The 72,089-nt window shown below is 35.5% G+C and overlaps 2 protein-coding genes across 4 annotated transcripts; one reads left to right on the forward strand and one right to left on the reverse strand.

Moving 5' to 3' along the window:
- The first annotated feature begins 8,758 nt into the window (after positions 1–8,758).
- On the forward strand, positions 8,759–28,036 carry LOC117417032 (RNA-binding protein FXR1-like). Of its 2 annotated transcripts, XM_034028687.3 has the most exons (17): positions 8,759–8,906; positions 13,123–13,175; positions 13,751–13,844; positions 14,185–14,256; positions 14,464–14,612; positions 15,892–15,985; positions 16,424–16,540; positions 16,707–16,877; positions 17,021–17,099; positions 17,203–17,312; positions 17,889–17,975; positions 18,226–18,436; positions 21,419–21,628; positions 25,076–25,276; positions 25,587–25,667; positions 27,334–27,413; positions 27,692–28,036. In XM_034028687.3, the coding sequence occupies exons 1-17, from the start codon at positions 8,856–8,858 to the stop codon at positions 27,860–27,862; spliced, it is 2,031 nt and encodes a 676-aa protein (XP_033884578.2). In that variant the 5' UTR covers positions 8,759–8,855; the 3' UTR covers positions 27,863–28,036. The 2 variants fall into 2 exon arrangements, with proteins under 2 accessions (XP_033884578.2, XP_033884579.2); XM_034028688.3 differs by lacking the exon at positions 25,587–25,667 and having other exon boundaries at positions 8,761–8,906.
- Positions 28,037–28,945: 909 nt separating this feature from the next.
- Positions 28,946–33,829, reverse strand: LOC117417033 (mitochondrial import inner membrane translocase subunit TIM14-like). Of its 2 annotated transcripts, none has more exons than XM_034028689.3 (6): positions 33,652–33,829; positions 32,584–32,635; positions 32,243–32,316; positions 31,459–31,535; positions 31,220–31,295; positions 28,946–29,482 (listed from the first exon to the last, which is right to left on the reverse strand). In XM_034028689.3, exons 1-6 carry the CDS (start codon positions 33,652–33,654, stop codon positions 29,396–29,398), a joined length of 369 nt encoding a protein of 122 aa, XP_033884580.1. In that variant the 5' UTR covers positions 33,655–33,829; the 3' UTR covers positions 28,946–29,395. The 2 variants fall into 2 exon arrangements, with proteins under 2 accessions (XP_033884580.1, XP_033884581.1); XM_034028690.3 differs by having other exon boundaries at positions 31,225–31,295; positions 33,652–33,823.
- Positions 33,830–72,089: the final 38,260 nt, after the last annotated feature.

Below are 72,089 nucleotides of genomic sequence, written 5' to 3' on the forward strand. Positions count from 1 at the left end.
TATAAGAACTATCAGAAGAATCTAATTTAATCCTGGGATGGATGTCAGTAGAGGTTCATGGTGAACCACAGATCCGTAGAGTGAGGCTGCAGTTCCTGCCCTGATGATGTGAATAAGTAACTACAGCATGTGGTCACCATGAGGTCATTTTCTACAAAGGTGCTGGACCATGTGTCATATCACTGTATAGAAATCAAAGAGTAGTTTGTTCACATTAAAATGAGTAGAAGCAAAATACTCAGCAGCAGCAGTATCCCAGATTGCACCTCCAACTGGTAAATCCAGGACCACAGACCACGCCACAGGTATGTGTTAGTAGAAGACACCTATTTCATGGGATTGGAAAATCTTAAAGGCACAGTAACCTGCAAGGAACTATCCCGGGTGAGTTTATTTACAATTACTCAAACATTTTATGAGACTGCTTCAAACTGTACGTAGATGACAAAGCTTGCTTTTTCAATTGGTGTAGCACTTTGACTTTGAATTAGGTATCACACATTTCTTGAGAAAGCCAAATAAAATGTGTTCACTACTGCTTAATACAGAATTACTAGATAAGACATTGTATAATCAATATGGCAACGTGTATGACTGCAGATAGCACCCAAACAGTAGCTTCACATTTCATTTGAATTGCTTTTTGTTTCTGGGTTCTGTTGTTCCAATATTGAATTATTACCCTTTCTCTCTTAGTAGTTATCAATAAGCACAAAAAAAGATAAATAATTAGAAATCAATGCTACTGGACTTTCTTGTAAAAACTACTTTCCCCAATCCAACAACTACTGACACTTGTTTTTCCTCTAAATCTTAGGGCTTAGGTCGGCCAGGGTGTCCTCGGCTCACCGTGCACCAGCGACCCCTGTAGACTGGCTGGGTGCCTGCGGGCTTGCCTGTAAGCTGCCCAGAGCTGCGTTGTCATCTGACACTGTAGCTCTGGATTGGCTGCATGGTGGGCCTGCAGAATGAAAAGAAGCAGTCGGCTGACGGCACACGTTTTGGAGCACAGCGTGTGTTCATCTTCGCCGCTCCCGAGTCAGCGCGAGGGTGGTAGTGGTGATCTGAGCCTAAATACAATTGACCATTTCAAATTGGGAGAAAAACGGGGTAAAATCAGTTGGTGACTACTAAATTTAAAAAAAAAATAAAAATAAACTCTCAGTGTTATCAAAATTATACATTTGGCGCTGTTAGCACAGCCCACAAAAAAGACGAAGACAGGCTCATCTCATTAAAGAAGAAGAAATGGTGGAATTAGCTTGAATCTAATTATAAGCCACACTATCTAATGTAAAAACATGCCTCTTTTTTTTCACACTCATTCGTTTTGACTAGTAATTAGTTTTGGCCTCTAAAATGCCACCCTTTAATCATCCAAACGCAGATGTGATTTGCTGTGCAATTTAATCTTGCTTTAATGAAGAACTAATGGACGCATCGCAAATTACTTTCTCTGTTGGAATAAAAAAATTCTATTTCCTGCTTTTCAAAAGATCAAGAGTATCTTTGATAATAGCCTGAGCGGCCCTGGCAGCTTCACTGCACCGAGCAAACAAGCTCTTTTACTCGACTCACAATTCAATAGAAAGGAGGCTACAATTAGCAACAAAGCAGTGAAAATGCAACACTACAGCACAATTGCTTTCCATGGCTCAACCCCCAGCAACCATCGCCTTGTTAGAGCCAGGGCTAAAGTGTCAGGGATGAACAATGTACTGTGATAAATTACTCTCTCAAAACAGCTGTACTGCTAATTTTCAATTATACCTATAAATGGGACACAGATTGGAAGAAATGGGACATGCATGAGGAACAAACAGTAATAGATTTGTAGCTATTTCTCTGTTTGCTTTGCAGGAACATTTATTATTATTATTATTATTATTATTATTATTATTATTATTATTATTATTATTATTATTATTATTTTTTAAGTGACAGCTTTAAATAAGTTAATCTTCAACAACAACAACAACAACAACAACAACAACAACAACAACAAGGGGCTCCCGAGTGGCGCATCCAGTAAAGGCGCTCCGCGCGGAGTGCAGGATGTACCCTATAGCCTGGAGATCGCAGGTTCGAATCCAGGCTATGTCACAGCCAACCGTGACCGGGAGTTCCTGTGGGGCGCTGCCCGGGTAGGGAGGGCTTAGGTCGGCAGGGGAATCCACGGCTCACTGCGCATCAGCGACCCCTGTGGCCCATAGGGCGCCTGTGGTTCTGCACTGGAGCCGCCAGATCTGTGTTGTCCTCCGGCACTATAGGTCTGGTGGCATTCCTGTGGATCTGCAGTGCGAAAAATGACGGCTTGGCAGGAGCACGTTTCGGAGGACGCGTGTTTCGGAGGACGCGTGTTCCAGCCTCCGTTTCCTGAGTCGGCGGGGGGCGGGGGGCGGGGGGCGGGGGTTGCGAGCAGTGAGCCGGGGATACAGATAATAATTGGGCATGCTAAATTGGGGTGAAAACCCGGGTAAAATAATTGCCGTTGACTAAATTTTTAGAAAAAATTAAATAAAAAAAAATAATAATAAAAAAACCAACAACAACAACAACAACATAAGAAATCTCATTTCAAAATCTGATTGGTTGCTCGTTTAAAAATAGTTGGTACAGCTACATTGGTGGCATATTTCCAAAGCTCCTTTAATTAACTCCATATTTTTTTTTAATTCACAACTGGAGTAAATAGATCCCAATATATCTTGGAAATGTCTTCCATAGGGGGATGACATTAGAAATGACAAAACCAAACCTTTCCACAAGGGACATACATGTTCATCAATTTGATAATAGCAAGCTTTTGTGTTATGTACAATACAATGACAGCCAGAATAACTGATCAGTCTGTAACGATGGCAAATGATTATGAGTGACATGTGGCAGCTACAGCAGACTCCCCATTAACTATCATTAGCTGTGCCCCTTCTCCAGTGCAGTGGAATTTCATTTCAAAGCTTCTGGATTGCCTAGAGACACTGTCATGTGTACAAATCCTACTGTGGGAAAAGCAGATCTTTCCCAAGTTTGATACAGTAATTCAAAACGAAAAAGTAAGACACCCCAGTTAACCTGACATGATTGTAAAAGGAGATCAGATTTAGTTACACCCAGTTATTGTTCTAATAATTACAATTCAGAAGTTGGACTCAAAAATGAGAAACCTCTGCTATAACACTGTCAGTAAGGACAGTGCTGATTGAATGTGATGCGTTTGCAAGGAGTTTTAATTGCTCTGGAGGTCTCCATACCTCAATGATTATCACCTCTAGTTCTTTTGAGAACAACAGGGCTGGATATATGCAGGAAATGTATTTTCTGGATTTTCCAATACTCAGTCAAGTAAAATATTTGCGCATTCTTGGCTAGGGAAGCACCAAAAATGTATATTAAAGTCTTACAGAACTGCTGTCTTGCCCATTGTGACTAAAACAGATTTATAGCAGGGAAATGTATTTTAATATATTATAAAATGCATCTATAACTTAAGCACTCAATCATGCAATATACTGTACACTACCAGTGGTACTAAAATTAGACAGAAAATGTACAAAAATTAGACAAACAGTCTTTGTCATTGTGGTCTCATCAAAACAGTGTCTAATATTATCGATAAGTTGTCTTTTGCATAACAAGTTAATCATTAATGGGTTCAATCTGATCAACCTGCCAAGATAAACCACAGCTGGATTTTATTGGAGCATTTTATAGCACAAGAGAACCACTCTGTATTGCATTAACACCTATCAGTGGTTATCCTGGGATTATCCCTAAAAATTGGTAGGCAATGCAATGCATAATGATTTCCAAGTGCTAGAAACTCCAGCTGCCATTTATCCTGGTTGATCATAGAGACCCCAACAAAAATCAGCCCTAATAAGTGTGCAAAGTACTCAAGAGAGATGTCTGATGTGATTTTATAGTTAATTTCTTATGTGAGTGTATTTTCAGGGAAGCTGTGATAGTATTGGAAGTCAGTATTAGTGCAACAAACAATCCGCTTGTGTGCTTGCTGTAGAAACTATGGTAGATGCCCAAAGAAAAACGAGAGAAGATGAAGTTCAAATGGCAGTGGCTTAGCTCAAGAAACAGCTTTGCTGTATATTTGATTACCAGGCCAGTCATTTTCTGTCTTAAATAAGAAAACAAAAAATACAGGTGGGATGAATGAAAAGTTCCTTGTCATATTGCAACAATGGCGCTGTGGAAGATTTTTGTATTTTATAATCATTCATCATCACTACCACTGGTGCTCAGGCTTAACATAATGGAATCTGTAAACTGGTTTAAATCTGAAAATGAGGATGGGCTATCAGCTGTGCCATAAATGCCTATATGGTAATAGGTTTTGAAACCAGTAAAACATTCTCACTGTCATGCAGTTATAACTGTAACTAAAATCTGCTGTAATAATAAATGTTACTCTCCCATATACACTATGTTTCTATATATATATATATATATATATATATATATATATATATATATATATATATATATATATATACACACACACACACACACATACATATACATACATATTAGGTATTGACGTAGTATGTAGTATATAGTATATAGTATGTGGGTGAATGAATCACCCCAAGGGAAACACATTAGCAAGGTTATTAGAGATTTAAAGAGGCTGTATTTAGGTTTGCCACTATTTAGATCTACAGCCACATTACCATCCTGTCTTTATACTGGTCAGAACTGAAGGAGCAGGTTTTCTTCAGGCCTCATGGTTATCCAGTTCTAGCCTACATTTAAAAGTTCTGTTCAGTCTAAAAGTATATAGTCAGTTGACAACAGCACAATTTACTATTGAGGATTCAATATCCTGTAAAGCATGCAGGTCATTGATATCTGTTTACAACAATTAAACTGTCTGGACACTCCCAAGCACTACTGTATTGGAATACAGACCGGGCTGACAGTGTAGTTTGTTTAAAGACATTCGCTAAACTATATAAAAAATATATATATAAACCAGTGTTTGTTTGTTTTTTTTTTTTTTTTTTTAAATTAACATAAAACCAGCAACTACATGTCTAGCTAGAAACCAGTAAAATAAACGTTTCTTCATGCAAATATCACAGTGCTTTTACAAGAGGTATTTTTTCACTAGAAATACCGAGAGGCAGTTAGTTGTGTTTTATTTGGGACAAGTTTGAATGGTGGCTTTAAATTCTATAAGGCCTGCCTCTGCTCAGTACAGGTGTTCAGGTACACCAGTAACGGTATTGGAATAGTGGCCACTAGATGTAGCTATAGATCTCATTATTTGTGTCTCAAGGATAAGTACAGTTTTACTTTAAGCAAACACATGAATAGCATCAGGAAAACTGCTTTAAAAAAGACAGATCTTTCCTATATGGACTACAGAATAACATGTTTACTAAATGATATACCAAGACAAAATCTTAATGTACATTTCTACAAACAAATATCACCATACGGTGATAAAGGTTTAGCGCAGGTATAAACATAGTCTTTAAGTATTTCACTTTTAATAGATCAGGTCGTATTACTTCCAGACTCAATTCTTTTCATTTAGGAGGAGATACACTAATTCACAAAGCATCTAACTTGAAAGAACCCTACTGCATGTGCACTTTCGCTCCAGTGCCAGACACACAGTACACCTAAATTACCTGTAATTCTTCATCTGGACTGCAGATGGTAGCAGCTACATTATCTTAGCTAAACGTCTGAATAAACTCCCATCTACTGTCCAATTGATTTTGAGTCCCCTGGTAAGGGAATGCAAGAAAGATGCACCAGCCCTATACACAATATAAACTGAGGCTCGAACCCTGATCCAGGTTAAACCCGTGAAACTCCATGTTGCAAATATGCAACATATTTGTTTTCCCGCTCCAGGAAGTGTCAAATAAACATCTCATAAATAAATATGTGTATTTTTTTTTATAGCCTGAGACCCATGGTTGCTTCCTTGCAACAGTAAGTGTCACAGTCTGCAGGGTAAACAGTATTACGACACAAAGCCCAGAGAAACTTGGCTTTCTCCATGTGAATCATCTTCCTAAATTTTTGGCACTCAAATCTCACAGTATCAGGGAGGTGATCTCTAAAAATTCAACGTAAAATATTTATAGATAGAAGATATTCTACAGGTCCAAATCTTGGTTGAAATTTACCACTGCAGCACATTTTGGGAGCATTTTGTACGTCTTGCAAATATGCAACATAAGTCAATACTATGTATCATCATGCTTAACACTACAGTGCAGCCATGGCCTTTGCTGTTAGGTAAACATCTTGACAGCAAATAATAAAAAAAAACATACATTTACACTTGTGTTGTCTTACATTGATGCACAGCCAACTGTAGCTGAAAAAACAGTAAATTACATGTGTTTCATGCTAGTTAGCCAGCAGAATAAGTTCACAGGTAGCATAGATATTCTAGACGTGTTCCCTATCAAGTACATGTAACAGATAAAGTCCAAGTATGGATATATGTACATCTAGGCACATTGTCATCCTTCATGTTCCACCACAACCCCCGAAGCAGAACCAAAAAGTTTTTAGTTGAGTTACCATTTAATTAAATGCTATAATTTAGCAATAATTGTAAATTAACAGTATCTAAAACTATTAGATACTGTATTTAAGCTGCAATATTGCTTCACCTATTTTGAACTGTGTTTGGGTCTCACAGGGTTAAGGAATCAAGCCAAAAGAGCTCAATTTGTGACAGATAGGCACGGATTTGTATTAACTCCATCATTACACTCTCCTACTGTACAATTTTACACAATTTTAGTGAGTTTAGGTAAAGTCAAGTTGAAAAAATGTACCGTTATATTTCAAGTTTGTTTTTAAATTCAATTTTTATATAACACTGTGACAGTGTTTGTTATGTAAATGCCTTTAAATTTTCACACTGAAGATGGTATTAGCTGTATTGTTTGTTTACTCATAATGCAGTAGAGTGGTACTGAAAGGAAACAGTACCGATGAATTTTGGTAGTTTTACCTCTCTGTTTAAAATTGGTTCAAACCTATTGTAAAATTGGTTGAGTATAATGAACTCTCTCTGGTTCCTAACTGACTTGATTGATATAATGTTTTGTCTGTCTGCTCTATGAAGGCATCAGCTCTATACAGAAATTCAGGACCAAAGCTATTTTATTAAAAACTAATTATAGTACTTTAAATTAAATCAATGTCAATGACAAAGGTTTGAGTTGATGAATTAATCAGAAAAATATGACAATTGGCTGCATATTGTGTCATTGCATATATATTTGATCACACACCCTCAACCCATTTTCCACAGTTTATTTCCAAAATGATCCGTCCAGATTTCTACAATTGGTCAGGTTTCTCAGAACTGAAGAATTAATTTGTTGTTTGGGCCTAAATTAAAAGTTCAATCCATTTTTCTTAAACCTGGGCGTAAAAAATAAACATGAAAATCAGAACCCCACTAAATGTCAGTAAACGTTGCAAAAAAGATGCACTGTACATTACTTTTGCAGTGTAATTTGTTTCAGGGTAGTCGGTTTTTCTAGTTATTTAAAATCTATTACATGTATATGGATATTGATCTTTTTTAAATACCTGAAATATTTAAATACTTTAGTTCATTATAAACTGCAATGCTGGATTCTGGTTTCCATGACAACTGGCACTGCGCTGTGAATTTACATGCCATAAAATGGTCATGGCTTACCAGTAAAAGGTTATATTTGCAATGGTATGGTAGACTCTTTTTTTTCCCCCATTGGATTGTAAGGTTATACTTTCAATATAGTAACTGCAGCATAATTCATATATTGATTTGTCTTTCCTTACTTGGTTCATAAGTTTCAGGCACAGCTCATCTACTTCATGATAACGTCAATATCATACAGTGTGTGGCAAAATATTCCACACTATTCAGTGAAACCTAATAAACTGGCAACAAAAGGTACAAAAACTGCATAGTTACTTGGTCAAGTGTCTTTACCTTTACATTTCTGGGTCATATTGGTTGGTATAAACATGGTTGATGTGAGGGTAAAGGGTGCCTACTGTATGTGTAGTGTGTATATGTATTTGAACTTGCTCCTAGGAGAGCACTGTAATAGTTGAAGCAACTGCAGGTTATATACGTGGAGATACTGAGGTGATATGAAATCGTGTTCAGGGGCTGGCTTGTCCTCTTTCCCTTTTTAAGATGTGTTGAAGTTCATAGGAATGCATCTTATTTAGGAGTAAAAGGAACATGATGAAGCAGCTGTAATAATCTTGCTTGTAAACCTGCAGTGTTGATTGCCATTTTTGCTTCCTGGTCTCAAGAAATCAGTTATGTTCTGACTCCACTTTTATATTTTACCATGAAACATTTGGAGAGTCAACAGGCTTGAAAGATCACAATATCACATGATTTCTCCATATTTGCAAGCAAGAGGGCAGCTAGTATCTAATCCAATACCAGTATTGGAGCAAACACAGTATTTATAACAACAGTACTTAATATTGTTAGCAGTTATACAGCATAAAAATATTTAATAATCATTCAAACAAACAGCATTATTACTGGCTGAGGTAACAAAAGATGGCCAGGTGTAAACTTTTAATATGTGCATGGGTATGAATGGTATTCTGCCCATCCATATAATGGTATAACGTTCTGCATTCTTTAAAATTGTGTGCAGCTGAAATAAGATTTACTTTGCATTTCTACTTCCGAAAATGTATTGTATTTAGGTGGTCGACTTAAGCTGCTGTGCACATAAGACGCTTCTGTTTAGCTGAGACGAGTGTTTACAATGTGCATCCAGGTTGAGATTGGCAACTGTAACTTTCTAGAATAATTTCCCAGCGTTCATTGCGTGCCCAATATGGAGGAACTGACGGTGGAGGTTCGTGGCTCAAACGGAGCTTATTACAAGGTAAACATTAAAACACGGTTGTGGTTTAAAGTCGTTTGACATTAAGAAGGGTGTAATATTCTTTCGAAGAGACGTATTTTTTTTGCTGGTTGTAGTAGCCACGTATTGCTAAGAAAATAACAGACGTAGACTGGTCACAAAAATGTCTGATCTTGTCTTGTGTATAGTATAGATAACAATATGATATATTACTATGTAGTCAAGTTAATGTGTTTTAAGTTTTTGTTTGTTTTTAAGTATTTTACAATTGTTGTGTTATTTCAGGGAAAAGACAGTTATTGTGGGGTAATAATGCAGACTTCTGCTGTTTGGCCTATGAATTACCAGTATTTGGTAGGAATTTTATTAATGTGATGACCCGTTTGCTGTTGCCATTTAATTATATATTTATAATTAAATAATTAATGTGTTTATAAGGTCATTACTTTTTTGATATGTTTTGTTTAAATTCAAATTGTTTATTTATTTTGAAGATGGTTATTAACTTTACTGTGTTGAAGTTGAACCAAGTATACAAATGTAATGTTATGAAAACATTGAAACCTTGAATAACTAAGGAACCATCGACTATAAAGAAAGTCGTACACAGTTTTACGAATGGGTATAAATGTTCTTAATAACCTGGTCGTGGTAAGCAAATTGCTAAGAGGAAAACAAATCAATAAAAAAAACATTTTAAAAAATCTATTGTGTTGCCAGCGATGTGCATAGTAAAAGTAAGTTTAGACTATATAGTGCCATAAACGAATATTTTAGCATTACATTATTGTTTCTTTTATGATAACACTTTCTTATGACGTATTATGCATGAGAAAATAGTTGTTTCTAAGGACTATTAGAGTAAATGGCCTAACATTCAGAATTGTTATATTTTTATCTGATTATATTCTGATATGACAAACGCACATTTTCTTAAAAAACAAAACAAAGCAAAACAAAAACTTAAAACATTAAGGAACTTTTGAAGGTGTTAAATTTACCCCTGAAGGGACAGTTCACATTAAGTAGTGTCACTATGCTTGTATAAGCTCATTATTCTGAATCTTGTACTAAAGTGTTTTTTTTTTATATATTGTTTTGATGGCAGTACGTTAGGTCATTTCTCCTGGTACTGCCCTTAGATACACGATCAGTTGTAGGAAAGTCCATTTGTTACTGTTATTACAGTAGTTATTGTATCATCATAAAGTTATTTTAGAATGTCACTTCATCCCAGGAGGAGTACAGAACATGACAGCTGTTCCTTGTCAATCTCAGACTGTTGTCAGGTTCAGAGGATATTATGGACTTTGCAGTTATTTTTAAACCGCTGGCAGGCACACAACCAGTAATATCTGAGAGCCACAGTCTCCCTCTTTGTTCTGTCTTCAGCTGTAAATTGGCAACAAAAAGGACAAGGCCAAAATGGCTACTAAACTTAAGTCAAAACCAAAGTATAGTATGTTGTGTAATTTTGCTTAGGATTCATATATAAAGCTAATTATTGGCCACAGAAAGAAACAACACAGTTTAACTTAATAACTTTATTTTTTTCAGAAATTTGACTAAAAAACTTCCATAATCAGCAGTCTAGATTTGAACCTGGGAGGACATAACTCCCTGCACGGAAGGCAGGCATTGGCTTTTATCACTAATCCATGGGGCTATTTCTGTTCAATTTTAAAAGCATATATTCTACTGGGTTTAACATTTAAACTAAACTCAGAAATCTCATTACCGTGTGTAGCATACAAAATGCTGAGTTGCTGTGTTGCATTTCTGCATGAACTGAAAAAACAAAAACTTTTCTATCATAAGTTGGGAATTAATTATGATAAACATTGTAATACAATGTAGACTTGTATTTCCTACCGTTTTGGTTTAGTTGTGGTAAAAATAAGGAAGATTTAAAGTAAGAGAGAACAGCAATTGAAACATTGAAGTTAGTTACAGAAAGTCATTTTTCTAAACCAGAAAGAAAATCACTTGTAAGTATTGTAAACATTTCTAAACTATTGATCTACAGAATAGAGTTCTGGACTCTATTCTGAGATGGCATTATTACACACGGTAGAAATCCATGTGCTTGAAAGGGTAGTGTTCGTTTGTTGTTATTTTTCCCGCTGATGCGTCACAAATCACTGAATCATGTTATTGTTTGGATCCAAACACTTTCTAATACAGGTGTCTCCAGTTGCTGTAGCTGAAGGGGCACTGTGGCCATAATGGCCGTGAATAGAGAATGGCACCCACGGCAATTGCCACATGGCTGCCGTTAATTTTGAGCCCTGTGTCTTACAAGAGGATTTTGATATGGGATGTGTGGGCAGATGAGATTTAATGAAAGTGATGCACATTTTCTCAGATTTTAAAGTTTTTTTCAAATCCGTTTTTATTACGGAGGTGTCTGGATACACTAAGTTTTCAGTTTCTGTTTCCTCAACAGGAAGCAATTTAGTCCCAGCTCTGAGCATCTACTGATCACCACAAGATAGCGAATGTCTCTTGCTTACACACTGACTTTAAACATAGTTTAACATACCACTCGGTCCTAAGCTGCATCACGTTGCAATGTATTCTTGTTTTAACTAGCTCCAGGCATTTGAGGTAAGGAGCTGGACAGGGCTACAATTATTTATTTTGATCCTGGCTGGGATAAAATAGTATTCTATTATTGTATTTATTGTTGAAAACCTCCAGTTTAACCGTGTCTGATGGACTATTTTTTCTTCAACGCGGAAGAATATACAATAAAATTGTTTGTTTTTAAAAAAAAAATATATAAAAAAGTTTGTTTTTCTATGTATTATGGCCTTTTTATAAGCGGGATAATATACTCCAGGGGTAATGAATTGTGGAAATTGCCGCTATTTTACTGGAACAAAATAAACATTTTGAATACTATTTACAGGAACATACGAGCGCTGTAAAAACTCGTCTTTTGGTTTTTTTTTTTTCTTTTTGAAATAACTATTTTAGGTGGCTTATCTGGCAAAGAAAACAGCAATTTAGCCTGCCGTCGGCTGGAAATGAGAGGGCTGAATAATGTGAATCAATATAAATATGGCATTGGGAATGTCTGCCCCACAACTTTCCCTTTATTAAGCAACACTTACGTTTCAGCCCTTCAGGCAAACAATACCCTTCACTTTAGCCTATGGCCTAATTATTTTTATTATTATTTATTTCTTAGCAGACACCCTTATCCAGGGCAACTTACAATTGTTACACGATATCACATTATTTTTTACATACAATTACCCATTTATACAGTTAGGTGGAGCAATCTAGGTAAAGTACCTTGCTCAAGGGTACAGCAGCAGTGTCCCCTACCAGGGATTGAACCCACGACCTTCAGGTCAAGAGTCCAGAGCCCTAACCACTACTCCACATAGTTCCCGTGATGTAGTCATGTGAGTTTTTGGGTTCAGGATGATAAATACTAAATGCTTGTGAGATTCATATTTGGTACTCCACAGCATTCTGTAATTCATGGATGCTTTTTTCACAAATACTGTAGTTTACAATAGCATATGAAAACAGTTAAGTAATTGTAACCTTGGCATGAATAAAGGCATGACTTGGGTTGTTGCACTAAACTTTCATCTCTGCAAACCTGGATTTAAATTAGGCTAAACGTAAGTAACAAGTTGAATGTCTTGGTGTATTGCTGCCTGGACAAGCAGTTGGCAGTTACAGTAACTCTGGGCACTATGCTGTCTCAGAAAGTGAAGCCGATCAAAAGGAAGAGACTGAACTGTGGCCTGAGGAATCATTGCATGTAAATGTGGGAAAACGTGTCCTGCATAAAATAAACAAATAGGCCTACAGTAGTTTCTTGGGGGGTGGGGGAGGTGTGCGGCTAATTAATGGACTTTTTAATAGATTGCCTACCTGTCGACAATAAGGCAACATATAAAATAGCAAGCTTGAAATTGTTGTTGCGTCACAGTGGAAGGGTAATGTGCTTAGACCAATCACCTGTTGTACCTATTCTGTCAAAATTAGTTTAATTTTATTTCTGTCTGACCACAATAGGTCTGGAGGTGCAACGCTGAAACATGTTTAGTAGTAACTTGTGCCTTGTATAATGTAATTAATAACAATGCCAATTTAATGTATCCCTATTTTATGTAATGTATTTATTTAATGGCAGTATTTTTCAACTGATGTTTTAAAGTATCCATAGTTACAATTATTTGTGGAGCAACTTTTTATCAATGCATTTTTTTCCCAGGCATTTGTCAAAGATGTTCATGAAGATTCACTCACCGTTGCCTTTGAAAACAAGTAAGTGTTCAGTTTCTTTTTTTTAGCCAAATGTTTCTCTGACAGTGCCTCCCTTATTAAATAAATACAGTAAACGTTAATGCCATTTGCAATGTATCTGTTTAGTCTTTTCTTACATCCACTCCTAGGAGAAAGTAAAACAGACTTTATTAGACGTTAAAATGTATACTGGGCAACAGAGTTGTTTTTAATGATCGTTGTGTCATTTGGATCTTTATAGTAGATTGAGAAATGTCCTAGTAGCTTTTGTTTTTATAAATAACTCCACTGCCACTTTTTAAAAAGCGTAAATCTTATAAACCTTTTGAAATAGACGGTAGTCTTTATTTTGTGTGAGACCTACGTTCTGATGTGGCTGCCATATTGCTTTGCATTCCTGTTTTATAAAGACCAAGGGATTTAACATATGCGCTTGTCATTCAGTACACAGCTGCTTCTATGATTATATTATTCTCTTGAGTTTCATTGTCCAATAAAACAATCACCATTTTGAGGTTACATTTGCTAAAACCCTCATACACTTTGAAATATTACATTGAAATTCAGTTCACGTGATTCTTTTTATTTTTATAAAGCTGGCAACCAGAGCGTAAGGTTCCTTTCAGCGATGTGCGCATGCCGCCTCCTCCAGATGTTAAAAAGGAAATCGGTGAAGGTGAGGACGTTGAGGTAAGTTTGTGAAGACTGTTTTTATTGTGTTCAGTTAAGATTACTTTTTTTTTTTTTTTTTAATAATAGCTTACAAACATGTGTTCATGAAATAAAGCTATTGTGCTAGTCTGCTAAATGATCCTATGCGTAAACAGGGAATCTTTATCCATGATGTTATACACTCAATATACAATTAAGAGGGAAACAAACTTTAGTCCAGTTTGCTTAGTAGTATTGAAAAACAGGAATTAATCAAATAAATAAGATTTAAACATGATTAGACCATGTTGTACTGGTTTCGTGAGCAGGCATACCATTTTCTGAATTCTTTTCATTTTTGTTTTCTATATGTCCCCAGATTTACTCAAGAGCAAACGAGCAGGAGCCTTGTGGTTGGTGGCTTGCAAAAGTGAGAATGATGAAGGGTGATGTAAGTACTCAAATTACAGCCTTTTAAAATACATTTACTATTGGAACCCCCTTGCATACACCTACCAGGAATACTTCCCCTAGATTTTCTATTTCAGATTCTAATGGTAAATATTGGTTTTTATTACATCAGACCATGGATTTATTTGCAGCATCTCTTTTGTTATGTTTATTAACATCATATATTGTATGCTTATATTGTCCACAGTTTTATGTAATCGAATATGCTGCATGTGATGCCACATATAATGAGATAGTTACCTTTGAGCGTCTTCGTCCAGCGAACCTTAACAAGGCTGTGGCAAAAAATACCTTCTTCAAGTGTACAATTCCAGTACCAGATGATTTAAAAGCTGCGTAAGTAGAAGATTTATTTTCATTATTACTATTTAATTATTACAAATAACATTATTGGATGGTTTCACTGACCTCGATTTGCACTAGTCTTGGACTACCTTACCTAAAATAACATTAGGTAGTCCAAGATTAGCGCTAAGTCTGGTCTGTGAAACCAGCCATATGTCACCATTATTATCAGGTTAAAATATTACTGAACAGGCTGTAGCATTTAAAACACAACACATTGCTTTCCCAGCTTTCTGCTTTGTTCGTATTCCTATAATATCTTTTTCAACATGGATTGCTTTGATATGTAATAACATATCCTTGGTCACAAATCCATTTTTTATTCGCTTTGCATTGGTTATGCAAAATGTCTTCTGAATTCACAACATCTGCAGCTGCAATATAACCTGTACAATCAGAAACATTTGATTGGTTCCCGACGCCTCACAAAGTTCAGCATTTTGATTGGTTCATCTGTCCTACCTGCTTGCTCCAGCACAGAGTCAGAGGGGTGGGGACAGGCTTATGCATGATAAGCCCATTATGATCGCAATTAATACATCATTTTGGTGAGTTGGGGTGGAATAAGAACCAGTAATAAAACCTTAAGTGAGAGCTCTACATGTTAAGCAACACAACAGTGCATAGACGGACAGCAGATTTCACTGTCTAGGTTATAAAGTGTTCTGTGTGACAATGACTTATGCACATTTTTAGTACAAATGTGAATATTCATATGGTTGGAGGTACGCCCCTTGTACATCTTGCATCTTTACCTGTGCCAGAGCGAGCAGATGGGACAGGTGAGCCAATCAAACTTCTATATTTTGTGAGAGGAGTTGGGAATTAAATGTTTCCTGTTGAACACGTTTGAGTGAAGCCACTTTCAGAAGACGTTTTGACGGGAAGACCCAATGCGAAACAAACAGGTCAAAATTGATTTATGACCAATGATATGTTAATAAAAATATCAAAACCATTGTGATTATGTTGAAAAAGATATTGCAGGAATGTGCATACAAAGTGGGAAACTATGGAAAGTAATGCGTTGTGTTTTAAACCCAAAAGCCAGTTCAATAACACTTGTATTAGAATCTGTAATATTAAAATGTGATAGCACAATTTACATACTAAATATTACTAATATATATTAAATGAATCTTCATTGCTGTATTATAGGTGTGAAAATGAACTTGCACAAAGATTTCAAAAAAATATTAAAATGTGATAGCACAATTTACATACTAAATATTACTAATGTATTAAATTAATCTTCATTGCTGTATTATAGGTGTGAAAATGAACTTGCACATAAAGATTTCAAAAAAGCAATAGGGGCCTGTCGCATCTTCTACCATGCAGACACAAGCCAATTAATAATACTGGTAAGCCTTATTTATCTATTGGAAGCCAAACTTACATTTTACATACAATGGGTGCTGGTCATGGTGATATTTTTCTGACAGCTCAATTTTATTTCTTAAACTTGTGGCTGTTGATATATGTTACTCCATATGTTACCAAATGCAAAAGCTATGATAACTACTGTATGTGCAATTATTAAATTCAAAGATTGCATAAAATATCAAAAATCACCAGGTTATCATCAGGTGAAAGCTTAAACACATTTTGAAGTGATAGTTTACAACTGTAATAATAAAACCAGTATCAGAATCATCTGCCAGATATTGATATGGAATATCAGTAAATGGAATCTATCCAAATAACCACGATCTGTGCATCCCTATTTACAATATATGTTGAATGAATAGCATACAAATTCTAGTAACGTCAAATTGCAATTTTATTATTCTTCCTTTTAGTCAATGAATGAAGCCACAGTCAAGAGAGTTACAATACTAAGTGACATGCATTTGCGCAGTATTCGCACAAAGTTAATGCTCATGTCAAGAAATGAAGAAGCAACAAAGCACCTAGAGGTAAGAGTCATATTTTTGCTATACTTAGTTTAAAAGTATTTGGTTTTGGCTAATATGTGAAGTATAATGTGGCTGGCTTAGGCATAGGTTCCGATGTATTGTTCTAACTATGAATTAATAAAATCCACATATTGCAAAAATGAAACTGTTCCAAAATACTTTCTAGAGCACAAAGCAGTTGGCTTCTGCATTCCTTGAGGTATTTACTGTGAGAGAGGATCTGATGGGTTTGGCAATTGGAACGCATGGTAGTAATATTCAGCAAGCAAGGAAAGTACCTGGAGTTACAGCAATTGAACTGGAAGAAGATACCGGCACATTTAGAATTTATGGAGAGGTAAGTGTAATGTTTGATTATGGATTTTTAAATGCCTAGGCTTTCTTTACTTTTTATATTAGTATTAATGAGTCAAATCTAACCATGTTTTTTAGATGGTTCACAGTGCAACACTAATAAACTAAATGTGTTTTAATTTTCAGACTGCTGAAGCAGGACAGAAAGCAAGGAGTTACCTTGAGTTTATTGAAGCCTCTGTTCAGATTCCCAGAAATTTGGTTGGTAAGTCGGTCTCGATAACGTTTTGTATACTGAAAAGAATTGTGTAACACTGTCAAATTCTACTGCTTTATGTTATTGTTGTACACTTCTTAATACACTTTAGGTAAGGTCATTGGTAAAAATGGAAAAGTCATTCAGGAGATTGTGGACAAATCTGGAGTTGTGCGAGTAAGGATTGAAGGTGATAAGGACAATAAACTTCCTCGAGAAGAGGTAGGAGCATTCTATCTGATAGTATCATGTGTTTTTTTGTTTTGTTTTGTTTTTTTAAAGGATAAAAGTAACATTTCTAAAACACCTGGAATTTGTATTCTTAATGCTAAGTCAGATATGTAAGAAATCTCAATGAACAGAAAATCATAATTCTATAGAACATTACAGGGGGAAATACTTGCAGTACTAACAATGTCTTGGCTGCTTTCAAAATTACTCATTTCGACCTTTCTTATGTACAGGAGGTGCTTGATTTGATATTTTTGAAATGTTTACAAAGCTTTCCATGATCACACACTCCATTTACTATAACAAATTGTATTAGTACAGTACTGGCTAACTACAGTAGGGCAGTCAATTTAGTTTACAGATTCAATATTTGCCAACTTGCAGAATGTTGCTTTCGTATTTAACCATGTCTCTGCTGGAAGGCTTATGATGTGTTTTCTAATTAAAGATTTCAAATATGTTATTTTGTATTCATCCTTAAGTGTTTTCAAATTCAGTGGAACAGCCCTTTAGGCAAACTTGTTTTAGAAAGTGCAACTCTTTTTTAATTATATTTTTTTGATGCAGGGAATGGTTCCTTTTACATTTGTTGGCACAAAGGAGAACATCGAAAATGTTCAAGTTCTTCTGGAATACCACATTGCTTACCTAAATGTAAGTTTATACAGCTTGTACAGTTTTGAGCTGAGGTTGTTTCTCCCACTCTTTAATTAAACCGTGCATCATCCCACATAGATTCTGGAATGGCACGTACTGTAAAAGAACATTGTGCAAAGACTAATCCACAGTTTACTGATTCTGGAATCATGCAATGAGTGATTTTTGCATTTAAGGTTTTCCTTTATGCATACATATTCAGTGTGATTGCTGATATTCTTTTTTTTTTTTTTTTTTTTTTTTAAAGGAAGTGGAACAGCTAAGAATGGAGAGGCTTCAGATTGATGACCAGCTGAGGGAAATAGGAGTGGGGTTCAGGCCTTCCTCCAACCGCAATACTGATAAAGATAAAGGCTACACAACAGATGAGAGCACATCTACTCCCTCCCTGCATGGCAGCAGGTCTTACAGTGGCAGAGGTCGTGGTCGCAGAGGCCCTATTTACACCTCTGGTTATGGTAACTACTTAAAAGACTTGTGAAGAAGTAACAATATACAAGCAACACTATACTATCATGAATCTTTTATAATATAAATTCTATAGTTGCACAACACAACGCAAATATCAAGTTTGGCTCAAATTATATATATATATTTTTAAAGTATTTAATAGGGATTGGAATTTTAAACGCATAAACTCTAATGAAGTGGTTAAATGTTGAATAATATGCTAGACATATAACCAGTCGTGACAAATTTCACCAAATGCATATTTTTTAATGTATTAATTTTAGTAATTTATCATCATATACAGCATTCTGTCACGTATCCGGCTGATGTGGTGCCACAGTAAGGGCGGATATTCCTCCAAGTAGTTTTTCTAATTGGTGAAACAGAAAGATTGATACTGGGGCGGGTTTTATTCTCGGTCGATCTGGTGCTTCATTGGTGCACTGTGTGCATGCTGTAGTGGGCGTGGTATGGTATCCAGTCCTCACTGGGGAAAAAGTATATGACAAGCATTTTTTCTGACTTAGTTATATATTTTTAATAAAATGGCATCTCTAAACAAAGGAACGAGGCAAAGCCATGTTTCAAAGTATTTTGAGGAACTGGACTAGAAAACTGTGGCATGTAAATAATTATGCCAAACAAAATTGGCGTACCACAAAAACACCAGTTCAATGCTTCACTATTTGAAATTTAAAACATTCAGAATTACAGTGGATTGAGTTACTGAATGCAGTAAAAAGCAAACATCCATAATCAACAGAACGTTCTAGATGGCGACTGACATTTATTTAGCCCTTATATCCATGTGAATACGTATAACAGGATTTTAAAAAGACATTTTTTTTTTCAATATTAATTCAGAGAACGCTTAAGTGTAAATACATTATGTATAGGGGTCTACTTAAATCGCGGTAAATTTACGTATTTTTCACGGGTATGTTGCGGAATAAAATTAGGATTTCGCGGAAATTTCGCGGACATGTTTAAATATTAAATAAACCTAATTAGACAGTATTTCAGAACACTATAAAGCCTAAAAATAGTGGTACTTGCTTCCTTACTAAAACAGAGTGCTGGCATTTGTTAAAGGCGAGTATGCAGCATCCCACAGCAGTTGACTTGCCTGCATCCACTGAATGGTTGGAAGTTAAGGCAAAGCTTTGCCAAGTTATACAGATGTGGAAATCGATTAGAAACAGCCCAAAAACTCGGTTACACAAGGGCATCTGGCATACTTTAATAAAGTCAATGTATGCACCACGTTCGTTGTCATGTTATTTGTCACATCCAATAATTTTTTTTATTAGTACCGAGTCAAAACGAAGACGTGGCTATTCGGGTCTAAAATTCCAACTGTAAACAGCAGGTTGAAGCGAGGTGGCTGTGCTGGATCGTTTTAGTACTGATTTAACTTGCAAACAGGAATACTTCTTGCCTGCGCTGACTTTCCAGTTTGGTTTCTGAAAGCTGTTTATTTTACGTTCTGTTCAGCAGCCTCTGAAGTAGCCTTTTGTTTAATGTGTGATTCTGAAGCTAAATAGCGATCGATCATATTTTCTCCAAATACACATTAAGATATGGAAAACAATTACCTCAGTCTGCATGTAGTTTCTTTGGGAAATATCTTAAAACGATCATCAGCCGAAATATACTTTGCTTTTTTTTGTCGTCCATTTCTACTATTTTCCCTCCAATGCTGAAAACTAGATTTTAGCAACCTAAATCAAAACATTGCAGCACCAACTTTGTCCCGCCCCCTCCTGCACAGTACAGGTCACGTAAAAGCAGTAAAGATGCACTGATAGGCTGAAAACTTTGTCATTTGAATAGTAAACAAGAACGTTAACTGCTTTGGAGAATTTATTTTGTAAATGTTACTTGTGGACATTTTTTGTTTGTTTGTTTTTTGCTTAGGTGCAATGCACACAGGACGGCGAAGGAATAAAAAAGGGCTATCTGCAGAAGGAAGATACGTAGTTTGCGTCGCTTGCGTTGTGCAGTAGTTCATTTAAACAAGTTTTCTTTTTTTTTTTCCTCTCTGTACTTGTTTGTATGCATTGGCCCCTAAGAGGTGAATTTCGCGGGGACCCCTCAATTTCACAATTTCCGCGAAATCCGCAAAATCGCGATTTAGGTAGGTCCCTAATTATGTATATAGGCTTTAATTTACCAGTACACTTTTATGCAAGAATGTATTGGAATCTGTGCATTTGATAGATTCTGTAACATGTGTAAGCTGTGTTTTTGTATTAGTAGTAGTATTATTATTATTATTATTATTATTATTATTATTATTATTATTGGTTTTGTCTTATTCTTTTAATACTTTGTGCCCACAGGGCCAGCACGGATACATCTCAGTATTTGTGTGCAGTACAAATACATTTTACTAAGATAAAAATAACAATACAAATGCTTTTAAAAAGACCAAATTCCTATTGGTTTTTTTATTTAGTTTTTTAGATTCTATTGATTTTTTTTTCAGTATTACATGCAGGACAGCCGCTGTAAGATTGTTACCTTTATTAAACATGTGCACGGATGAATCTACTGATGAATCTAACTGTTAATCAACTAATACCCAATTAACCAATCAAAAATTTGAATAGAGTGACAGCCCTATCAATATATACTTTGGTGTGTACATGTTGTTACATTTTTTCTTATTTAGGGTTTTTTTTGCTTAGAAAATACTAACCAGGGCTGTCAGTATACAGCAGAAAGTAATATAAAGAGTGTGTGTATGTAGATATGGTTTAACGCTGAAGCCTGCATAGCATTTAAACGTTCATAAAAATGTACCAAAAGCACATCCCTAGTATTTATGTTCAGATTTGGGGATTTCACTGAATTGTTTGTTATGCTATCAAAACAAACTTATTTGTACCTCTTTAACAAAAAGAAATTGGAACAGATTTGTCCTGTATCGTTTTCATGCATTTTTCAGATTATAGATTTGATTGAACTAAAAGTATGTTTCTATCCAGGTACGAACTCTGAACAGTCAACTGCATCCGAAACTGATTCGGAGAGAAAGGACGAGCTGAGTGACTGGTCGTTGGCAGGGGAAGATCACGACCGGGAACCTAGGCACCAACGGGACAGCAGGAGACGGCCTGCCTCTGGGAGAGGGCGTGGGGGTCCTGGAGGCAGGGCCCGTGGAGGGGGCAGAGGGGCTAGCAGTTCCATCAGCTCTGGTACAAACCCTTGTTTCTGCAAGAACCTAAAGGGATACTTGATTCCACATTTTCTTAGTATCTTCTTCTTACCGGTTTAAAATCCTGTTGTGTGTGTTCTTTATCACTATCTTTTTGTTGCAGAGTCCATTAATTAAAAAAGCTGAATTTCTGAAGCTTTAGCAGAGCCACTATAGGGGTTTGTAACTGTAATTTTATTTCCCTTCTGAAACTGATTTTGTATAGACATTTTCCATTTACTCGGTTACAAACTTAGTTGTGCACCTTTTGATACAGAATGACCCCTTTAATGTTGTTAGCTTCTTATTACATAGCAGGGTTAGAAACTCACCCTTGCCTGCCTGAGGCGAATTAAATCTGATGAGGACTAGTTAACATCTGTGTCTCAGTAGTCCTCTGGGTGAGTACTTAAAACAAATGTAAACATATAATCTCATGTTCAGTCTTGCGTTAAAAAAAATGCAGAAAAAGTCAATTTTCTAATGGGGTGTAGCAGTGGTGAATAAGTATTCATAATGCTTACAAAACAGTCACTCAGAACTGAAACCTCCCTTCATCTCCCCTGCAGTGCCAACCTCACTTTTTACATTTGCTCTTCCTCTGCGCGGGATGCAAACTTGTTGGGCATTTTGAATTTACTGAAACACATTGCCTCTTTGAAGTAAGTGTAAGGTCATTTTCAAAAAATGTGGAGATTCATACCGGGTTTAAAAAAAAAAAGACTGAAGATGTATGTCATTAGCAAAAGGAGTCGGTTGTACTAACGAGATCAAAAAATAAGCCATGTTTTAATAAACATTTTAAAACTAATAAACACCCTAACATTATCGTAATAAGCTGCTTAAAACATAATAACACAATATATTTATAATAAAGTTGAGTTCTTATTAGGGCTGTGTTTGAAAGTTCGTTCGCTAGCCAGGGATTTGAAGATTGTTTTAAACCTTTGACTCCATTGACACTGTTTTTTGGGTTTTTTTTTTAAATAAACTGTTTGACAATATATGAATACTGTAAATCACACATTAAATATCACTCGCATGCAAAATTCAATCTTTTGATTTGTGTAGTGCATATTACGTAAAGAAAAGTTGTTGTATTAAAATCCGCTACCAAATCGTTATACGTAGCAACTATGGTGCTGCTGCCGTGTATGGAGAAGGGTATAGTATCCAAAGCATTGGGGCGGTACAGTTGTAGTGCTTCAGTAAAATATGTACTGAATATCTAGTGTGCAAGACAGTGTAAGAGAAGTGCTATGGTAGAATATGTTTGAAACATAGAAAATATACAATAACACTAATAATTTTAATTTTGAAAACTGAGTACCGTCCGTCCCACCCCCCTCCAGCTCCTGGTATTCAGAAGCAAACCTTTAATTTCTTCATTCTCCATCTCGACAGCAAAGCACTGTATAGCCTAAGCTGTACTGAAAGAAATGTCTCAATTTTTTTGTTGTATGCCCTTACGACCAAAAAAAAATTGAATGCAAACTGTGCAAGCGACTCGTAACATAGAGGTATAACCAATCTCTGGGGTCACTTGACAAATGTAAGTTCGTATTATTATTATTAGTAGTAGTAGTAGTAGTAGTATTATTATTATTAATATTTTTAGTAGTAGTAAAATGTGACTGATAACCTGCTTGGAACGGTGACTGTTAAATAAAGCTTTGTTTTGCCTAAGTCTGCTGCAGCTGTGCAATGCAAGCTTACTGTATGTACCGCAAACATCTACAATTACATGGAAATAAATGTTTTTTTTATTTAAATTCTAAAAACACGATTACTGTTCTATATAACGTATTTTTAAATGTGAATGTTTTATGCCATTTATATGGATTACCCATAAAATAGGATTTTCAATCAAATATAAACAAGTAGCTATGGTGATGTCACCAATAAATTATGCAAATTAGTACCATTGAAGGTTCGAACCTTCCTTTGGTAATGTGTTCCGAACCTTCGAAAGTCAAAATGTACACTTTGTTGCAGCCCTAGTTCTTACCTATAAACAACAGTAACACGTTTAAAGTTTGGGACTAGCTGTCTGTAGCTTGGTGGTGTTTACATTATTGTCGGCATATTTTAAGAGACTGGAAGCTGAAATTACTTTTTTAAAAACACACTTTTTTTATACCAATGCAGTACTGGTGAGCAATAATTAGTTTGTTTGAAAACCAGGCTTTAATCGCTGATAATAGGTGCATAGGCGGCGATTCTGTGAGCGCTCCGGGGCTCAAGCACCAATGGGGGAATAATAAGGTCCTGCATAGTGCAAATAAATCACTTGTTCTGTCAAATTGTAGTGTGGATGCTTCACAATCAGAACTGTTATTGCAGTCTTTAAAAAGTAAAACATTCACTGGTGGCTCTCATAAACCGGAAGGCGATCCTTCACATATTCAAATTCATTTGTACAAAGTCCCCCAGCTTTCTTGAAAAGATCTGCGTTTCCCTCATTTTTCATTTGTATTTGTTATGCTCTCATTAGTATCCAACGTAGTAGTTTCAGCGTCGGTCAGTTCTTGCGTATTCTACTGTACTTGCTGAAGCGGTTTTCTCCCACTGCTAATTTAAAAACTTTTTTTTTTAAATGCACCGTCTAGCTAACAATTTCATCCCGAGGGCTACAGTGAAACGTACTGTCTTTAAATTGGGACTTCAGTGAAGATTGCGTGTGTACGTGAGTACATTAATTATTGTAGGTAGTAATTCATAGTTATTTAATCACTCAGGCTGTAACCCCCAACTCCATAAACCAGCCAGCATTTTTGTAAATAGCAACATATGTAAGGAACATTTTATTTGTATCATCGGTGTCAATTTCAGGTGGCACTTCATGGTCGTCAAGCTGACACATGGCTGAGAGAATTATTTTTCCCTCTGTCATCCCGTCTGGTGCTGTCAGTGTCAGTTTCTCAGCACACGTTACAGTAACAAGGTGCAAGCAGGTGATTGATCGATCTGTAGGAGCTTTTACTAAGGTGCTTTTGTTAAATAAATTAAAAATCAAAATTTATAACTGTGTTTATTTTTTAGGAAAATAAAATGTAAGGCTATTTATTTTTAGGGACCCAAACTGTTTCTAACTTAGGCACTTCACATTCAGCACTTCAGGACTAGAAAGTTTCAAAAGGTACTAGTCCTATGGACTAGTGCCACAATATTGTTAGTTTCTAACCCTGCATAGTATTAGAAGAATGTGTTTTATAATAGGCTCATCAATAAGGTTACAAGATAGGGGGAACCCAAAGAAAAAACACTTTAAATACAGTAGTTGATGTGTTTTTCAAGAATGTCCTGTACTACTTTAGTGTCTGCAATTTTAAATGGAGTTGTATGTCCTAAATCGGTATACAGGTCTACAGTGTTGAAAGAGTTAAGCTACCTTTATTTGTTGAATGAACTTGGAAACCAAATCATAAATTATTCCCCCTCCCCTCAGTGCTTCAGGATCCGGACAGCAATCCCTACAGTTTACTAGATAACACTGAAACAGACCAGACTGCTGACACTGACGCCAGTGATTCTCACCACAACATCAGCCGACGCAGACGGTCACGTAAGCGTAGGACTGATGAAGACGCTACCCTAATTGATGGATTGACTGAGTCTGATAATGCTTCAGTTAACGAAAATGGTGTGGGTAAGTGAACTTAACAAAAACATCTAAATAGAAGGATCATTTTATAAAATCGCCAAGTTTCCTAATTATATGATCACTTGGGTTGCTGCTATTGCAACAAAAAACAAAACAAAATCCATTGAACCAACAGGGGATATGTTCTCAGGTTGGGGTTTATGGACTATACTAACTGAATCTGTGTTCATCATGAAAGACACACATTTAATTTACCCTCACATCTCTGTGTATTTTATTTTAAAGATTGCAAGGAAGAAGTTGCAGCAGCCTAAACTTTTATAAAAATCGGGTCTTCACAAATTTCCTTTTGTAGATGATTTGGAGAAAAAATCCCAGCGGCGTAACCGTAGCCGTAGGCGCCGTTTTTGCAGCCGGGCAGAAGACAGGCAGCCAGGTAATGGGAGTATAAAGTATATTCCCAAACCAGCATGCCAGAGTGCACTAAAAGTTGCTTTTGAAATAATTCTGCATATGGATTTTTAAACTGAACGCTCTAATACTGTATGTGACGTATGTGCCTGCTTCTTGTAAACTAAAATTTATAATTGAACTAAATAGTCAGCACTCGTTTGTCCAACCCCTCCTGCCAGTTTCTCCTGACAGATAAATGAAGTGACAGTAAATGTCCATTAGATTATGATGCTGATCCAGAAAATAAATAACAAAAAAAAGAATCGAACACAATACACCAGACATAATCACTAAAAGCACTTTTTTGTATAAAAATACATTTTCACAACAAAATTAAATTTACAATAACAGGCATATAGCTTATACTGCAATGTAAGTGTAAGTACTGGGAAAACAACGTTCACTGTACAGTTCTGTGCTTGGAACACTGAAACCTACAGCAATGAAGAGAAACAAAGACTGTTATACAATATAAAGAGTCTTAAGAGCAGTACTGGTGGCTAGTACTTGCTGTTACTTTATCAAATCCAATATTGGAAACAATACAGTACTGTAACGTTTAACTGTTCAGTTAAATAAATAAAAAAATAAAAAATGCTTTTGAATGGCTGATAAAACATAGATAATAAAGCAACAAATAAATATCAGTAGACTAGTTCCACAGTTCAGTGGTTACTGACGTGCACATTCCTGCCACTTCCTGTTTTGTTTTTAATCGAGGCGCATGTCTTGAGATAAATGAGTTAATAATAAGCAATATAGTGCAACTGTAATAAAAAAATATGTAGTATTTTATAATAGAATCAGTCTGTTACAGCGCTGAATGACTTATTTAATGAGAGGTGGTTACGCGGGTTCTGACAACTGTTTTCAGTAAAATGTATATACTTCTTAAACTGCTTGGGATTATTTTTGAATGCTTTTTTTTTGGGGGGGGGGGGGAGTGGTTTTGTTACGAGTTTAATTTCCAGTTTTTTCTTTTTAGTTTCCTTTCATTCTAAAAACCGCAATGAAAGTATGGTATCTTCTGTAGCTGTTACATGATAATACTGTTTATGTAGTCATTTAGCAGATGCTTTTATCCAAAACGACATAGATTAGGGGGGTGAACTGTGCATCACAATTGCTGCCGCAGTGTCACTTACGATAGAACCTTGGTTTTACGTCGCATCTAAAGGACATAACTGTAAAGCATGACATCATGCATTTGCATCAAGTTACGAGATGAAGCAATGGGGAAATGGTTCTATATTTCAATTTTTTCTGTCAGTGCCATATTGTAATTAAATAGTATTGACTTTCTTCCTAAAAAAAAAGTGTACTGTAAAAATCTGTGATTTATTAGCCTGTATAACTTGTAACAAAAACCCCTGTATACATAATTAAGGGTACAGTATATTAAGAAATGTGAACTGTAATTTTCTTTTTTTAAATTAAAAAAACAAAGAAATCCCATGCACAATCTACTTTGTTCCCAGATTACTGAACCATACGAGCTGTTAGTTAATTTTCATCTCTAGTAACTTAACTCTTTCAGCACCAAGTAAGTAGCAGTCTGCCATTTTCAGTGGAGTTATTTTTCCTAGATCTACAATGCAATGTTGTGAGTTAAATGGCTGCTTTAGTTTAAACTTTTTTGTGTGTTCTAGTTACAGTAGCAGATTACATATCCCGTGCCGAATCACAGAGCAGACAGAGAACCCCAGTAAGGGACACTTTGACAAAAATGGTAAGATTTGCTTTTTTTTTTCAACAAAAATATACATTTTGTCAATTGTATTATTGATATACATGCATTACAAGTGCCAGGTGACAGTGTAAAGTAAAACTATTAAACTTTTGGTGAAAGTGAAATTATTTATCCCCATTTCTGTTTCAACTTTTAATATAAATTTAAATTATTCAGAAGTATCAGCTTTTTTAAGTGACTACAGCAAATGGAAATTGCCATCCACATATGAGATACAGTTTGAGTTTTACGTATTTCTTTTTTTCCCTTCCCTCCAGGGTCAGGTTGATTTCATTGAAGAACAAAGCACTGCTGCTGTGGCCATGAATGGGCCCAGCAACGCTTCTGGTGACAAACCGAGAAAGCCACAACACACTCCCACGGAAGGAACTCAGAAAGTGAATTATCAAGGAGATGGAAATCAACCCGTCCTTAATGGCATCTCTTAAACACTTGCTCCCAATTTACAGGACCTTTTACATTTTATAATAGTGCTTGTACAAGCTTGCCAAAGATAAATATGGACTGTCATATTTTTTATCACACTTTTCAGTTCCTCCATTATGGAACACAAAGGGGATGAAGTTTATTTAAAAAAAACAACAAAAAAAAAAAAAAAACAACACACACCACACCAAGTATGTTCTAAGTACATTATCGGATGTTGTGCCTTCAGAGAGTATTCAGCAAGGTTGTAGGAAACCATAACTTTTGTTGGATAAGTTGTTGATGGGAAGATCCCAGACACCCTAATCTTTCTTATGAAAAGCATTAGCTGCTTTTGTCAAGTTGTAATATGCAACCACTTAGTAAATGCAGTCAAAAAAAAAATTGCACTGAATTGTATTTTTTCTCCATTTAGAATGTTAGTCTTGAAACTGGTCTTTTATTGAAACTTTGTCCATTTTTTTTTTTTTTTGTAAATGCTGTATGTGACAGAAAAAAAAAGCAGAAAACTGGAAGATTCGTCTGTAGGAACACTGGCGTGATACTGACAATGGTTTATTTTGGTTAATTTATTTTAAAACTGTACAGTATTTAAAAAAAATAAAGCATAGCTTTTGTTCAGACACTAAGCTGGCTAAATGTGTTTCAAAAAGCAGACAACTGAATTACTGAAAGATCCATTTCCAGAAGGTTTCTTTCTTTTATGGAAAACAATGTTTATTCTAGTCCAAATTAGTTTATTTTTAATATGTTGTTTCTTTTTGGTTGTTTGATGTGCAATATGTTTTGTATGCAGGTAGTTCTGAAATAAACTTTGATCTTCCACCTTTTTGATTTGAACAGTAGTTGCCTATCACTTTTCTAGCACAAAATTCAATTAAATTCATATTCCTTTTTTGTAGAAAGGTTTGGTGTACCCAAACAAAACAGTAAAACACACCATTCAGGTACACCTCTACAGCTGGGGACACCTCAGGAGAAGCAAATATCCTGCAGCTGTCCCAATTAAACAAGAGGCAGTTGAGATCTTTGTCACTTTTTTTATGCTTAATGAAAAATAAATGAATAATGAAATCACATTAGGATAAAATGTTAAACACATCATTTAAGTTTTTTTTTTTATTATTATTATTCCTAAACAAAATTAATTGCACCTGTGATGTTGACATGCCAACATTCTTTGCAACAGCAGCCTGAGAAACCACAGGAGACGACTCCTTCAAGACTTCAACGTGGTTTATGCAAGTCGCAGGGTAATCACGTACTCGCTGCACTGTGCTACACGAAAAGCAATCTCCGTTCATCATTTGAAAATACCGTATCCCACTTAAATGACCTAAATATCACTGGGAAGAACACCGTCTCCCAGAGGTATCCCATTTAAGCAGCAATCCTGATTAAGCGGTGCCAACTGTATGTGTCTAGAAATTACATGGATTTATCTCAAAGGTAATTTAAAAAAAACAACCTGTATAATCTTTATTCAATTTTAGTAATCAAAAATCACATTTATCCCTGCTATTATATGTACAATATTAAATTGAGTCTTCTTTATTTCTTGGCATGATCGTCAAGTAAATCTTTAGCTTCATTAATTTTGGCCGCAAGATAAGGGGATCCACCTACAAAAGAAAAATCGAAGGAGCTAGATTAGAAGAAAAGGTGTGTGCAAGATCTAAATATCATACCTATACAATAAAAATTACACAAGAAAGCATTGCTTTAAATAGCTGAAGAAAAATACTGGCAATGTCAGTTGAATTGAAATGTTTTGTAATATTAACATGCTGCAACTGGCTTGTGCTAAAGAGAAATTGACAAATGTGGATAAGTGGCTTACTTAGAACTACTCAAAGGGAAAAGTATGATAGGTGTGAATTACACCTATCATTTAAAAAAAACACATGCCCTTTGAACTTTTACCATTGGAATTGTGGGAAAATATGGAGTGCCACCTCGCAACCAAAATTGATTTAATATGTGATGTATGCAAATGAGCAACATACTTTTGGTTACAAAATGGCACTGGTCTTGAGACAGGGACATAAGGTAGTCATAGACTGACTGACAATTTAGCTGAAGCGTTTAAAACATAACATTACTTTCCCTAGCTTACTTTCCCTAGTTCAGTATTCTTGCAATATCTTTTTCAACACAATCACAATTGTTTTGATATTCATATTACCATATCCTTGGACAAATCAGTTTTGACTAGTTATTTTCGTTTGAAATCACAACATCAGCAGCTTCAATCCAATCTGTCCAATCACAAACATGTCATTAGTTCTCGACTCTCAAAGATGAGCATTTTGATTGGTTCATCTGTCTTATTGGCTCACTTGAATATGTATGACAAGCCCCATATCGTACAATAGATAGCCACAGACAAAAGTATTGGCACCCTACAGTTATTATACAGAACCACAATTCAAAGTAACAGATTAAGGACTAGCATTTAGTAAACTTCAAGTACTTTTTAATAAAAAAAAAAAAAAAAGCAAATTACACAAATTTCTAGTAATTCAACAAATAATCTATCAAAAAACACAAATTTATTTTATTTAAAGTATTTGTTCATATCAAAAGTATTGGCACCCTTGCTTTAGTATTTCATGTCTACTCCTTTGGCTTTTATTATGGTTTTCAGACATGATAATTCTTAATCAGTATGTTATATCTTGTTAGTGAAATATGGGCCCATTCTGTCTTGGATATTTCCTTCAGCTCAGACAGATTGGATACAGCTTTTTTCAGATCAGTCCAAAGCATTTCTATCCGGTGATTGCAAAGGCCATTCCAGAACTTATTTCTTTGTTTTCTTCAAGAATTCCAGAGTTGACTTAGCTGTATGCGTTGGGTCATTGTCGTGTTGGAAGATAAACTGTCTACCAAAAGACTAGAAGCAGATGGTATAATTGTACTTTGTAGAATATTTTGATACGACTGCATTCATTCAACCTTCAAATCACATGAATGTCTCCAGTCCCTGAACTGCTAAACACCCCATATCATGAACAAACCACCTCCATGTTTAACTGTAGGTACAAGGTTTTCATTGAAGGTTTCTGATTGATCAGGTTGGATTTTAGCAGCTGATGTCATGAATTCAAGAGATATTTTGACAGGAACACCCGATGCATAACTCATGTGAAATGAAAATAACTAGTAAAAACTGATTTAGAAATACCTAAACAACCACAATTATGTTGAAAAAGATGTTGCAAGAATATATACATCAAATGCAGGAAACTTAGGAAAGTAATGCAGTGTGTTTTAAACTTCACAGCCAGTTCAGTAACACTTTACATCTGCTAAGGAAGAGCCAGCTGACATAAAAGGTTGAAATAGGGAGGACATACCGTACCTCTGTCTGGATGGTTGAGCACCATTATTTTTCTATGAGCATCTCTGATCTTACTTTTATTAGCAGTGGGACTAAAAAGCAAATCAAAGTAAAAGGTTACACATTAATGTAGAAAATGGTATTTAAAGTAAAATTGCAAAGATAAATACAAGGTGTAGCTTATCATATGAAATCAATATACAGCACACATACAAGCTTTACACACATAGAAGACAGGAAAATAATGAGCTATACCTTACTCCCAAAATTAGACTCGCCTCTCTCTTGGACATTTTCGGTTCAAATCCACCTCTGTAGTATCGACTAAAGGCCTGCAGTTTTAGATACATGTCAAGTAATGATGGCCATCATAGAAAAAGACAAATATTATGCAACACTTTTTGCCTACAATATACACTGAATATACGAGGTAACTAAATTTGTAGCATGACTTGAAGATTGCTGTCCATCAACGCTCCCCAAGGAACTTGACAGAGCTTGAACAGTTTTGTAAAGAAGAATGGTCAAATATTGCCAAATCTAGGTGTGCAAAGTTGGTAGAGACCTATCCCAACAGACTCACAGCTGTAATTGCTGCCAAAGGTGCTTCCACCAAGTATTAACTCAGGGGGGTGGACTCTTATCCAATTATGATCTTTCAGATCTTTCCAGTCTGACAGAGGGCGGGATCGGTACGAGTACTGTATGCAACCCTCTGATTGGTGGAAGTATTTTTGGCGCTCCAATCAAAATAGCCAATAGAGCCCAAATAAACAATCTGCCCGTTATACAGTATAACCTAGGTTATGATGTGCGCTGTAATTAAAAATAATATTAATAAATAAATAAAATAAAAAAAAAACCCTCAACCTTCCAACCCCCCCAGTTTGAGAACCGCTGTTGTACAGAACATAAAACAATTAACTGGGTGAGTCAGCACTTACACAGAAAGGCACTGCAGGACTACTAAATCCAACAGTCTACCTGACAAAAGGTAGGCAACTGTAATTAGCAAGACAGAATGAAAGAATAAGCTTACAGATTTTGGCAGGCTCTGCACTGCTTGTTTCACCTGAGGCTCCATGTGTTTCATTGCCTGAACAGCATACCGGCCTATATTGTTAATAAAACAAAAGGTAGAACAAGTGGTTAGGTGGGCCCTAATTGTGAAAGCTATATTATAAGTAGCTGTATAACTATCACAGAATTTGATAGCACAGCAGTTATGGAAACTCATCAGTACTAAGGATCACATTTTGTAAAATGTGAAACTTAACTTTGTATCAAATATATAAGCTTAGTACAATTTCAGAAACCTTTGTTTTGTTTTTAAATTACAGGTTTAGATATTTATAGATCCAACAAACCAGAATTACAAACCTGCAAATCCTGCCGCTGCTACTGTCAGGCCAACCGCTATCATAGTACTGGCCTACAAATAAACGCAAAAGACAATACACCTTGATTACACAGTCGCTTTAATGGATAGATGAAAAAAATAATTACAGTTTCTTCAGGGGGAAAAACTTGTAAAGACGTTGATATTCAGCAACAATAATCACTCGTACTGTACATCACCGCTAAATTGCATGTTGAAGTTCTTAATTATTTACAAAGCCTCACATTTAGTTGCATTCCACTTGGACACTTTTTTTGGGGGGGGGGGGGGTTTATAGAATTTCTGGCTCGGTGAAAAACTGTTATAAACACAATCTTATCTGATTCAAATGTTTTCAGAAAAATAAAATTTAACATACAATTTGAGCCAACATGTTTTTTGGTTTTACTTTCATGAATTAAAACAGAGGCTTACAATACATGTGTCATTCACCCCCTGCAGTAAAATTCAGTGTTCAGAAAGGAGAGAGGAAGTTAATGTAGATGCACTGTAGGCACCTTGGGCAATGTAACAAACTGGCAAGCCAGCTGGTTTCTGACATCTGACATGCAGACTGCACTGAATACTAACAATGTGGAGCACATTGACACCTTCAATGTACAGTATAGTCACAAATTACTAAAATTAAGAAAGCCAACATCACACAAAGTGCTCTGATACTAGGGCACACACTATAAAACAATCCAACACACATAGTCTATCACCTGTATTAAGAGCTTTACATGTTTGAAAAAAACTCAGACATTAATGATATTCAATGATCCTCAAAATAATCTAAAAGTATGATCCTACTGTGCATCATGCTTGTTGTTGTGGGCCTGAACTTATTTACATGTATACTCAGTGATCACAAAAAAGCGTGTACTGCTGCTATTGGAAAACATTGAGATATTTTATTCCTACATCATGATACAAAAACATCTTGTGTTCCAGAACAAAGTAGTCGTAGTACTATTGGCAGCCGTTCTACTAGTACAGTCGGTACACACAGCAGGTCACTGCTGTACAACTACTTAAGATTATCAAATAGTGCCAGTTGTTCAACTTACCATATTTCGACTATGTTTTCCTTTTTGTCTCTAATGTTCGCATTACTACATTTAAATCGTAATTGTCCAGCGACAAAACAAAACTATGTTCACAAACGTACAGTCATTTTTTCAAACACTGCCAGAAAACGAATTGATTTGCCGTAAGTAAAGATGCGCGCTTTATGACGCAATTTTTGTGTTAGCCCCACACACGGAAGAGGCGGACACTCCAGTATTTCACGATTGGTCTGCTATGCTGTCAATCACTTTTCAAACCCTGCAGCCTGCTGACAACAAAAAATGCACGGCGTGCTCGTGAATCGGGACAGTCGTGCAAACCCGAAATAACTAAACTAAGTACTGCAATAGTTATGGTTTGTAATTATCTATTTATTACAAAAAAGTGCAACTCGTTTTTCATTATTTAGCAAGCATTATTTTCACACAACTCTAACGCCACGATAGATAGGTCTGCACGCTTTACTGCGAGTGCTAGATTTCAGACTAACTTAGATTTAGGTATAAAAGACTGTTGTATAAGACGAGAAGCATGTGAAAACAGGTCAAGTATTTAATACAAAACTGTGAGATGATTGGTAGCTGAACCCAGGAGTCACAGATGCTCAGATACAAGTACAGTGCATTGTATTGAACTGGCAGGAATATTTCAGCAGTGTTGCAAACGTATTAGTGTATTATCAAACTCATCCCAACCTGAAGGGTACGAGAGAAGCACTAATAACGTCTTGAAGCTGCATAGAGGCACGCGTGTAGAAATGCACGAATCTGTAAACACACCTGATTTTCAGTTCAGACTACACTCTATTAAAATATCAGAAATGGCAGGTACCCTAGCAGACTTGCATGGTCCTTCTAACCTGGAATTTCCTATCATATCTATGAACTGTGGGACCAGTTTAGGTAGAATTAGCTGTTAACAATGCAAAAAAATAGTCCAACATACTTATGCATGGGTCAAACCCATTGTTAGAATCTTCTAATTATCAAATTAATCACAAGAAGAAAATTTACGCAATGCCTACCAAAATGGCACATGCCTGAGATGCATAACATTCTGTAAATGGTATTGCCGCTTTCTGTGTCATAGCAGACTGAATGTCCGCTCACCCTGTGAAACTGTGTTTACCTACTACAATTTCAAACCACAGGGATGAAAACAAGACCTATTGCATGGCAGTTTGATCCATTCCTAGTTTTACTATAAGTTTAATAAGAAACACCTGAGCTTGTTACCTAAACACTGTGGCTAATCAAGCTTTTAGTAAAACCTGGAAATGGCGAAACTGCTATGCAATAGGAGTCTTATTTCCATCCCTGAACCAAATTAAAACAGGTTGCTAAACTTTTGTGGTTCATATACAAATCACTTTATCCTGTAAGGAAACACAAAGTGTTGCAGGTTTTGTATTTTTTTTCAATCAGACACAAAAGCTTTCAAATACTGATTAAATTCATTGATTCCATTGATGCCAATAGCACCTACAGGCTGAGGGTTTAGTTTGGATGTAGACACCATATACAATGGTACAGCTAAATTAGATGTTCCGGTTTCCTCAATACTTCTGTAATTTTGATGGTTTTTTGGGAAAAGCTCATTTTCTATCCAAAATAAACACGGTCGGAGTAAATGCTTCATCAATATGTTTACCTGTTCAGTCACTGCATACATGTTGTTCTGCTAACCCTAATTGTATATACTGGATATTAATGTATGACATAATTAATATATTCAAATAACCAACCATAACCCTAAGTATGCACTTGTGCATTCTTCTGAGAGCTAAACACATTTAATAAACAAGTACAATGTTAGATTTGATAAGGTAGCAGCTGAGATGCATCAATTTTGTTTGATTGGGTTAAATATTTATTGCAGTATAGAGCAAAACATTTATGGCATGGTTTGTCGATAAAGAAATGTAGATTATAAAGTAAAACCTTCGTTAAATACAGACTGTACCAGTATAGTACTTTTCTTCTTGGAAGACAACACTCAGAATTGCTTACACAATAAAATGCTTAAAAGGTCATAATTACTAGCTAATGCATTTGCATAATTATAATGTTTTATAGTGTGCAAGGATAGTATGCAGATTGTAAATTGTAGTGGACTCACTTCAGTCAGTAAAAGTCAAGTTTAATGATAAATCTGTCCTTAGAGAGCAAGGCTGGCTGGAGTTTCAATAGGATTTCAAAAATCAACTGTGTGCAGAAATGAGAGTGTTGCCCCCTGAATCATATGGAATTACAGTGCTGGATGCATGTGCCATGCCTACACAAAAAAAGCCCAGAGGAAGCAGCTATTTCTGTTGGTTTTATTAAACCAACCAAGCAATTTAATTCTTTTGTTCAGGAGAGTTCTACTTCATTGATTAACAAAAGCAGGGATATAATTTTTTCTGGCTTTTTGAAAAGCCTGAAATGTCAAGCCTTTTAAAGCAGATTATTCTGCCTCTGTGCATTGAATACAGCCAGAGTAACCTTTTGTCTACAATTAAATATTCCAGCATAAATATAAAAGAAAATCAGAGATGGGGAAGATTGACTCACGAGAGATTGGAGAGGTAGATTCACACAGTGATAGTGCAAGCAGCTTGCTTCTAATTAAATATGCCACTGAGTCTCAAAGCATTTGCTTTCAGCCGCAGAGAGAGGAAGCTGCCTAGGAATGTAAGGAAGAAATAGATCACATCATCTGTGTGTCCACGGGCTTCCTTTGGGCATCTCAAGGTATTTCAGAATTTTTGTTTTGGTAATTATTTGTTTTTGACAATGTGAAAGGTGATGTCTACTGGGAGATGCATTATTACAATAACACAATAAAAGTTTTGAACTTATTTATTATCCTGAGGACAATAAGATTTATTTTAATGATTTATGGGGATACATAGTTCCATTATTATCATATTTAAATTTTGTTAACTTTTGATTGATGTTACTTATTTATATGGCTTTATTTCTTTCAATGCATTTGTCTTGAAAACTTTTTTTTTTGTACTTAATTAATTAATTAATTAATATGAACCTGCAATGGTATTAATTTACACTTTACACTTTTTGTTATTGAGTGGTTATATTCAGTATGAAGTTAACTTTTTAGTCTTACCACAGTGTGTTGTGTTTCTTTAAATTAAATGCTCAGATATCAAGTTTTAAATAGATGTAATACCACTATGAACTATATATATATATATATATATATATATATATATATATATATATATATATATATATACATTTATTAAGTACACCATTATTACTTAAGCCCATTTTACTGTGTTTTTAAAATCGAGTGGTACGTTTACACAAAACATACATACATGCATACTTTTGATCTTTTCAATAGTTATGACTTTAAGTCAATATACATTATATATGCATCATGCAACTCATTTACATGCAGCATATTTGAATACATTTTTAACCCAGTAATAATCCATTTACAGGTGACAATAGGTAGCTGTGATTTTGAAACAGTGAGTTTGGTAAGTCATGTCATAATGAGTGCATTTTGATATACTTGCAGATCATCATTATTGCAACAGCTTTAAGTGTTTGTAAGTACATAACCAGTCTGTTTAGTGCAACAGATGTCACTGTTAGCAGATAAATACAAGTTAAATAACATTTTCTTATTTGAATTAATAAAGAAGATTTTAATAAAGACTACTACATCATATATATATATAAATTCACAAGGAACCCATAAAACATCCTAAATCTTGAACTGAAGAGAATAATCTACTATCTAAAAAGTTACCATGACTTAAATAATTTGGGAAAGAAATGATCGAATGCTACTCTATACGAATTATAAAATATGTCAAATGAAATAACCTGTTTGTTATGGAATTACTATAAAAAAAACCTTAGTCACAGGACTAATGGAAGCCCAAGATGTAATGTAGTGATGGGAAGTTTGAGCATCAAAAAGTCTTCAGCCTGATAGTGATGCCAATGAAACAATAGTTACATTTTCGTGGAAGGAGTGTGCTGAGTTGTGGGGTCGCCTTGCTAGAAGAAGGTACAGAATTCCATACGTTTATTCCACAGGGCCTCCACTTGCTTGGGAATCAACGATTGGGCTGAATCCCCGTCTGGTCATCCAGTTTAACTGGTATGACACCAGATTCCACAGGCTATTGTTGACATGCAGTGATGTTGGATAACAATACTGAGTATGCTGCAGATTTTGTTTTGTAATACTGGATGAAGTGTCTAAAACAATCTGTTTATTTGGTCCTTTTAAAGATGTGTGGCTGTCTTGCTCTCTGAAGTGATAACTGGCAGCCTTTGGAAACTGAAGTACTATTGTTGGAGATCCTGTTTTGTGGCAGGTAGAGTGTTGTAGCAATCTGTGGGGTCCTTACTTCAGACACTAGCATGACTTGGTGTAACACAGCAGGGATTGTCAGGCTGTAGGGCTCCTTGTTCTCACATTATCTACCATAGCCTGCCATTCAAAGGATCATGTGGATACGGAGTAGCAAGACACAATTCAACAGAATAACATCACAGGCTACAATATTATTCTTATTATATTAGTTAATTCAGTGAAAAATATGACTGACCTTTTTCTTTACAAGCTATTTAGATAAGTTGGTGGGTGTCAAGGTTTTAAAATGTCCATTAATATGGACAAGGGAAAAACAAAACAACAACATTATTTTGCACTCAAATATAAAACTTGACCACACTAAATTTGCACAGTAATTTTGCAGTTTTCTGATGCTTATCCAGTGATTACAGTATATGTTTAGCACAGTTTACCATGTTCTTTAATATGCTTTGCATACCTCTCTGGGCTATACAGTGCTTACATATACCATGTTTTTACTATACTTTATTACTCTACTTTGCTATGCTTTTAGTGTGGGAAACTTTAGTAACGGACCCATCATTATGTAAACTTCTCAATTGGGTAAATGCATATGAATTGTGAATGCATTATTCTTCTCTTTTTTTATTTTTAATCATGCACTGCCTCTACAACTTCTGCAATGTTCCATGGAATGTGGGTGGAGTTATAATAACCTATCAATTCTCTAAACTTGCATAAACCTAGCATTGTCCTGAATTTGAGTTTTTGCAAGGTCTGCAAAAGGGAAACAAGAATTTAATCAAGTTGGTACTTCCACATCCAGATTTGACTGGTGCTGCATAATGCAATTCAGTAATCCCTTTTTCAAATGTCCAGATTAAGTGGTCCACATGTAACCAGATCAAATAGCAGTTTCAAGGTCATTCTATCACTAGTTTATTTTGAAATAGCTTAGTCTTTTTTTATCTCAAGGACTGAATAATTACAGCTGGTTTGTGGCACAGAGGTTTCATCAATATTTTAAGGGATAGTCCCAGGATGACTACTTTAGGTGGTTGATGCAATCCAAGGTGATTTCCCGGGTGCTATTAATTCTCTGAAAAAATCAAGATGTGGTGCATTCTGGCAGAGTATCGGTAGGTCAGATCAAACCTTGGTTCCATAAGTACTGCTTTGAGGGATCTGATACATTGACGCATAAAAATCAGCAGCCTTATGTAAGTTTACAATACGTGCTTTTCCTGTGCATATACTAAATATTTACCATACCTGTACGTACTTTGCCATGCTTGCATGTGCTTTACCATGCTTTACTAAACTATGCTATGCATTTACAATGGCATACCTTCAATTAAAGAGTTTTAACCCAATAAGGATTCATCCTGAATTGGTTGCTTGTCTAGGACATTAGTATCAAATACGAATCGCACATATGGCAAAAAAATATTTAATAAGCACTGCATTCACCAGAAATTAATTATCAACATTATAAAGTCATCCAAAAGGGTGCTCAAAAAACATACGTTAGACTGTTGTTTTGTTTGTTTAACAAATATGCTTTATTATTATTATTAGTTTATTTAGCAGATGCCTTTATCCAAGGCGACTTACAGAGACTAGGGTGTGTGAACTATGCATCAGCTGCAGAGTCACTTACAATTACGTCTCACCCGAAAGACGGAGCACAAGGAGGTTAAGTGACTTGCTCAGGGTCACACAATGAGTCAGTGGCTGAGGTGGATTTGAACCGGGGACCTCCTGGTTACAAGCCCTTTTCTTTAACCACTGGGCCACACAGCTTCCTTTGCATTATATACTATGTACATTGTAGTTGCAATTCAATACAAAATGTAGACTGGTCACATTTGGTTTCTAACACTGCTCTACCATTTTAGTTGTAACTTTGTACCTTTGTAATTGTCAGTTAATGTAGTTCAGTTCCAGGGTTCACTGTGCATGTGTATTTAATACTGGTAGTTAAATTGTTATGTGTATACAGACTCCTGCTGTTAGTCCTGAAGAGAGTCATTAAGGTTACTAATGTAGTTACAGATAGCTGCTTTCCAGGCAGGATTCCTGAATCTGCTGTCACTAGCTATTATCCTATTATGATGCCACCAGGCCAACTGGAGTAAAGCTGTTTAAAGTATACTTGTGCAAAGGATCTTTTCAATAGAATTCATATCTACACAGCATTTTATTTGTATCCTATGCTCTGCGCCTGCAGTTGGTATATTTCCATGTTTAAAATTCAGTGGCGCTCTCATAGTGAGGTTAGGAACAGAAGGACCGGGCATTGTTCAGGTTTTCAAAGCCATGTTTTTTTTTGTCTAGAACAGCACTGTAATTATCCACAGCTGAAAACAAGTAGCTAAAATGCCTATCAGGCCGTAGAAACAGAATTATAGCCTGTGTCTCTTTCTGTCTCCCTCCTTCCAGATAAAAAGGGTGTTTCTTTTTTGTATCTCAGAATATGTGTTTAGTTCATTTGGTTTACACAAGGTTTAGGAGGTCAGTCATGTGTAAATCTCTTTGTTACTCTTCTCTTGCGTTGATGATAGAAAATTGATCAAGCCTGAAGCACAAGTTCAATAAATGCCCCCCCTTGGTCTATTGTCTAGGTGAATAGCTAGCATTGAAGGCCACGGGCAGGTTGCTATTAATATGACAGCCGACTCTATATCCCCACAGTAATTTATAATGCAATACCTAATCTCTATTATTTTGATCCAGGCAGGCGATTCCTTGAAAACGTGCCCTTTCTTTGCATTCCCAATGGCAGTTATATGAGAAATGGAAAACCAATAATTTGTTTTTGTTTTATAGCCAACTGAAATGCTTCAGCACTGCTACAGTTTAAAAAGGCACAGATAAAGCTCATTCACTTAGTTGAATGAAAACACCATCTGGTTTTTTTTATTTCTTTTTCTTTTTTTTTTTTTTACTTCTTTACAATCCTTGTAATCAAATTTGAGCAAAATCAAACTGGGTTTTCTATGAAAGTACCTTTTGTTGATCTGAAACGAGCAAGTAATTTACAAAATGCCCTTCCTTTGTGAGAGAGTCTAAAGGAAAAAATAAATCAGCCGCTTTTAAAGTTGGGCCTTACTGGGACGGAGAATATAATGAAAGCAGTCGAGGGGTGGAAAGCATAAAAGACAAGCCTGACTCAGGGTTACAGTGATAACAAAACCTGTGTGTTTGTTTAGTGAGAGCTAAGATCCATCTGAATTTGGAAAGAAAAATGTTCAAGGCACAAGCAGTTGTAATACAGAGGCTGTTGTTTCCAGGAGCCTATCACATGTGTTAACATGCTTCTTTTCAGTTGTGTCAGCTTTGAATGTTGTCACCCTAAGGAATCAATCACACATGAATCAGTCCCCAGCCTTGTGGAGATATATAAATATCTGTTTGGACTTGAAGAACCCTTTCTTAATCTCCAGTTTCAGAAGATGCAGTCTGAGAAAACAAGAAGAGAACGGAATGAGGTTCCTTGACACTTGGTAATGGACTGGAAGTGGAATCTCCATCTAAAAGTGAGTTTTCAGTGATAAGTTTTATTTATTTCTTTGAATGCATGTGATCCAGAGCATATAAGAAAGAAGAAAAAAGCGACATTAAACTTTGAATCACATATTCATCTGCTTTGTACATCTTCTAACTTCATTGTAGCAGACGAGAGAATAAAGCTGCTGGTATGCTAATATAAAGAGCTAAGATGGAATTTTTAATGAAGTTTGTGATTATCGCACAGTCCCTCTTCTTGTCACATGAGAGAACTGACTTCACAGCAGAGTTGCCCATTGTGATGCTTTACTAATGAGATTTAAAGGGATCCTCTCGACTGTTAAGTGAGGTTGCAGTTGTACAGAGAATCTTAAAGGTTTTCAATTTGCTATACATGTAATTTAATGCAAGTAGTTCCATTTAATTTAGAAGATAATGCAACTGCAGCAGTACACACTTTATAGTTTCTAGTGACCTGCAGAATTGGCTCAGTTTTGTGTTTTTCTCATAGTTAAGTGTTATCTTCCTTCTAATCCAGCCAGGGAGTATATAGGATGCTCATAATGTGAATCCATTTATTAGGTCCATACAATGCAGTGACTTAAATGTTACTGGAGAAAGCAGATACATGGAAGAGATATTGAGTGGGGAGCATTTTAATTCAGATTGGGTATGGATAGCTATAACATGAATAAAAAAGAATGTCAGTGTACATATGAAGGCCTTAAACCCAGTGAAGCTTTATTTATTTATTTTATTTACATAGTTATTTGTGTGGTACTAATATGGGCAGACTAGGAAAACAATGGTAATACTTCGGGCACACACTTAAACATTTTCTAAGATACCTTTACCTCTGTGAAGAATAGGACGACATAGAAGTAAAATGGTAGATTATGAAGAATGTCTATCTATGGGGGACATTTTGAAATGCAGTCTATTTGTATGAAAAGGGATTAGTTGAACTGATGCAGACCTTGAAGAATCAAAGTATTCACATTTGCTACAATAATAGATTAATATGGAACTAGCCTTTTAAACGTTAAGATCAATAGGCAAGTTGTACTATAGTATACGCAGTAAAAAGCTCTAAAATACATCCAGATGGGAAATAGACTGACCACATTTGTATTGCATCAAATTATATAAAATTCTGCTTGCAACAAACTACAGTATTAAATATGTGCACCATTATAAACACCTACAGTAATATGCAACTGGACTAAAATATACCAGAAATGCTGTATGCATTCTGGGTTGTATACCTTAGAGTGTTTTCTACAAGCCTTACTCAGGTATACTACTTTAAATGTCAACCATTATGAATCAATTAAAACCTTTTTGTTAGAAATTTAGCAAAAATATATTGACTAAAATGATTGACTGGGATGATACTGAAATTGTTAATTCAGTAGTTACTTTTAGCTTATGTTGCATCTTCATTTGCAGACATGTGAGTGTTATTAAGGTTATTATTTGTTATGATTTTTTGTTAAGGTATTCATGAATATGAGATGAGATACACCACCTGTTTGTATTCAATGCATTACCGCCCAAAATAATTTAAGATATAAAATAGCTCCACAATAGAACTATTTTAATCTAGAACTTTCCTGGAAGAGTTAAAAGCGTGCAGAGGTAGCAGAACACACTAGCTTCCTTCTACTTCTGTACAGCTTCATTTTTATTGTATTCCTGGCAGACTCCAGCACTGTCTGGCAGTTTCCAGGGCTTTTTCACTGCCTGCTATGGGCAGGAATGTCTCTCTGTCTTGTTCGCCTCCATGATTTATTCAGCACTGTGGCAGGTACCATTGTGCTTTAATTACAGGACTGAGTAATAATGACCAGTACAGGCTGAATAGAAAGATCTGGGCAACAAAGACAAATACATTATTGTCATTGCCCATTGTGCTGCTGAATCAGAGACCCTGTATTAAAGGCAGTGTAAAAATACAAATGCCTGCTTTATATGAGATCTTTTAGATCACAGGGGTGTGCAGTAAACCTGCTTATATTTCAAATATTATGCTCAAATGCATTCAAGGCTGCAGTAAGCAGATTGCTCATACTTACTTTGAGAGTTTTAGAGTGTTAGATAATTTACTTATTGTTTTGTAACTAAGAAATGCAATTTGTTTAATGTTATGTTCCTGATAGATACTAACCATTCAATTTTTTTTTTTTTGATGTACAGTAGGCCTACACATTTTTGCATAATGAGTATGTGTTAGGGAATTAATGACTTTTGGTCTGCCACAATACTCATTTCTGTATATTTAAATGTGTAAAACCATTCTAGTACCAAACAGCAGGCAGTATGCTGGCTGCTGCCTCCTAATGACAAGCATGCCAAATAGCAGCACCAGTGTAGTACCTGTGTTGGAATATTGACCTAAAGGTCAGTACTCCACATTCGCACATTTGATTGTTTTTATATGTATGATGTACTTGCTTTTGTATGCACGTATGTATGTATGTATTGTAGGGTCGTAGTTGTCCTGAATTGTCATTGTAACATTTAGGTTTTGCACATTTGTAATGATTTATTCCCTGTAAACCATCAGTGGTTTTTAAGAATTTATTTGATCAACCAATACCCCACTGGGATAAGCAACAGTTTGAATATTTTAGAATTTTACAGAACTAGGGAATCGCCATAAATTACATCAACCACCTATGGTTACGCTGGGATTACACCTACAAATAAGTGGTGGATGTAATCCAAGGGGGATTCCCTGGTGCTGTAAAACTCAGTTGTTGCTCATCTCTTATCTATCTGGTTCAAAATATGTTTTTATATGTTTCTGTGAGTACCTCTTTAAATATTGAGAACATGAACAATAACAGTAGATATTAAAATCCACGTACTCCAAAAAACAAAAAAGTATGCCAGTCTTTGCTGGTAATGTAATTAGGGTCTTTGAAAAACAGTGTGAGGCTCAGAGGTTAGGGTTAAGGTCAGGCACCATTAGTTGCCCTTTTCCTCTTTGACATAGACAAGTAACAATTGAAATGATGGGTCCTGACAAACCACAATTAAGACTTGAACAGTTCTCGCAAAAATTGTTTCTAACTGAAATACATTCTAACTGAAAGTCCATTCATTGCCTACCAGTTTTACAGTAGAGCGTGTAGGTGTCAATTTAGATCACAAGTGCCCAACGCATTTAAGATATTCATGCAATCCATAAAAAGCTGCCAACATGCAGACACAAGGGATTTACTTGTTTTTAGTTGTACCCTTACACCTATTCCTTATTTCACTGGTATCAATTGAGATTAACTACACACTAAATTAGAAGGTTGCCTGCAGCTTTGTTACACAGCTTGTAAGGAAGCTGTGTGGTCCGGTGGTTAAAGAAAAGGCTGTAACGCTTGTAACCAGGTCCCCAGTTCAAATCCCAGCTCACCCACTGACCCACTGTGTGACCTTGAGCAAGTCACTTAACCTCCTTGTGCTCCGTCTTTCTGGTGAGACTTTGTTGTAAGTGACTCTGCAGCTGATGCATAGTTTACACACCATAGTCTCTGTAAGTCGCCTTGGATAAAGGCGTCTGCTAAATAATAATAATAATAATAATAATAATAATAATAATAATAATAATAATAGTGTTGTACCACATTACTGTATACTTTGCTTCACAATACATTGCCAGGCTTTCACCATTGCGTACTGCAGTACATACTGTACACTATCTCTCTACCATACTGAGAAAAGTAGTTAACCATTCTCTTACATGCATTTGTTGCCAAATCAATCAAATGAGTTCAGCATACTGTAGTTGTCCTTAATGTTGTATACTGGACAAGATCAAAGAAAGCCCATTGCAAATACATACCTAAAAGAACTTGGTGTAGATTTCAAAAGGAAAAAAGAAAACGCGAGAAGGCATCTTTTAAACAGAATTTACTGGAACATCTGTTACTGGCATTTGATCTATATTATCAAATTGACTGTTAAAGTGGGGGTGGAGATAGAACAAGATGCTTCAGGGAAATGGTGACCAACAATTAGTACCTATTGAACTGTGGTTTGTCAGCCTGTGATCATACTGTCTTCCACTTGGATGCACTCTGATGCAGTGATTAATAGCTGATTTTTATAAGTGTACGGTTAGGCTCTGACCCTTGACAACTAGAGGCACTACAAATGAACCCAGAAACAAACCATTGAATGTTTTATGTTTTATATCCATTTTAATTAAATGTGAACTTAAATGTATTTTATTTTACAAATAAAATGTGTAATATGTACTGCACTATCTACCTTTCAAAGAATGGTAGCGAATTGGGTGTAATTTGCATTTAGCGGTTATACATTTTTTGTATATGTAAAACCCACATGGCTTCACAGTTGACCAGTTAACCGGCCCTGATCTGGGTGTTCCCTGACTGGTATACATTTTGTACAAGTTTTTTTTTTTTTTTCTGTTAAGACACTGAAACTATTTAGTTAGGTATAGAACAGTTGCCTTTTGCCAAGTTACTAAAGAGCGAAGAGTTAAATTAATAATGACCTAAAACTGTGATGGGCACTAGTTAATTCTTGTTATAAGTAGCTATCTGTATTGTATGGAATGGAACTTGTTCTATGCCCTAATATAAAAAGAAAGCACATGTTGACCTAATCTAATGCTACTTGGTCTTCTTAAAAGCTTGGCTTGAATCTACTTGCCTTAATACATCAAATTAAAATTATTTACAGAAAGCCCCAGCAAAGCAGACCTCACCTAACATGCTGTAAGTCAGCAACTCACTTTCCACCTGTAAAGCTGCCATTAATTCGACCAAACACCCTGCAGAGTCAGGCCCATCCGAATCTTAAAATGCAAATTAAGTGTCTTTAAGAGATATTGCAGAATGTCCTGAATCAGACCCTTCCGAATTAAGACCTCAATCTTCTTCTTGCAGCTGACTTTCACTGTGTCTTCTACTTAGGACTCAATTGTAATCATATTGGAGCTTTCTGAGCTTGAGAACTGCATACACGAAAGTCTAGGGAAGAGTCACTGATTTTCATTTGATCAAAGCTGCAGAAAATAGTAACCGGCAGTAGTATCTTTGCAGGGTGTTTTGACGTGCTTAAGATTTCAAAGCCCAATGATATAGTAAAAATCATATAAGTTCACGTATCTACAGCTATGGCCAAACATTTTGCCACTGGAAGTAGTACAGTATTTCATGTTACATTTTTCAATTTTTGTGAGTTTTTAGTATATGGAGAACTACAAAGCAGTATGTAATTCAATATGTTAACATAACATTATTCAGCAGGTTTCATTTGACTTTATAAAGCAAAATTAGTTAATTATATAGGGTGATGCAAAACTTTTGGCCATAGCTGTAAAAATATAGCATCCAGCAGGAACTGTTGTGTTTCCCTGGGATGCTAAAATAGGCCATTTCATTGTTTTCATTCATGTATGGAAGATGTAATCTCTATTAAATGGAACACCAACCCACGTTTAAATAACCTTGTGACAAAACATTGTTGTTATTGTTAGAACAAAAATAAAAGAATAACAACTACTGTGAGTATATAGCATCAAACTTAAAAATAGGGGCTTTTGAAATGATACAGGGGTCCAGAGTAAAGAAATGGTCATGACAACAAGAAAGCTTCAGTGAAATAAGGAATGGGACTGGTGAAATGAGTTGAGAAAGATAGTTCATCTAAAACTGTCGGACGCTCAGGAAATAGTTAAATTGTGAAAAGGTCTTTACCCTTTACTATGTGCAGCATCCTAATGCAACAGCCATTCATTATGAACACATCAAACCCTAATTGAACAGGTCCTTGGTGAAATTGGCTGCAGGGTAAATGTGTTTTTTTTTTTTTTTTTTTTTTTCCTTTTAATATAGATTATTTCAAATTGGCTTGATAATTATTAATTGAAGCCCCTTGTCAAAAACCAAACAGGAAGCAGCTGGTTGTAATTGTGTGTAAATAATTGTGTAGCCAATAAGTTGAAGGAGTGCTTATTACAAGGAAAGCGCATTTACATCTACTTGTATCTTGAATTGCATGATGCTCTCAGCATGCAGTTCATTGCTGTGTAAATTATAGACCTTATTTTAAAACACTTTAGGCTGTATTTTAAAAAGAGCGTAGGGGGTCTGAATATTTCGATGTACCTTTTTTCTCGAATTCCCTGCCAAATTGCATCTTTTAAGTATAAATTAAAGCAGTGCTGCCTGTTATTGCTGTTGCATCCCCTATCTGTTTAAATATTATAAAGTGCATACATTTAAAAGTGAAAAAGTCTCTGTTCTTAATGCTTTTAATGTGAGTGACCACAGTCACTATCACCCAATAGTTTATGTTGTAAAATGGGTAACAATTGCATTGTTTTCTTATACACATGTTTTGTTATGGCTGTAAACATAAATTGGTATTGTTCTCATTTTTTTTTTAAACATAGCCTACTGCATCTTTTATACAGACAACAGTAGCTTATCTCCTGTGCTCTAGAGAGATGTTGCTCCCCTGCTCAGTGACTTCACTCTCAATTTCTTTCACTCAACATTACCAGGGGAGATTGCCTGTGGTTCATGTCTCTCAAGTACCACATGTGTCGGGGAATTGACTTGTGTCCTGGAACATCATCATCCATAAACAGTAGTGTTGGAACTGCTGGTTGGCTAAAAAAGATGTAAGTCCTAATTTCAAAATTGCACTGTGTTGTGAATTGTGTGATAGGGGCTTTGTGGATAAGAAGCTTTGGTTGGCCATTGCTCCAAATGGCTCCACAAACCATCTGTGAAAAACCTCAGAAAATGTGTCAGCGAGAACTCCTATGAGGATACAGTATTTTCCAGACCCAAAAACAAAGAGTTGGCATTTAAGGAGAATTGTGATTAGTGCAGCATTTGTGTTATGGACAAAGTAATTTTGACTTCTGTGAGAAGACTTTCATCCAGCTCCTCTGCATGAGTATATAGTCTCTGAATTTGCATAATACAATTGTTATCTATTTATTAACCCATCATATATGTTCTTAATCATCATGTATTACCTTTAGTGCAGGTCTCTTCTCAGGTTTGAATTTCTGTAATGGGGGCAATATTAAAATGACCACTGGGGGAGCACTTTCTCCCCTGCTGAAATAGAGATTTCAGGTGCAAACCCCTAGTGGTCTGTACTAGCCTCATAATAGAGACTGCACCACAGGTAAAATTGGCTTGGTACTTGTGCCAATGATTAATAACTCATATCATGTAATCATAAACAGATCACATTGAAAGGTGATTTAGTAGAATGTTTACTTCAGTGGACTACTTCACTGTTACTTCATTTCACAATTTATATATAAAAAAAAAAAAAAAAAAACATAGTTACAGTACCTCTAAACTGTAATGTGAAAAATGTGTGCTGCACTACACAGTAGCTTGCTTGAGTGAAAAGAAAATCCCAGGTTTTAATCAGTTTCTAGTTTTGACTCTGCAAAGCTATTCAGTAGAGGTGGACAGCCAAGGGGATTAAAAAGCTACATTTTCACTTATCTTTAAAATGCAAATAGACCTTATGTAGCTTCATAAAACTGTAAATCCTCATTTATGTTTTAATATGTATTTTCAATATCCTTTTTTGTATATGCTGTTTTACATATTAAGATAAAAACAAAACATTTTTTTCATATTTCTAAATGCAAGCTTTTAATCGTTTCGGGGGGGGGGGGGGGGGAACCATTACAGCCTTTTAGTTTATTTCAAATACAAACTGGTGTTAAAAGGTCATGGATGATTGCGGGTAGTCAATATGTTCTTTGCATGCTGGGCTTCACAAACCGTCTTATCTGAAACATTGAAAGCTGTTATTTGGAGAAATCCAGAATGGATTGAGAAGGTATATGCAACAGACAGCTCCAAATGGGAAGGCATCACTCTCTTTAATTTGGTGCTTTCACTTGTCCTGTAACATTTAGAGGATTTTTTTTTTTTTTGGCGAAAAGAGGCAGCACTGCCAATCCGTTAGGAAGTACTGGTTGCGCCATACAGTGAGAGGAAAGCAAAGTACATTTGTCAAAAATGTTTGATATCTGATAAACGGTAGCAGGTCAATTTATTGCTCCAATCTGTAAATAATAGTGCTGATTGTGAGGCTGCTAACTGCAGACGCTGTAATTGTCTGTCATAAATCTCAAGTCATGTGTGACAGGAGCACAATGAAAGAAGCCATCTGTTTGAGGGCAAATGACTTCTGATAAATATCTGCTCTGCTGAAATGTACTTGGATGTGTCTCAATATTTGGAGAGCCATTCACATTGGTGCCTTAAATGTGAAGTTAATATTAGTTTGTATTGATTTTGCCACCTTTTTTAAAAGCTGTCATGAGTGAATCAAGGCTGAGATTAATAGCCTCTCCCTTCTTTATCTGATTTACTCTTTACTGTCAAATGCATGTTTTAGTGAACAAAAAAAAGAATTGCAGTGCCTTTTCATTGCATTTCAATGCAGCTTTAAATTGCAGCAGGGCTTTTTATCAAACACTTTCTTAAATGTTTGATTTACTGTAGCACTGGTGCATTCATTTGATTTATTTTTATTTTCTTAATTCAATTGATAAGGGGCTATTTTAATTATCTAATAATGGTGCATCTTAATACCGCCCCCCTCTAACGCTATAATAATCCAATTGTGGTTTTCCTCCAGGCTTTACTACATACGTTAAAAATATAGTAACGCTAGGTCATTGAGAAGGGTCCTTGAGTGGCTCATCTGGTAAAAGTGCAGGTTCGCGTCCTGGCTGTGCGGAAGGAGTGTCGCATTGGCTCTGGCGCTCTTGCAAGTTAGGGAGCCAAAACCAGCTGGGATTGTTTCTCCTCATCACACTACAGTGGACCCTACTGGCCAGGCGGCTAGTGAGCTCAGGCGGACACCTGCAGGGTGACCTTTGTCCTCTGGCTGGTAGCTCGCTGACATACACTCTATAGAGTTCCTGGGTGTAAAGAGGAAGCTGGCTTGGTCGTGGGATTGGAGGACACCCACTGAACCGTCCATTTGCCTGAGCTGTATAGTGAATTGCTGCGGTGAGGGGAAACATAATTGGACATTCTACACTGGAGAGAAAATTGGGCACTCTAATTAAAAAAAAAAAAAAAAATCAATCAAACAAACAAACAAAAAAAAAAAACTTAGGTCAGTGAAAAAACCACACCACAGGTATCCACTCACAGGAAAGTGCTCTCAGGAAATCTGTCGTGGAACTTGTTAGAACCATGCCTACATTTAATAATTATAAAACAAAAATGAAGTAAAAAAAACAACATGGTTATTGTTATTTGTTTTTATTTACCTATCTTTATATGACTGAGGTATCTGTGATTCACTGACCAGGCACAAGGTTCATTCAGTTTGCTGTATTTAAGAAGGTCCCTTTTTCTCCACGTCTGATCACAATATCTACACCTACTCACTGACTGACTGATTGAAAACAATACAGCATAACCAAACAGATGCTTACCAGTTCTCTTTCAATCTATATTTGGCCTCAGGCTGGACAAAGAGGTCTGTTGTAATGATCTGAGCAGTGACTGGTCTACTGTTGCCCTTAAAACTTTGTATTAGTCCTACTGATGCTTTCCCTCGGTTGATTTATTAACTCAATTTCTACCATCACTAAATACAATGGAAATAAAGTCCCCCTCAGAGCGGATTTAGTTATAGGTTGGCGGTATTCCATGACCCATCACTTTCTACAGTATATATTATTAAAAATAGGCCCCAAAGACTATTCTGATTTCATTAAAAAAAGCAGGAAGAACACAATATTTCACAGTTCACTTGTCAACTGGCCTTTTTGTACAACGTCGTGCTGTATTTCTGCAATAAGTCTTTTCAAGACTAGACCTACATTGTCTTCCTCTATTGCACCATTGCACAGCAAGGAACTACGCATTGCAATGGCGAAATTGAATCCCAGTCATGTCAGATACTCCATGGGGTTGCCACGATGGTTTGGAGAGTGTTCCTCCAGAATGGATTCTTAAATTAATAGCTATTTATTAATGTATGTATTCAATGTATGTACGCTTTAATTCACATTGTATTATCAGCTGTAGCCTATAGAATTATTCATGTACTTTATGATACATAAACTGTAAATCTGTGAATTTAAGCACGTCCCAGTATATCAATGGATTTTAAGTGCTATCTTATTATTTTTTTTTTTTTTGTACATGATGACATAAATTTGACTCACTCCAGTGCCAGTGCTCTATGTTTAAATGTCAAATTGTTTAGGAATTTTGTTATTTTAACAAAGCAGGTTGTCTGGATCAGATCAGGTCATTTTAACTCAATTATTTATTAATAAGACAAACATCTGAATTTTGTTCATGTAGTCCTACCTAAAAAAACGACAGCATATCCATGTCATAGTTTTATGATTCAATATTGTGGGATGATAAATGAATGTTTTTTTAAATGTGGAATTCAGCTCAAGTGCTTACAGAGTGGCTTGTAAACATAATTAAAGATGTTCTGTGCAAGACAACAATTACAAAAAAAGCAAAACATAATATAACTGTGTATTGAACATTCAACACATGTTTATATATGCTTGCAGCGCCCCCTACTGCATGATAAGAGAAGGCAGACTTAACCTTTTTTTTCATTTGTCGTGTTCTTTTTTTTTACCTGGTAGTTTGTATTCCATTAGGGTCATTGGTGACTCAGATATGCTTATTCATATTTTTTATTATACATTTTGTCATAATGTATTTAATTTCTAGAATTATTATTTTTGTAGAATTATTTTCATGTATTTTTTGTGTTATATAATAATAATAATAATAATTATACATAATTTTTGCATTATATAAAGCACATGGGGAGGGGTCTAAAACATATTTTAATACAATTTTTAATTACAAATGTTTAAAGCGGCAAAATATAATTTAATGCTCTGATGCACCGGGCATAAAAGTCATTAAAACATACATTAATGTTTTTTATGTATGTTGATTTTGTATGTTAGAGTTAGCAGATTATAATGTCAGAATCAATTTGCTTGACAGCTTTTAAATTGTAAGAATTATTCAGTTTTTTTTATAAAATGTATGTATTTTAAATAATATTGGGTAGTTCCTCCCATTTACTTTATTAAACAGTGTTTAAATTCTGAGGATGATTTCATGTGATTCATGTTAAACAGTATTCAGTCACTCTGAATTTCTGCAGGATAACCTGAGCAATTATTCCAATAGATGGCATCAAAACACTGGTCTAAAGTGCACACTGATCAGCTCTCAGCAAACTCTAGCTGAGTGCAGATCAGGCTCTTACACTGCCTTCAGGTTTCCCTTGTGCAATAGTCTCCCCACATTAACTATGTGTAACATTGACTTAGTTGTAAATATATTAGTCTCTCCTTACACTGAAGTACAACAAAGAAAGAGTATAGTAGACAAACTTTTTAACAAGGGTATTTTACTATTTGGTGTCTAAATACATATAAAATGGTTTCCCTGCTAAAAAAAAATCCATACCGCTCTTTGTGGTTGTCTGTAATCAATGCAAATTGCTTCCATTAAAAAAGTAACCGTACATACAGTATACAATACGTCATATTTTCAAGCAGCATTTGTAAAATGTATTTACCATAGGAATTCTATCCCTATAGCAGATATTAAAAGTGCCAAATAGAAACAACGATTAATACTTTATGCTATATATAATGCTAACACTGTATAAATGCCCCAAAATATTCCTTTGCTGTTTGTTTTGTTACACGGTAGTTTTTAAAAGCTGCTAAAGCATAGAGCGACGAGTTAACAGGCAATGTGATTAAACAGAAGTTTAAACAAGAAATTAAGCAAGCATGATTGTTTTAAATCAATATATTCTGTCTGCTGTTATCAAGTGTGCATATTTATAGTTCAACTATGTTGCTTTGTGCATTTCCTGGAAGCAAAATGAACTCCTGGACTCCCTGTCAGCAGGATGTGAGCTTACTGGCCACATAAAATGCTTATTTGATGACCTCATCGATGCACACTAATCCTGCCGGTCCTTTCCATTATAGAGAGCCTATTGTTCAGGACAGGTCAGTTGTTATATTGGCTCTTTCAAAACCAACTTTATGCGTGTATATTTTATTTACTAACCTACTGGAGCAAAAGTGATGCACCATAATGGAATTTGAAGTTGGGGGACGAGCAAGATTAATCAGATCAAGATGTTAAAAAAATATATATATATATGGTTTGGGAATTACTTACTGTGAAAAGTTTTTCTACTTAGTAAATTAAATGCCACAAAGGGAGATTTTCGAGGGGACAGCAGCATTAATTTCACAATATGTTATGATCTAATATTTTGGTATGAAATGAGATACAAATCACTTGTTTTGCATTAAAAAAACTGCCTAAGATATGAAAACTATCTGCTGGCCAGTGTTATTGAGCAGCTCTTAGGAATGAACTACTTGTGATTCTGATCAAACACTGTTTACTTTCCAAATGTTAAAGTAACAGAAAAAAAACAAAATTCAATACAAGAACTAAAAGGGATTCCTTTGTTGGCTGTTTTCATTTTATATAATGTAAAATAGAGAGTTTAATATTACAGTCTAGATACTGCTGTCAGTTTCTTAACATTCTATAGAATGTAATGGATACAAAAATTATTTTATTATTTAAAAAAAAAAAAATCTTTAACTCCTATGTTAAGGGTTTGTGGATTTGGTGTGTATATATATATATATATATATATATATATATATATATATATATATATATATATATATATTAGACACATACTAGTACTGTAGAACTGTGTTTGATGTTTCTTTGTTATGTTTCAGGTTTTGTTATCTTGTTTTTAGTGGGTTTTTTTTTATTTTTTTTTTATTTGCTTTGTGGTACATAAAGGGGGTTGCTTGACCAGTAAGTTGTACACAGAGAAAGGAAATGGTTTCTTGTGAGAGGCAACCCAGATTCTGTCATATGTACGATGTGCTTGACTGAGCTTTATTTGACAATTACCACTTGCCAGCATAATTAAATGATAATTTTTAAAGTGTGCAAGAGCATTATGGGGAAAAGCAAATATGTGCTTATCAGGGCACTGAATAACCCTAATTTGCTCCAGTGGCAATTTCCATCTCTTATCTGTGTTGTTAACTGGCCCTTTTAGTGTGTTGCTCTAGGTTACTAGTAAGGCAGCGTACTGACACTTTAAAATCCCTACTTGCAGTCGTATTGAACATAACAGTACAATTTTGAGAGATATATATATATATATATATATATATATATATATATATATATATATATATATATATGTGGTATACACTGTATGTTCTTGTGTTAATCACATTCGTGACCATGATTTATTGTTCAAGTCAATCATTTGCTGTCTATGAGCATTTTATTAGATAGCGACAGGTCTTTCGAAGAATCTGCACATTTCTTACAATCACACTGTAAATTGTGCAAATCTTTTATTTAGTGATTTTTTTGTACTGTATTTAAAGGCTTTGTCTACAGACTGGAATATAGAGCAGTTCCTTATTCATTTACTTTGATTATTGGCACATATCTATGTATTCTACTTAGTGGATATTGGGCTCAATTTTAATCTGACTACTGCCAGCACATATCTTTTTAATAAATAGGTATGCACCTTGAGTTAAATAGACTGATAGGCTCTGTTGCCTTTTTTTAATTCTATATATTCCCTCCAGCATATTATTATTATTATTATTATTATTATTATTATTATTATTATTATTATTATTATTATTATTAGTGCCAGTAGTATATATTGATTACATTATCTTCAACAGGTCTATCATATTGTTATACTTGCTTTTCAAAATATTATAAAAAGCTGGAGAGGATCATTTTTGAACGAAATATACAAAATAAACAGCTTGTGTGGCAGGTAGCTTCTGTATACCTGCAGTCAGAAATGTGCTGATGCTGACAAGAAAACTGCACATCGCCTGATTTAAAAGCACCAGATTCATTTCTGCCTTTTGAAACCTCAAACTTTGCTCAGTAATCTTCAAGCGGTATTAAGTATAATGAAAGCCATCAGCCTGGTTCTTAAATGTTAGCACTTCCATTAGAATTTGGTATCTTATTTTTAATATTGAAATACAAAGGCCTTATATGTATTATCTTACTAAAGCAGGGCAATTGTGGAGATGAGTTGACTGAAAGAAAGAAAGAAAGAAAGAAAGAAAGAAAGAAACTGCATCAAGTTTTTTTTAAGTTCAAGGATGTATTGATGGAAGCCTATCATTTGAAACAATTAATTTGTGCTCCCAAGAAGAACATTGATTATGGACAAATCTGGGCTCACGGAATGAGTGCTTTTAAACTTTGAGAAATTACACAATTTATTGTTTTAAAAATGTAATGTAGACACATCTTAAGCAACTGAAGTAAATCATTAGCTGAGCTTTTCATTTTTTTTTGTCATGTAGCTTACAGTTACAATTTAATTATAGTACAGATCTGTTTTTTCTTTTCCACAAAAAAGTCTTGTCCTTTAAGTTTAGAATGCCTTATATTTGTATTAGTATAGCAGTAACCATATGCCTGTGTGTATAACTGATATTATAGCATTTTAAGTTTGGGAAACGCTACTTTATGTCTATCCTAAGCTACTGCTTTAATTTCAGGCTATTTTCAGCTCTTAATTATACTGTAGTTACAAGAAACATTTCATGATTGGTAACAGATGGAAGTTGCCGGCCTGTTTTTAACACCTGCAAAAGGGACTATGGAATATGTGACATCTTCACATGCTTGGGATCCTGCCTTCTTTGCGCACACATAGAATGGACACTCTTTCTTCTTCAGACTCTTGGTAATCACAATAGTGCACATAAGAATCGTAACAGTGAAGATGCCCTAAACAGGGCTTCCACATTTCTTATGTATTGCCGCTTTGAGTATGCCTGGTTTTGTATATATTTTAAGACTCTTGCATGTTGAATTCTCTTTTCGTGAAACTGAACCAATGCTACTCAAATAAACTTCAAAAACAACAAAATTCAAATTCTCTTCTTACAGCAAATATGCCTGCAAAGAGTAAAACCCAAGAGAATAACAGTAATTTAAAGTAAACATCTCTTATTTAAGGTTGGCTCTAGAGTAAACCTACTCTGCCCCTGTACTTTAAACTTTGGTTTGGTGTATCAGGTAGAGAAATGTGTGTGTGGCTGTGTTTGCACAGCCACAGGTGTAATTATATATTCTAATTGATTTATTTAATTTAAGTACTGTCACCGGCCTGAAATTAACAGACAGGTATTTAAACAAGACAAAAAGTTTGCTCTAGGCAGTCTCCAGTCTGTGTGAAGAGAGAGGCTGTCATTTGTGAAGAGACCTGTGTGGTTTAAAAAAAGAAAGGTAATGTGGAAACCTGTTTTTGTCTGTGCTCGTTAAGTTTTTGTTTTCGGTAAACGGCTTAGCCGTCCGATGTTAGTTAGTACTAAAAGAAAAAGTTAGGTTAGTACTCCGTGGGGAGTTAGGTTTTTTTTATTTTTATTTATTTACGCTGTGCAAACTAAAATTCCTGTGTGTGAGTCAATCGTGCTGAAAAAGAACCTGAAAGAGCAAGGAACTTTCACAGAAGTTAGACAGACGTTTAGTCTGATACCTTCATCAGTGTTATAAAACTGATAAAACCATTACTCAAAGCGTCTATATGTTTGACTTTCTTTGTACTTCTAAAATAAATACTTTGTTGTTAAAAAATGTAGTATGATTTTTTGTAAATATTTCACCTTAAATGTAAAATTTCTGACAATGAGTTCTAAATATGTCCTGTCTTTCTTTTTAATTCTTTGCAATGTGATAAATGAATTACTAAAAAAAAAAAAAAAAAAAAAAACCTTTATCAACAGATGCGTAATTCAAAATAAATAAAAGAGATGTAGTTTGGTTATTTTTGTGTTACTGTTTGGTTTAGAGAATGCATAATTATTTATTCAGAAACTTTGATTGAAAATGTAATGACCTGTGAGTCTCTAAACTCTTAAGATTTTGAAAGGTCGCAGGTTGATTGCAGGTTTTTATTAGTCATATCCTATGCATATTTCTCACGAAAGCATTTCCCAGTCCCAGTGGAGCTGTCAACATAACAAGGGTCTCTGTTTCAAGTAATCAATTGCAGTGTTAACAGAACATTTTGAACCATCTGCTCAGAGCTTAGTTTTGACTCTGTCAAATCCCAATATTTGTGGAAGGCTGATCTCCAGGCCCAAGAGACTTAGTGAAGAGGTTTTAGACCCTGAGGCAGCCTGGCATCAGCGCTGTATGGTTTTTACAGTCCAAACCACTTTGATTAATCATTAAATCTGTGTGGCACAAAATAATATCGATAGGTAGGAACGCATAGCTAATCAATTTAGTGCATTTTAAATGTTAGGCCAAATAATACATGCTAATCACGCATCTTTATAGACTCTATCAGTAATGTTCTTTTTTTAATTTCCACAATCTCCCAGTTTCATATTGCTGTCAGTTTTCTTTTTCGGATCCCCTCAGCACGTCAGTAATTATATTAAAAGTGAGCCAACAATCCTGTAAGCGTACATTTTAAGTACAGTTTTTAACTCATTAACCCAGGGCTTCCATTTTCTCCCCTTTTTCATGGCAAATAGTGCTTTTCTAGGAACTGACTCTTAAGATTTCAAGTCAAATTCTGCCTCACATTTTCCACTGCTACATACTATTAATTTTGCAATTCTCAAAAGTACCAGAACTACATTGAAATGACTCCTGGTTCTATACACTGAATCTGATTTGACTCCCTGCTACTTCACTTAAATTCATACTCACCAAAGACAAAGTAATTCACATGAGATTACCTTCTACCTCAGTGTGAGTGACTCCATGTACAGAATTTAGTGCTGCACCACAGCTTGCGAGGAATGATTGAATGAATGACTGGTGGTGACATGACAGCTGTCAGCTATACAGTATAAGTCTGTGCCCTGCCATCTTAATTTATTGCATGATCTATAAATATTTGCTGGGGCAACGTGTTGAGATGCTATAACTTCTCCAAAAACGTAGGCTAATAGGGTTAATTGTCATGTAAAACCTCCACTGTAGACTGAAGTCTGCTACTGTTTTTTTATTGTTTCTCTGGGGAAAACTCAGCCCAGATGGCATTTTCCTGAAGGCTGTGACCCACAAGGGACTTGCGGAGCTGGAGAACAAGGTGCATCTTCTCAGACTAATTAATTTACTATGATAGCACCTGTTTCAGAATAGATAGGGCTGGGAAGGGAAACAGTCCCCAGGCACAGCGGTAGGCTCACTGGTAAATGGGTTTGAGCTGATTATATTAAGCTGATGCTTTGATCATCTAAAGGCGTTAAAATGGAAATATGTTTTCACTGGCTGCTGGCCTCAGAAAAAGAGCAGTCTGGGGATACAGCTGATTACTTTTGACTGCAAAATCACACAAGCGCTGCGCTAAATAAGAATATCCTTCTTTTAAGCTACTACTGTTTGAAATTTATTGTAACCACTCATGGATGTGTGCAAGTTCCACAATGTAGAGGTGTTGTGACTCTGTGTTTCTGTCTCACTTTTAATTTTTGCTGTATATATATATATATATATATATATATATATATATATATATATATATATATATATATATATATATACAGTATATAGGCAAAGCTAATATTATGCAATTTGTTCCATATGTGTATTATAACCTTTTAATGAAAAATATATATTTTTAATATTACCATAACCCTTCCTAGTACTTAATGTTTATTAAACAAACTGTGGTCTCTCCTGGCAACCCTACTGTAGACAATCATGTTGCTCAGCACTCAGGTTTCATTTTAGTCAATGTGACCATGTTTGCACAAAATACAAGGCTCTACTTTAAGTGAAACTGGGGAAAAATTGTGAAATTAACCATTGATGATGGAATAATAACTGGTGAAAGGGAATCCTTCTGCAAACATAGCCTGCTACGAAATGGATTTAGGATATGCTAATCTGCCCTCACTTTCACTTCATTCATTTCCACCCGAATGCCCCTAAAGGATTACCAGTAATTTTATCAGCCATGAAACACCGTAAAACAATTTCCCTTATAAAATGTACATAAACAGATACATTTTAGGAAGAAAAAATCTTAGATACATCCTATTTTTTATTATATTTGATTATAATTTTACAAATATATTATGTTTGTCTTTAAATGTTATGTTTTTGTATTTTTTGCATTGACATATATTTCAGATCAAACATAATAAAACAGCCTTTTTGACAGCATATGCCTGCATAGACTAAATGGCCGGAAACATACAATGTCAATGTTTGCACAGCACTGTGCGGTTATCTTTGTAGCTCTCCATTAGCACATTGTTTTTCCAAAATTTCATTTCCCTCAGTATTAGGCAAGGTGCCCATTTTTTTTTCTTTGCTTGACCTAGAAATTGAAATAAATCGAGGAGGCCTGTTATTTCACACTTCGCATAATTAGCCGTTTCATCTTTCAGCTCTTTGGCATTAGTGCTCATTCATCTTCTTTCCCAATTTCCCCTTTACGCATTTTCAATTAAGGCCAGGTGAGAGAGCTAAGGAAGGCATTTGGTTGGGTTGGGTTCTAAATTAGCCTCTCTTTTATTTGTTTTTATCAGGTGACCTTAGGGATGTTATCCTCATGTATTGTTCATCTTTTTTCTGGGGAGATTTCTTATCTGTTGTCCATGTACTGGACATGGCACCATAAAAAGCCTTTGAAGCTGATACTGCCTCCTCTGCTTTTCATGACACCTCGTGCTACAAGATGAAAACCCTTCAACATTAAAATGCAATGCTTTCTGTAAATAAGAGGCTAACCCTTTGAGGCTAATAACTTGTGTTGTGCCTTAAAGCAAGTGCAAAGACACATTTTCAGTGAGCAATGTAATATTATTTACCCGAAGAAGCAAGAAACTATGCAGTGCAGTAAATAAAACTAAGCAGTGTCTTTTTCACTTTATACCTTTTTCATTTGTTTTATTCTTCTTGGACAGTTTGCTTTTGGTGAAAAATGACCCATTATCTGTTTGAAGGTCCACCTGTAAAATTAGCCCAGCGATCCAATCTGCTGTAGTCACTTATCTTTGGCTTTGCTGGACTGCTTACAGTTCCATTGTATTTTCTTGTGTGTAATTGTACAATAAAGCTCGCCTAATTCCAGAGCGTGACTATGTGTACAGGAAACATGTAGAATAGAAATTGTTTATATTGTATGCAGATAGTACTGTAATTATTAGAATATAACATGCACTCATTTCCATATATGCGCTCTATACAAGTTGCATGTTATATGAAAGGTGTGCGCTATCTGGTATAGTATGCTAGTTAGTTAAAGAGAGATGCACGATATAGAGTACAAGAGGTATGCAGACCTAAAAAAAAGATTTTCCCCCAGCATTTACAAGTGGTTTGATACTGTATGTTTCATGTTCTTACAAATGTACACATAGTACAAGACATGTGCTTCATGTTTTAAGATATTTTTTTACACTTTTGTATTTTTGTCTTTGTAATTGTTGCAGGACCTCATATTCTCATGTGTTCTTTGTATGTAAGGCCCACAGTGCTAAACAGTGCTAAGAGACAATGTGCTTTTTTTTTTTTTTTTGTTACTGTTTTTTTTTTTCTCTAAACAATCCCAAACCACATGCTTTTCTTCTTAGTTTGAACACCAGTTTAATGTTTATATATATAATATACTCTTTGGGAAATGTACATTTTATTTCCATAAATAATAATTGTACTTTTATTGTTTCACTAAAATGTAGCAAATGCAACCCTGCCAAAACAGTGCCTTCAATGTACCAGCTGTTCATTGAACTGTGTTAGGGGCTTTATCTGACCAGGATAAATACAGATAAATTATAAGCCAATGACTTCTTAAATACCAAGTTAATTTTATGTCATAATAATTATCTCCTACCACATGGAATCATTAAATGGGTCATTTACCATTGGATAAGCAGCACTGTTCATAGCCAGTGGAGATACAAACTAGATTAACAAAGTCTGTGTATATGTACCTATTAGTTTTAAATGGATAACTCCTTTTGCCTGAAACACACAAGGTTGTTTCTTAGACACGCATAACTTAATACTAAAACTGATTGCTATTGTGCATGCTCATTTTGTAAGATTAATTAGTGTTTGTTGAGCGCCATTTGGTCCCGTATGTAATCACAATAACTGATAGCAGAGCAGATTTGACATGTATAGTCTTTGAGGTGTGTTTGTATTTTCCTTTATTTTTTTACCTATAGGGTTTCAATGACTACCAACAGACCGTTGGCCTCTTCTGACAATAGAGAGGATATGCTGTAGTTGCTTGTATGCATCCACAAGCCTGAATGGGGTTACATGGTTTGCTTCATAGGCTTTCTAATTCTGTTTTGAAGGATAAGTAGCAGGCTTGCTTCTGTGTATTCTTGGTCTAACATGCTGAAAAAGCAGCCTCTGTAACTAACATTTTCTCAATTTTTTTCTTTCTTTTTCAAATCAATATATCCCATGTGCTGCAGTGATTATAGTCTAAAGGTTTTCCACTTACCTTGCTTTGAACAATGGGCTGCCAGTGAAAGGGTAGTGTTCACATGGTTAGTCTTTAATAGTCTTCCTCTATCGTGTCTTGGCTGAAGCAAAATCTGTTCTACGCAACCACAGTCTGAATCGCATCCAAATTATGCTACTTCAGTATAGCTTGATAATGAAAGGTTACTCAACTTAATCTGCAAGTGCAGATTGTTAGTGTAACCTGCAATGCTAAGACAGTGGTTATGAATAATAATGAGATCACTAAAGCATTTATGTACAAAACAAATAATTTGAAAGCAGCGATGGTATTACAGTGTGGCAATGATGGCTGTAGTGGTGACGTCACGGGCCAGGAAGCAGTACGGACACACAGGCAAATGTGGGCTTAAACTGCCGTAGCAGTGTATTGAATAAAGAATAATCACAGTAAACCAAACAGGACAGATTCTTAAACACAAAATGAAAAGGCACGTGGGCCAAACAAAACCAAGACACAAATAAACTGGACAATACTAACACCGGTAGCAATCGTCTCTTTGCTTTCTTTCTCTCTCCTCCAACCCTCTCAGGTGAGTCTGAGCTCTCTTATATTATGTGGCTGGAGCCCTAATTAACCATTAATTAAACCATTACCTCATTAAGGCTCCAGCCACATTCCCACATATTTTGTCAGGGAGGAATGAATCTAACCCCCTCCCTGCCGACAAACATTTATAAACACAAAACACAACCCAGCAATTTTTTCTATTCTAGTCTTCTTCTAAATAAACAAAACACATACACAAATGCAGAATGCAAATAAATACACAAAACGATAACAACAACCATAATAATAATAATAATACAGCGCACATATATATCTATGTGTATATATATATATATATACATATATATATAAAGGAGTGGAGCACCCTGCCACATAGTTACCAGTATATATTTTGGCAATTAATTGTATTCTATGTGGGGCTGTGTGTCCAGTTTGCTAATAAATGTAACAGTAAACTTAAGTAGTTTAAATTGTATATGGATCCATATTGTTCACATCGTTTTGACAACAGCACACTGCTGTCATTATGGTTCACAAAGTCTTCGATTCTCGAGTTTTTCACAGTTAACGAACAGTAGGTCGTCTATTAAACCGCAGACCCCAATGCAACGCCTCCTCTGGAATCCCCAGCGAAGACCGGCGACTTCGCACAGCCAGGACACAAACGTGCATTCTCCTGACTGTGACTCACCCTGCACACCACGTGGCCCTGCTTTTACGAGGTGAGCCACTCAAGGATAATAATAGGAACTATTATCATAAAAATTGTTATTGAGTACATTACAAGAGAAATACCACTTTGAGAATTTATTTGTGCCCTTGAGAGACTCCATGAAAGTTTGGAACTTCCAAACTGGTCTAAAATCATCACATTACTTCACATCTGGTGTGTTTAGCATATGTTTTACTACAATGTCATCAGCTTGACACTGCTTACCTACAGTAATAACAACTGCTGTCATCTGTGGCTCTAGTGAATTCACAGGCAATTCAGATTTATTGTAATCTGCTTTCCCTTGAACACCCTTCCAGAAATGGGCTTTGGGAGTTTGAGTACTAAAATGTGTCTCAAAGAAAGATTCCAAATGAATGGTCAGGTGCTGTTATGATAAAAACAAAACTAATCAAATGTTTTAGTTTTATCACTGGGCATACATGTTTGTATTTATTATGTATCTCTTTGGGTAATCCCATCTAATTTCTTTATAAATTATTCTGACGTAAAATATTCTTACATATCTGTAATTATATAATGGCATGTAAAAATAGAGGAATCACATTGGTAACTTGTGCAGCACGCCATGGAACTTTTAGAACTACTCTGCCTGATTCACTTCACAACCAATTCACTTTGATAGAGGTGGGATAGGATGGGGATTGCCATTTTATATGTGCAATAACACACTCTAGGGTGTTCAAATAGGGTCCAATACCCATACCCCAGGCTTTTTATGCCCAATGTAAGCAGATATTAGACCATACCCAGTCGCATTTCTTAAGTTTGGTAGACTGCTCTAGGCACTTTTAGAGTTACTATCAAATAAATGTTGATAGTAACTCATTACAGCATTAAGTGGCTGTACAGGTTTTTATTACTTTTACATTGCCAGCCCTCGATTGTGTGTGTGTATATATATAGTACTGTGCAAAAGTTTTAGGCAGGTGTGAAAAAATGCTGTAAAGTAAGAATGCTTTCAGAAATAGACATGTTAATAGTTTATATTTATCAATTAACAAAATGCAAAGTGAGTGAACAGAAGAAAAATCTACATCAAATCAATATTTGGTGTGACCACCCTTTGCCTTCAAAACAGCATCAATTCTTCTAGGTACACTTGCACACAGTTTTTGAAGGAACTCGGCAGGTAGGTTGGCCCAAACATCTTGGAGAACTAACCACAGGTCTTCTGTAGATTTAGGCAGCCTCAGTTGCTTCTCTCTCTTCATGTAATCCCAGACAGACTCGATGATGTTGAGATCAGGGCTCTGTGGGGGCCATACCATCACTTCCAGGACTCCTTGTTCTTCTTTATGCTGAAGATAGTTCTTAATGACTTTCGCTGTATGTTTGGGGTCGTTGTCATGCTGCAGAATAAATTTGGGGCCAATCAGATGCCTCCCTGATGGTATTGCATGATGGATAAGTATCTGCCTGTACTTCTCAGCATTGAGGAGACCATTAATTCTGACCAAATCCCCAACTCCATTTGCAGAAATGCAGCCCCAAACTTGCAAGGAACCTCCACCATGCTTCACTGTTGCCTGCAGACACTCATTCGTGTACCGCTCTCCAGCCCTTCGGCGAACAAACTGCCTTCTGCTACAGCCAAATATTTCAAATTTTGACTCATCAGTCCAGAGCACCTGCTGCCATTTTTCTGCACCCCAGTTCCTGTGTTTTCGTGCATAGTTGAGTCGCTTGGCCTTGTTTCCACGTCGGAGGTATGGCTTTTTGGCCGCAAGTCTTCCATGAAGGCCACTTCTGACCAGACTTCTCCGGACAGTAGATGGGTGTACCAGGGTCCCACTGTTTTCTGCCAATTCTGAGCTGATGGCACTGCTGGACATCTTCCGATTGCGAAGGGAAGTAAGCATGATGTGTCTTTCATCTGCTGCAGTAAGTTTCCTTGGCCGACCACTGCGTCTACGGTCCTCAACGTTGCCCGTTTCTTTGTGCTTCTTCAAAAGAGCTTGGACAGCACATCTGGAAACCCCTGTCTGCCTTGAAATTTCTGCCTGGGAGAGACCTTGCTGATGCAGTATAAATACCTTGTGTCTTGTTGCTGTGCTCAGTCTTGCCACGGTGTATGACTTTTGACAGTAAATTGTCTTCAGCAACCTCACCTTGTTAACTGAGTTTGGCTGTTCCTCGCCCAGTTTTATTCCTCCTACACAGCTGTTTCTGTTTCAGTTAATGATTGTGTTTCAACCTACATATTGAATTGATGATCATTAGCACCTGTTTGGTATAATTGTTTAATCATACACCTGACTATATGCCTACAAAATCACTGACTTTGTGCAAGTGTACCTAGAAGAATTGATGCTGTTTTGAAGGCAAAGGGTGGTCACACCAAATATGGATTTGATTTAGATTTTTCTTCTGTTCACTCACTTTGCATTTAGTTAATTGATAAATATAATCTATTAACATGTCTATTTTTGAAAGCATTCTTACTTTACAGCATTTTTTCACACCTGCCTAAAACTTTTGCACAGTACTGTATATATATATATATATATATATATATATATATATATATATATATATATATATATATATATATATGACACCGTATTTTACATGAATATATTTTTTTGCACTTACCTACATATGCACAGGCTGAATACAAGGCTTTATGTCTTAAATTCTACAATACTGTGTATAAAAGTATGTGCAGCCTACATTCGAAAGCTTGCCGCGATGAAGGACAACACATTAAAACTGTTGTATTATATAGTATACAGTAAATGGCACAATTAGCATGTTCTTACTGTTTGTCTCTTATGACTTGTTTAAATATAGGGTTAAATAACTGTTACATTTGACATTTAAAAAATAAAAAAGGAGATACTCTCTCTCTCTCTCTCTCAAGGACATTAGTTTGCTTTATTGATGTTAGAAATAAAGATCCACATGCCTAGACAATAAGTAATTGAACCATATTTTCTTTGCTATTTAAAAAGGCATAATCTTCTCCTAAAGTACTTAGAAGCTCAGTAGATTTTTGTTGCTAATTCGTCCATCATCACTTGGTGCAGGCTAGGATCCAAGTCCTGACTATTATATCTGTTTGCTGTCTCTTTTTACTGAACACCTGTTTTTACCACACAGATGTATATCTTGTGAGATGCAAAATCTAAATTTTTAAAAAGGAAAGGGACAATTATAGACAATTTCATAAGAAAAAAGACCATCTGTTCCAAATATTATCTCCAGTTTGTTTTTGTCTTTGTGTAGGCTGCCAGCATTTTAAAGAGACTCATGAAATGTGTACTTAAAGTCTGTTGAAAGCTTCTAGGTATGGTTTTAAAGAGCAACGTAATACTTTTCAGCCATGATATAAGATAAATAGATGCATTATAGTAATAGAATATGTAATATGTAACAAATGCATTAATTAGAAGGTGTACATTGTTTTTAATTTTTAATTTTATTTTTTAAGTTCACTGATTCTGATGGCTTGATTTTCTAAATTGAATAACGACTTTTTTCAGTATAATCCCAATACTCAAGGGGTTATTTGAAAAGTACACTGGTAAACCAGATCAAATTTATTGACTTTTGTTGGTCACTAGGTCATATGGTACCTTGTCAATAAAAGAAAAGCAGGACTTCTCAAGTGTTTGAACTGAAGCCTTTAGTTGTCATGCAGTATCAGTCTATTTATGCTTGGTATCTATCTATGTATCTATCTATCTATCTATATATATATATATATATATATATATATATATATATATATATATATATTAGAGGTCGGCACGGGTACCCGAAAACCCGAGTATAATAAAGACAATGTTAAAACAAGCTTTTGCATGAAGCGTTTTCTTAACTGACAGGATCTCAGTGTTTTACAGAAAACAATAACACACAGCAAGCGGCAAGTACACCTCAGTAATAATTAATAACTGTGGCGACTATTCTCAGGAGATAAATCGGAAGGAAAACAACATAACAACATCGTGTTGGTTGATGTCAGTGATAACTCTGTGATCTGTTAATAATAACCGTGTGGCTTCCAATAGGGAATGCTTTATCTACAGTTACTGTGCAGATATAGTTTCCTTCCAAAAAGATAAATAAGTAGCCTTTATTTAAAAATAAATAAGCAAATAAATAAAATAAAAATAAAATAATGTGGAGCACATTAAGTAAGTGAATGAAATATTTCCATGGCAGAGTTTGCAAATTCTGTTTTCTCCTGCTTGGTAAAGAAATTCCACCCAATGCTTTGCTTGGATGCCATTGTTATGTATTCACAAGACAGAATTTAGTGATGATCAGGAGTGTCACTTCATTGTTAACCAAACAGACGCACATGTTTCTTTTGCGACTGCCATCAAAACCCAGCTGGCTCAATCTACGGTAGCTATTGTGACAATCCATAACGTAATAGCGGTGCTGTACGAATGCATTAGTTTTAAAACTAAACATAACAGCCATGCTAACAACAACAACAACCGTGGAATATGACCAATATATGCCTCAAAGAAACCTTCAGCATGATGTGCATTTAACATTAATAACTGTATTTAAACTGATATTATTATTATTATTATTATTATTATTATTATTATTATGATGATGATGATGATGATGATGATGATGATGATGTTTCCAGTACTGAAAAAGGTTACACAAGTCTACAGTTCTGAAGGGACTAAATGTATGTGTACCATATAGTTTTTAAATATGTATCATGCACTTAAAACATTAATATATTTGATTTTTTTAATCATTACGCAAAAAAAATCCGGGTAGCCGGGTATTTTTTGAATGAACAGCATACATCCATCACTGTGTGAAAAGTGGCTCTGTTCTGAATCTTCTAAATGTGTCCTCTGGTCCTGGATTAAATAGATCACGTCTCCCCTAACTTTTGTCTCACTCCAGAAAAAAAAGTAGGAATAGTTTCTTGCCCTAAAATAAAGTCTGTCACCATGAAAAGAAATTAACTGCCTGATCAACATGCATTTTACACCCTCACATTAATAGAATGGATCCCTGAAGCATGTAATATATTTGCAGCAATCTAAATGGTATAAGAAGCTGTTATTTAACTTCAAAGTGAAATTGTGATCGTTTTGATATTTATGTAGAATATATTTGCTTTGGCACAGGCGCCATGATTGCACCTGTGTGGCTCCAATTCGTTGCTGCCTTAAAGATGTACTCATGGTGCTGAACCTCCAGGTGTGTTTGTCTGAATGAAAGGTCCACCTTCAAGCACGCTGCTGCTTTTCTTCTCTCTTGAATAGGTGCACCTGGGAGTTTGACCTTGTATGCAAATTCCCAGGCAGCTATAAAAACAATTAGCACAGACATTGGTGTTTCTGTGGATGTTGAATGACTACTTAAAATACGTACAAACTGTTTTTTAAAAAAAGGCTGCAAAATTTCTCCTATGCTTTCCACTGAAAGTTTGTGTGTCATAAAAACGGGGAGAGAAACAGATTGTTCCAACAATTCAGAGCATTCAGTTCACATTCAGTCGCTAGTATGGTGATGGTGCGGGGTGTAGCTATTAATTGCCAGAAAATGACCATGCTTGTCTTATAACAGTAGGCACTTGGGCTATGAACTAAATGGGTGTTTTAGCAATGCACAGTTTAATTACACAATTTGTATACAGTAGTATCTATCAGTAATGAGCAAGCAAAGGGGACGGAGTAAGATGGTCTCAACTGATAATAGTGTTAACAATAGAGGGAGATCCTCAGATTGATTCCAAACTGAGGGACTGGCAGAAAGTGATCTTCATGTTGTAACTATCTTGAAGTGAAGATAACCAGAATAAGTCTTTACTGTATGTTGTTGAATAATGACAGAAATACTCATTCTACAAGAATTCAAGTGAAGCTTCCAGCAGGTGTGTCCACCATGTTTTGTTTTTTTTCTCTTTAAATCCTGACTTTCATCTGGAATTTCCCTCAATGTACTGTATTATGTTGTAGCCGACTATGTCAGGTCTATTACTTGCGTTACTAAAAGCCATTCTTTAGGGTCCCACTGCTTCAACACCACTGCCTTCAGTACTTTATTCACATCATTCATTTCAAGTAATTTCAGGATGTCCTTATAATTTGAAACTTAAATGTGTAATGTACAGCATACACAGACAATACAATAGTTCTACTGTTTGTCCTTCATTGGTAAAATATATAGCAAATAATGCTGAGTTTCTTAGGAGGAAAAAAGGTTGGGGGGATATAAAGGTTGTAAACAAACAGAGAACGTCAGCACCAAAGTGTATTAGTTTTCATTAGGGGAGGTGTGACACAACTGTTTTCTTAGATATGAAATGAATTATCGACATGATTGGGATGTTGGGTACTAAGCTTAAAAGACCAATAGATTCATCATGTGATTCTAGACAGAGAAGATAGTGGAGCACTCATGTATAGAAGCCATGGTGAAACCCATCAGGGGCAGGTGATTTCCCAGGGGGCGTTGTTGTATCGCAGCCTGTATTTCCTTCTGCTCTTACTCCTCCTTTTAAACCTCTATACTCGATTTTGGCAGCCAAAAACCAGCACAGAAAAAGGACTTTCTTGCTACTGTAGTACTTTGTTATGATGAAGATAAGTGTTCCTCAAGTGGTCATGATTTCCTCAAATAGTCCATGGATAAACCTTTGATACTTAAATACTGTAAAACAGGAAACATGTGCAGCAATTTGCATAATTCCCACTATGGATGTATTTACAGTGACAAACGTGCAGTAATTATGCAACTTGTATAGTTTGCTGATTTTTACAAAATCACTTGTTTCTTGCTCACAAACATTTAATGTTTTATAGTATGCTAACTCTTCTGAACTGTATTCAAGATAACCCTGGTATTTGAAAAATGAATCTGAGAAATTTCCAAAATGCATAAAAAAGCAAAATTGTCAAAATTGTCTTACTTTGTAGCAACAAATAGTGGTGAATCCAATTATTAAAGCTAATACAAGTCAGGGAATGCATTGGCTTTTAAAATCTTGCAATTGTCATGACTAACAGGGATATAAAAGTCTGAGGCCATGGACAATATTGTGAACTTTTCTATGTGAGAAAAATAGACATTTTCCATGCTTCCTATAACATTTAGATTGCTGCAAATATATTATATGCTTCAGGGATCCATTCTATTGATGTGAGGGTGTAAAATGCATGTTGATCAGGCAGTTAATTTCTTTTCATGGTGACAGCCTTTATTTTAGGGCAAGAAACTATTCCTATCTCTCTTTCTTTTCTGGAGTGACAGACAAAAGGCCTGTAGAAGAGAGATGAAAGGGAGCCACAGTCCCTTTTCTCTTTTGCTCTGTTCAGTTTAGTTTTTAACTAGCCAAACTATTAAGCTGTTGCTTTGGTTCAAATTCGACATGTTCTAATTGTTTCAGGGGGGAAAGAAATTACTGGTGCACACCCCTTGCGGTAAATGTTATACTGGCCTTGTTATCGAAATACCACCTTGTTCAGACGTGCTCAGAGACCGCCCCAAAGGAAAAAAATATACAGGTGACCTTATTAATCCATATATTGTGAATATTTAAACGTATAGACGCTAAGTGAAGTAGACATGTATACTTGAATAAGAGGGGCATGATCAGCCAATAGCCTGTCGGGATAAGCCACAGGAGTGTTTTACAGCACTGGGGAATCACCCTGGTTTCCATTAACCAGCTCTTCGTGATTATCCCAGAATTAGCCCTAAAATTAAGTGGTTGATGCAATGAAGGGAGAATATTGCCAACGTAATGAAGACAGCAGTACAGGCATATCCCAATATTTACAGTAATGCTTACTCGTGTGTATTCTTTATAGAGTTACAGTAGTATGAAAATACTTTATGGTGGCTGACAAATCTATTATTGGAATGTAACTCCTTCCTTTCTGTAATTTATATATTAAAAAAAGATAATGCTATTGAAAACAGGATAGTGGAATGTAGGTCAGGGATTTTTATCCAAGAGTAATTAATGACAACACCTCACTCTTCAACCAGGAATAAAGCAGTGCTAAAGGAAAGGGTGTTGTGAAACCCTCAAACCCGGTCATGATCTGCGACTGACTGGTGACTGAATCCCAGCCAAATAAATAAGGTGAGTAGCATTTTTACATTTTTATTCAAAGACTGAAAATACAACTTTTTATTTGTTACTTTGAATCCCACGTTCTATTTGGAATAAGAGCTGTCTATTATTGGAGTCTAGATATGTAAAACAAACATGTAAAAAAAATGCTTTTTTCTGTTAAGGAAACCTTCTGTTAAAAGGATTTAACTTGAACATTGCACATTATTAATTGGAATTCAATTTAATGGAATATATTGAACATCGTATTTCAAGAATTACAAAAATGTTTTAAAAAGATAAAATAGTAATTTGGAAATTAGATCAAATTTCCACTTTTCTACAGATTTCTATTAAATAGATTCAACAAAAATGAAATCAGTGCCTGCCTGTGAACGCAGATCTGTTCATACCTCTTGATCTGTACATCATTACAAACTCATCTTAAAAGAGGTTGTACCATTATGACTGTGTGTCCTCAAATTCTTCTTTTTTATATATTCCATATAATGCCCTAGTCTAAGAGTAGTTGATTTTATATATATATATATATATATATATATATATATATATATATATATATATATATGAATGAACATTGTAGGGGGTGGGGGGTGGTGGATATGATTTCAAAAAATGTCAAAATATGTCAAACACGGGCACCTCTCAAGGATTTCATTAACTGGAGCTTTGGTTATAAGTGTCATCTTGTCAAGACCCACCCATCTCTT

This window comes from Acipenser ruthenus, chromosome 12, assembly GCF_902713425.1.
Source record: "Acipenser ruthenus chromosome 12, fAciRut3.2 maternal haplotype, whole genome shotgun sequence".
NCBI classification, from domain to species: Eukaryota; Metazoa; Chordata; class Actinopteri; order Acipenseriformes; family Acipenseridae; genus Acipenser; species Acipenser ruthenus.

Excerpts from the sequence above, each read along its gene's own strand:
- LOC117417032 (XM_034028687.3), top strand. The coding sequence starts at position 8,856 with ATGGAGGAACTGACGGTGGAGGTTCGTGGCTCAAACGGAGCTTATTAC. Across the intron at positions 8,907-13,122 it reads CAAACGGAGCTTATTACAAG|GCATTTGTCAAAGATGTTCA; the intron begins GTAAACATTAAA and ends TTTTTTTCCCAG. Across the intron at positions 21,629-25,075 it reads TAGCAGTTCCATCAGCTCTG|TGCTTCAGGATCCGGACAGC; the intron begins GTACAAACCCTT and ends CCCTCCCCTCAG.
- LOC117417033 (XM_034028689.3), bottom strand. Across the intron at positions 31,536-32,242 it reads TGCAGAGCCTGCCAAAATCT|GCCTTTAGTCGATACTACAG; the intron begins GTAAGCTTATTC and ends CTAAAACTGCAG. Across the intron at positions 29,483-31,219 it reads ACCATCCAGACAGAGGTACG|GTGGATCCCCTTATCTTGCG; the intron begins GTATGTCCTCCC and ends TTTCTTTTGTAG.